At 39.7% G+C, this 60948-nt stretch overlaps 3 protein-coding genes across 3 annotated transcripts in view; 1 reads left to right on the top strand and 2 right to left on the bottom strand.

The window, feature by feature from the left end:
* Positions 1-1123: 1123 nt before the first annotated feature.
* dlx1a (distal-less homeobox 1a) lies at positions 1124-3977 on the bottom strand. The gene is made up of 3 exons (XM_039818550.1): positions 3444-3977; positions 2954-3153; positions 1124-2554 (listed from the first exon to the last, which is right to left on the bottom strand). Exons 1-3 carry the CDS (start codon positions 3751-3753, stop codon positions 2303-2305), a joined length of 762 nt encoding a protein of 253 aa, XP_039674484.1. The 5' UTR covers positions 3754-3977; the 3' UTR covers positions 1124-2302.
* Positions 3978-30418: 26441 nt separating this feature from the next.
* Positions 30419-49966, bottom strand: hat1 (histone acetyltransferase 1). The gene is made up of 11 exons (XM_039818548.1): positions 49876-49966; positions 48761-48832; positions 48557-48632; positions 46514-46634; positions 36432-36608; positions 36160-36281; positions 35473-35577; positions 35002-35108; positions 34306-34457; positions 33139-33255; positions 30419-31075 (listed from the first exon to the last, which is right to left on the bottom strand). The coding sequence occupies exons 1-11, from the start codon at positions 49880-49882 to the stop codon at positions 30905-30907; spliced, it is 1227 nt and encodes a 408-aa protein (XP_039674482.1). The 5' UTR covers positions 49883-49966; the 3' UTR covers positions 30419-30904.
* Positions 49967-56586: 6620 nt separating this feature from the next.
* The window catches only part of slc25a12 (solute carrier family 25 member 12), a 19818-nt gene continuing 15456 nt past the window's right edge, over positions 56587-60948 (top strand). The window contains exons 1-4 of the mRNA XM_039817855.1: positions 56587-56819; positions 57258-57311; positions 59437-59579; positions 60841-60948. The exon at positions 60841-60948 is cut by the window's right edge and continues 8 nt beyond it. Of these exons, the coding sequence (XP_039673789.1) occupies positions 56808-56819; positions 57258-57311; positions 59437-59579; positions 60841-60948 (317 nt within the window). The 5' untranslated portion in view covers positions 56587-56807. The remainder of the gene's footprint in view (positions 56820-57257; positions 57312-59436; positions 59580-60840) is intronic.

Raw genomic sequence — 60948 nt, 5'->3', positions numbered from 1 at the left:
AGAATTAAGTGCTCGGTTATGATGTGCTATAGTCTATAGCCTACCTCTCTGGACTCTGTTGGCCTCTTAAAGGGATGCTGTGCAGACCGCACAATGTCACCAAATGTGTCATTACAATTGCAAAACTAGTGCATATATCCATAATGCAGCTGGAGGTGAGCGACTATGGCTACAAGTCATTTACAATTAATTTCTTTCTTTCACTGTTTGTTTCTTCTGAGGCATAAACATAACCTTTCAGATTCAGACACATTGTATTGTTTTCTCGAATATTTTCCTTATTATTTTCTGTTTTGCTTTTTCACTGGATATGATATCATACAGGCTACTTTTTTTATTTAATTCTTTATTTTTTTATTTATGCCAATTCAGTATGGTGTTTAAATGGACAGGTAATTCCACCTGGTCAGGGCATTTTCTAAGAAATCATAATGAATAAAATTTAAAAAACTAGCCTGTAGGATACCTATCATATCCAGTGGCATTTAAAAAAAATTGATTAAAAATCCCTAAAAGGCTTAGGCCTACTGCAAGACTGCGCAACTAGAGTAAAAGAATAAAGTGTGAAGCCCAAACAAGAAGGCCTTTGAACTTTTCACTTTCACTGATCTCCATCTGATCCGCCCTGTGTCCCGCGTGCTCATCCAGGATTTTTGCAGCACCTGCCTCTTGTGCGATTATTCACTTAACACACCCAGTTGATCTCTCCCATTCATGACAGAAAATGGGGATTGTCGGAAGACAAATAGAAAGATTATCTTTAAGAAAAGCTGAAAAGAAATAAGCGATGTTGTTGAATGAATTCAGGTCTCCCGCACCGCGATTAAATTACGATAATAGAAATGATGCAGTTTATAGCCTATAGGCAGGATAACCAGTGGTTTCTGTCTTATTTTTCTTCTTCTTTTTTTTCGTATTTTCCATTTACTATGCTATGTAAAATAAAGCCGTTAAGATATATTCGTGTAGCTGCAGACAGTCATTTTTCTTAGATGCAACGTCTTCTCATTCTGGTCACTCCAGAGGTTTGACAACATCTGCAACCAGTGAGCAGCAGCAGCAGGAACCCATGTAAGGCTAAACGCTAAACACGACCATACATCTGAACGACGAGCCTTTTGCTCACACAAACGCACTCACACGGTGTCTGCTACAATAACCAACATGATACTGCTTTGTGTCAGCTCACATTAAACCTGCACCATGCTGAAGCCTTTCTTTTCACATGAGAGGAGAGTGGAGGGGGGGGGGGATGAATCAGACACCTTTCTTGACATAATTTAAATCATTATTTTACTGCTTTTGAAACTTTGCACATTATGCACATAAACTTCAGAAACAGATAAATAAATTAAAGTAATCAATACAAAACTAAATATTTTTCTATGTTGACTAAACACATCTCGACGAATACAGAAAGCCTAAAACCCTGTTTCACAGCGTATCCAGTACAGCACAAAAACAAATCTGAAAATTATGTACAAAATACAGGGACAAATAAGCTGCTCACCCTCAAGATATTTTGTTTTTTTCCTTAAGCAGCAAATTGTCAGACCTTTTACATTTTTCACATAACATCGGGGCACGGCATAGAAAAGCTTTGCTTGCGTTAGTGCAGCATTAACAACACATTGTTGTTATTTCAAAACACACTTACAAAATGAACACAGACTGACCTAAACAGAAAAACTAGTTTGAATAATTTAACTTAAATAACAAACACATATAAACAACATAGTAGCGATTTGAGGCTTTGCACAATATGCCCTGTGGTAGACTGTGCTGTAAGCATGATGGTGATGGTGGGATTAATTAAGTAGCCTATCATTATTTGGTTAAAGAAACACTTCTATGGCCTAATAGACCTTTAACTGTTAATGAATGCAGATTGGTTTTAGGTCATCATTACTTTGGGCCCAACATCTGGTGTAAACAAACACGTGTTTTCTTATAAACAGAATAACTCACACAAATGTGATTTAAAAAATGAAATAAAAACTGACACGAAAGTGATAAACAGCAGCCAAAAAAGGAACAATTTGTCTACGGTTTCCGCTGACTGTCAAACTCGTTGCCCTTGGGCCCATTGTGTGCCGTTTCAGTCTCTTAGCTCCTTCTTCTTCTTCTTCTTCTACGCTGCTTGCAGTCATCCGGTATGAGGAGGCCACTGTGTCAGCAGCTGGCGGCATGCGGCAGCAAACTCCGGGGTTGTTGTTGAGTATTATCAGTGCTGGGCCGCGCTGAGGCCCCTTCACCATCCTGATACACGAGCCATGGCGGAGTCGAGGGCTGAGCTCCCTGTTCACATGAGCTGTGACTGTTGCATAGACTCTTGGTGTGTGGTTGGATACCATGAGGTGTAGCTGGGAATGTAAGATCCGGTTGTCCCCACCGAAGTCTTCGTGGCGGTCGGCGAGCTCCAGACAGGTGTCACCGAGGGAGAGCCGCTAGACAGTCCGCGGCCGGTGGCTAGAGCGTTGGTGTCAATTGTGCCACCGCCTTGCTTCATTAATTTCTTGAATTTAGAGCGTTTATTTTGAAACCAAATCTTCACCTGGAGAGACAAAGGAAATGATTAGAAAATTGACTAAACGACAGATTGACTAACGACAGTTTAGTCAATTTTAGGCACGTTTTACGCACGCAGCCGCTGATTTCATCAAGAGCAAAACATTTGTATTATTAATATTTTGCCCTTGATTATTACTGTATTAAGATGTCATTGATTTTAACAACACATCAGTGGTAATACTCAGAGAAAAAAAATCCTTAATTTGCTATTTGCTATTATGTTACTTTTGATGAATGGTGTTCCATTAATAATAATAATAATAATAATAATAATAATAATAATAATAATAATAATGCATGTTGTGAAAAAAGAAAATACATTTAAAAGGTGTAACGGTGCTGCAGCAGAGTGGAGCTATTTGAGCGAGTTTCATGGACTTGCCTGTGTCTGAGTGAGACCCAGCGACGCTGCGAGCTCAGCTCTCTCCGGTAACGCCAAATATTGAGTTTGTTGAAACCTCCTGTTCAGGGCTTGAAGTTGTAAACTGGAATAGATAGTCCTTGGTTTTCTAATCTTTTTGCCTTTCCCGTTGAATCGAACCTCTCCGCCTTCCACCACTGTGTTTTTCTCTGCTTCTGGCGCTGAGAGACAGAAAAGAGCAAAGAGAAGAAAACAAATGAGGAGGCAGTTGTAGCCAACAGTGCTGCGCAGCTATGAATACTCCAGCGCAAGTTTTACAGGCTGTACTTTAGGTATAATTACCTTTAATTGGATACATTGTTTATAGCGTTACGCAATAAATAATTACCAAGCCTAATTCCAACATCTGGGTCGTCTTTTCGCTGCAGCGAGGACTGTATAGCTACAGATGAAAGACGTGCCATCACAGAAAGTTCATATTTAAGATCCAAAGATGCTGTTGCACACTTACCTGTCTCCTCTAACCGTGTCTGTGGGAGTGCCGAGCTGTTTTGGTAGGTCTGTACTGTGCTGAGATATGGACTGGTGGAATGGCTGCCGACGGAGTTTACGTATGGATAACCCAAAGATCTGGGGAACGACGAGGCTGGACTGTAGCTATCGTGCTGGGTATGACCTGCAGAATGTAAACAGTGCATTGGATAGTGTCCGTGAGACATGGAGGAAGGCGACATTTGTTGACTCGGGGGTCCAAACTCCATGAAAACGGTTTTTCCTGAGGCAGGGCTATTAAGACTTTCTGGAATTGTAGTCATTGTCATCTCTTCTGGCGGTTCCCCTTGTCTTGCTTTTGTTGTTTTCCTTCTATGATCTCAGTGAAGGATGGGTCCCAATTTAAGCCGAACTGATTTTTTCTCTTTCCATTCATAAGAAAATGTAGTTGTAGCCTGTGAAAAGTCCTAGGTATGATGCTGTGGACCAAGACAAACTCGCTCAAAGGTTTGAATCTCGGACTCATGAATATTCATCAAAGACTGTCGCTGATTGGTCCACTCTTTCCAAGAGGGAAGCCGATTGGCGACGCTGGGGCTGGGTCCGAAGAACCTGATAAAGTCAAGAAAAAACACATAAACCTTAGATTTCTTCTAGACATGTCAACATTTATTATTATTATTAGGCTATTATGATGACATTATTTAGGCCTACAATTCGTCCAGTAAGCTAACATATATTTTAGGCATCACATTTTGATAATACTGCATAGCCTACTATACGGCGATAACACTCACTTTTGTCTCAGCACTATCCAAACATTTTGAAATGTAAGAAAATATTGTCATAGCCCATATCGGTGGAGCGTTCGACACAATCAGGTTTGTCACGTTGTATTAAAAGTGGCGGTTGTCATATAGTAAGCGTAATTTATTAGCCTAATGTTGCATAATATTCCCAGCCCTATTAAAGCTGCTCTTTCTGCCGGCCAGTTTGATTAAAGCTCTTTTGATTAAAGCTCTATCTGGAGTAAGGTGTATTAGCATAACACTAGTGTTCAATTTTCATAAGTAGGTCTGTAATTAGTCATGAGTTTAACACTTACATTGGCTGGAGGTCTCAGTTACACCTGCAGCACGTTCTGCTCTGATGTCAAATGAGGTTTGTTGGTTCAGGGCTTTATGCCTAATGATGTTTTATAACACCTGAAAACATGTAACGACATCACATTCAAAATAGCAAATATAGTTAAACAACAATTTCTGATTAACAGGCCGATGTGTAACTAGGCCTATATTTTAAACAATGTTTAAAAGGGCAACTGTTTTAATTATGCATTTTTTTATAACAATATGCTATAGCCTATTAGTCGTGGGAAATTGTTGGTTATATTCTCACCGAACTATTCCCTGTTTTATAACGCAGCCGTGAATGCACGCAGGCCTATTTTCTAATCACACTGAAATGCTTTCCAAACCACTTTATTTGATTCTATCGCAATCAATTAATGGTCACAGTTTTGTTAAACACTGGCACCTTTGATTAGCATGTATCTAAGTGAGGATGGGGGTGCGGCCAGCCTCCCACAGCCTTACAAGAATAATTATCCATGGACATTTGATTTAATTGAACTGACGACTGACTTAACAGGAGATATTTCTTCTTGAGCTGCAGGTTTAGACCTCCACAACTCAAAAGCTCAAACGGGATCGCTGCTGCAGCTGTAAGTAGTGTTTGACCAGGCTATATTGAAAATAAGATCTTAGTTTCAATCAGCAACTTACTTTAAAAATTCATGTGATGGAAAAGAAGCAGATAAATCCGCGACATCCGGGGTCAGAGAGCCTCCGCAGGACGCATTTGGTGAAAGAAGAAGAAGAAGAAAGTATCCAGCAGCTCTTCATTTTATTAGGATTCATTTGTAGGCTGCAGCTCTTGTTCTGGTGTCTGCAGAGCAGAAACACAGCCTGGCTGCTCCATCCGCAGTCCCTCCATCTCCACCTGAATAACAAATTAAAGGCAGTTAAATTCCGTCACTGTGATTATCAGTGTAGCCTAATTGCATAATTGAACTCAAAACCGAACTAGCAAGTTCCAAAATGTGTTATCAAAATGCAGGCGCTGACATCACGGCACGTGTGCCACAGTGTGCCAGGCGGCTTTGGATGCCTGAATTTAAAGATTTCTGTGCAATATTAGGCTATAACGAAAGCTGGTCCCTTGTCCCCTAAAATAGGCCAATTTGAAGTGATTTCTCTGGAATTACTTTCGAAAAATGCTTCAAGATTTCCGCTATCAACAACGACAATGATAATGGTAGTACAACCAATAATTATCATCTTCCAGAACAGAGGACAGATTTTTATGGGTACTTGGTGGGTGCGACTGATAACTGTCATTATTTTCCCACGATTATAGTATCTGCAAATTGACACGCGGCTGTGAGCAAATCCATTAACAGAATAGAGGCAGAGTTTGCAAAAAAAAATAAAAAATAACACAACGAGTACTACTAATAATAGCAATAATAATTACAGGCTTTTGTTGAAATGTAGAGTTGAGCAGACTCACGAAATAAATGCTGCATAAATCATATTCATTTTATTGATATATGCAAAATCAATCATTTACAAAGTGTGTATTTGCTTGGAACCTAAATGATTAACTATTTATTTGAAGGATTTTTATCAAGCCATCCTCAGTGTCATTAGGATGAGCAGGCGTGTGATAAAATTACCACTTTAATTTATAATTTGACTCTCGCTGGCAGGAGGGCAGCGCAGGCCACAGCGCTCCGTCCTGCAGCATGGCAGCATGGCAGCAGGGCTCTAACTAGCCACACTAAAAATAAAGTCCTCCATGCATGGATGGGCCGCAGAGGCAGGACTCATTAGGAGTGAGTAGCTCTGTGGCTGAGGGTGTTTTAACACCTGCTGCTCTTCACCTGAGGGTTAGTGCAGAGGTGGAGAGACAGAAAGAGGAGGGGGAGGTGGAGGGCTAAACGGGCCAAGATGTCACAGACTTCATTTCAGTCCGGTGATCGAAAGCCCTCCTCAACTGCCATGCCAACCCACATTTTCACAGCCACCAAATATTATCCCGACCGCGGTGCATTGGTAAACTGTGTATCCATGCTGTGTGAAGGCACAGCTCCACGTGCACCCTGCAGACTCTGCATGCGAACAGGGATTCATTATTGTCATTGGAGATGCAGGGAGCTTTTTTTCTCTCCCCCCTTCCTTATAGAGGAGACAGAATGCATGTGTAACCTATATGTTTTTATTTGATGGATTTAAATATGTTTTTTCCAGCTTTAGGTTTCTGATGACATTTGATTACTTCTGATGATTTTCTGTCTGCAAATGAAACCTGTTTTATTTCAATTTCAATAATTTCCCACAACTTTTACATGCTATCTCTTAGATGCATGAACTCAACATCATGATTCATATATGTCTAATTCATAACAAAACTTCCATGCTTTATTTTTTTTACATATAGTAATATGTCTGAAAATGCCCATCATGGACAGTATTACCACATGATCTCAGCTGCAAATGTAATTCAGTGAGTGACTGACTTCCAGCAGAATTGTCTCACTGCATATGAAGGTTTATTTCACGTTTGAAAGGCAGAGGATCAAACAAGTGAAATTGCCTTTTGTTCTGCTTCCTCTCTGGCTTTGCTGCTGGCTGCCATCCTGTAATTTGCAGCAGCGTCAATGAACGCAAACTAGATGCACTTCAATTAACTCGATTCAGTGTCTATTTTCATGTTCAATGTGGCATAAAAAATGTGAATTGATTTTGTTTACAGAGTTATACATAAACAAAAAAGGAATCACATAAATTTAATTTACTGTCTCTATATAATAATTTAATTTAATGGGCTTAAGAAACATTATTGAATACTTTTGTGTGATAATCAGATTTTAATACTTTATTATATAACCTGCAAGTAATAAGGTCACACTCTGGTTCTGAAATGAAATGACACTAAGAATGATAAAGGGCATGTTTTATTTAATTCTCCATATCAAATTATTTATTCAGATATTTTGAGTTCTAAATTAATTTTTCTCATTTGATTATAATTGAGTATTTATAAACACCAGGAAATATTAATAACTTTTTAGTCATTTAATTAAAAACATCTGTTAGTCAGTTTGAGTCATGGCAGTTTCAATTCCTGCTTCAAATGTTGCTGTTGGTGGCTACTATTTTATATTTGGATCACATATTATGCCTTTAATAAACACTAACAAGTAGAATAATGTCTTTTATTGACAGTAATTCAATAATTAAACTATGAGAATGTGTTGATTTAAAAAAAAATGGTGTGAAGGATAGTAATAATTGTTTTGTTTGTTTTAGGCATTGCTGCATCACATCAGGTCGGGACATACTGACCAAACTGGACCCATTGCTCTAGTAAGGCCTTACACCATTGTTGATTATTGAAGCCTGGTGATAATAGAAATAAGGAGCCAGTGAATGTGGCATTAAATTAAATACTAATATGTATTTGGTTTTTTTTCTCCACATTTTGTTCCTCCTACATAGATTTAGTTCCTTATCAAAAGCAGATCATAAATAGCTAATTTTGAACATAAGTAACTCTTTTATTCGCAGACAGTGAATGAAATGAAAACAGCAAAACCTTTATCTGCAGACAAAAATAATGACTCTATAATCAACACATGTGTAATTGGACTTAAAGCTGGTCATTGCCCCCCACACACACACACCACCATTCAGTGTCCAGAGCAGCTCTCTCCTCCGAAAGCTGGGGGTCACAGTGTGGAAAAGGCCCCAGCGAACTGGTAGAAATGCTGTCCCCATTACAGCAGCAGCAGGGGTCAGACCATGGCAGCAAGCATCCAACCTGCCTGAAATTGGCTGCAAAATGACCAATTACCTGAGTGAAGGCTGGGGAGAAAGGACTTGGAAAAATATGGCTTTTACTTAATTCAGCTAAACTGTAAAAGAAACTAGTGTCACTTTGATGCTTTGCTACATGTTACACTATCCCCACCTGTTAAGTGACGATCTGGGCATCAAATCATCAACCAATCGGAAAATCAATTTTAAGGATAATCGAAATTTAACCAACTTAATCATGTAGTGATGTAAAAGAGATGGATTGCAGGAATATAATCCATATAACATAACTATAAACTGGGGAATTATTTCACCAACACTAAAACAATGATTGATTAAACATCTTTACATGTAGGTCTTATTGAATTAATTTCCCTGCAAATGGAAAACATGCAAATTCGCCAATTAAGTCATTTGCCCATGGAGAGCTGGGCTGCTTGACGTTCAGCTGCCACTGCGCCTTTAGTCTGAAACCCCTTTTTAGTTTTTGTTAAGAGTTAAGTCTCCAACAAAGACAGGAAGGAGGTCAGCACTCAGCCAACACCTGAATGCGCCTCTCTTTTTTGTGCTCCCCTTGATCCCCACAGTCTGTGCCTGTCATTAGTCTTAATGATGGAAAATTGTCATGTTGATACAAGTCTTGCTCTCCCCCTCTCTTCTTTGTATGAGTAGAAGCTCCATTCGTAACAAAACCGTGGACACTGCATTTGTGCCGGGGGAGAAAAAAGGCTGTAGATGCTCTTTCCATAGCTGGGATAATTATTCCTACTGTGACCTTAATGATTCGCTCTGTTCATCCTGCATCTCATCCACGCGCCAGGCCCTCAGCAGAGCCCTGTGTCAGGGAATATGAAAAACCCATATAATGAAACCATTTTGGCTGATGGAAAAAAGGGCTTCTGAAGCTGCACTTGCTACAAAGACGGCTCAATTATATGAGTAATTGTGATAATTTTCCCTCCATTCACTGCTTTCTCTGAAAGGTAAAAAACACAGATGCTGAAAGGGAAATTACTTGGACAATATATAATCTGTGAAATGGTCACAACAGAAAAAAAAGATGACTGTAAGAAAGTGTAGGACTATAAATAGGTATGTTAATGCAGGGCATATAAACACACCCTTAGAAGCTCACAGCACTACCCTGTGCAGCCTCATGTGAATAGAAAAGAAACATGCAACAAATGACCATTGAAAAAACCATTATAAAAGTAGATATGCAGCTGCCAGAAAATTAAACCTCCTTCTCCTTCCAATTGACAAATTTCAGCTCCTGAAAATGCACCCCCATAGTTGGCTATCATTTGTTGTTCTCTGACAGGAAAAGGATAATTACCTCTCTCAGAGGCAGGAGGACTGACATGCCCTTTAGACTTTGCCATGAATGCAGAAGCTTGATAGAAAGCTTGAGGAATAATTTTCTTCTGTGCCTTTCCTTTATGTTCAAGAGCATGTTTTGTTCAGGAGAACTTGGAGATGGCAGTATTGTAGAGTGCATTAAACCACAGGTGTTCATACTGTAAATATGACATCCCTGTGTCTATCAGCTTCTCCATTCGGGGGAAAAACTCTGAAATGCATTAAAATTTCAATTTCATCTCGCCGGGAGACAGGCAAGATAGTGAGATATGCATTACTTTTTCACAGTGGGTATTGGATTAAACATTTCCCCTTTATGCTGGAAAAAAAGATAAAAGCTTCTTTCTATCAAACAGGAGTGAGGCCATAAATTCAACTTTTGTGCACGAAGAAATTCATTGTATTTAATGCCACATATGTGCATCTGCATGAAAGCAAATACTAAACTAACTCTCCACCATGTTTTGTAAGAGAGCGCTATACTTTGTCTCTGTGTTCTGGGAAACCTATTATTAAAATGTTCAGCACTGGTCTATAGATATGATAGTTAGATACATACATATATAATCGTTTTTTCTCCTGCATGTTGTTTCATTATGTCCACAACTTCTTCCCCCAAAAGTGCAATTTTTCCTAGAGAAACCTCCCACATGTACGGTCACTCACTGACCCCTCAGGCCCTGCAATCTGGAATAAATCTTTCCAGACAAGCCGAGCAACATTACAGCCTTGCAGCTCAAATACTTGTATCACACTCAAATGATGAGTCTCTGTCACACACCAAGTCATCTGTTTCACCCCAACCCTCCAATAACTTCCATCCCATTGAGCAGCCTCGTGTGTTACGGGGCCAAGACAGCCAGAGACCCCCTGCTCCTACCTGATTGTGCCTCCTGCAACACGGACAAGCAGCTTGGTCCCAACACCAGCCTTTACTAAGCATCACTTTTACACACGCACGCACGTACACACACACACACACACACACACACACACACACACACACACACACACACACAAACCACCAATCTCAATTCAGTGCATCCCACTGTGCACTTCCTGACAGCCTCCAGAAATGTTTTCAAGTTGTCAAGTCTCTACAGTAATAGTTTGGGTAGCTGAGAATACAACAAAACAATAATAATATGATCAGAAATTTAGGTTATGTAAAGACTGCCAGAATAAAACAGTTTGGGTTGTTTCTTACAGGCTATTTTCATTTGGTGTTTTGATTTTGTTTCACATTGGAATCTGGCATGATGTTTTTACTATTTAGTCACTTTGACACTGAAAAAAATTGGCTCCTTAAATGTAATTTTTTGAGTTGCAGCAGCAGATATTTGAGCACAGATTAATTTTTCCAAAATGTTTATTTAGCTCGACAGCGGTGAGGGACTGTATGAAAATTATTAGGGAGAGAGGAGGTTTATGTGTTTTGTAGGCAGGGAAATCTGATGTTTTTAAATGATTAACTATTTATTTGAAGGATTTGTATCAAGCCAGAGTAGGGGAGAGTCTTCCAGTGTTTTTTCATCTCAGATTAATATTTTAAAATGTTTATTTTCACACACATCAGGCTACAACATCATCTGATGAACCTTTCAACAACTGTGATAATAACGGTTCATTGAAAAGCTTTGGGTTTAAGAAAAATGCTTGCCATAATGTATGCCAATAGCTAATTCTACTTGGTAGTGAAAGTTATTGCTCTGTTAACATATTTAGGTTTAAATAGCAGCAGCATCCTAAATTATCTATGCATGTTTAGTTACTAATGTTAAATAGTAAAACAAATATTTCCAACTCAATAACGTTCTGTTATTTTAAGATAGTGGAGGGAGGATTTTTAGAATATTTTTTTTCAAGGCAAGAAGGTGGTCCAAAGAAAATATGAAAAACGCCAGTAAGGGTTTAACTCCTTTACTAAATCTGACATGCAATCTTCAGCTGCCCTCACCACACCAATATTTTTTGTATAGTCTCTGATCACCGAAGCATGTGTTGCTGTGCATAATGCAAACAATATAATAACAAATAACTTTATAAAATAATTTAACAAATAAAATATGTTGCTGTGGTCCTGTGAGACCCTTAAAAGTCTAACTATAGTAATTTCCCAAAACTGTATTATTTCATCTGTATATGCTTCTCAGTTGAGGGTATAAAGATAGAGTGTGTCATATGTTGTACAAACTTTAAAGGCCTTTGAGGAAAATATGCAATTTTATATAAATAAAATTGACATGACGGATAAGCGGACAAAGATGGATGGATGGAAAATTGACTTGAAACTATGGGTTTGGAAAATTCTGTGAGTTCTGGCCTGATGAAACCTTTTTAAAAACTTTCAGTTAAACCCAAAATGTTGGTCAAGTCAAAAGTAAAAGGGGGCTGCTTTCCTTAGAAACTCTACAAAAATGATTAGGGTGGGGAGAGTGAACTGAACCATGTAGCTCACTTCACCATCATTGTTAACATTTTCTTTTGACCCTGCCCCTTGACCTTATATTTCAGCCATTCCTTATTTTTTACCCAAGAGTTGTCACTCTCACCACATGACACTTTTAACATGTTTTTTGACACCTTTACTGTAGGTCTGCTTTCTGTTAAGATGCAGAATAAAGTGAAGGTTTATAAGGTATTATAAGCCCCGAAGTCTCCTTCCAGGCAACGCACTAGGATTAGGTATTGTTTAGGGTTAGGTATTGTTTAGGGTTAGGTATTGTTTAGGGTTAGGTATTGTTTAGGGTTAGGTATTGTTTAGGGTTAGGTATTGTTTAGGGTTAGGTGCCTTGAAGTCAATGGTCGCAGCGCTGCCTTGAAGGAGACGTTGGTGGCTTAAAACAGTGGTTACCAACCTGGGGTCGGGGCACCCCTTAGGGGGGCAGCAAAGATCACAGCAAGTCTTTATCTGGTTTAAGGTTGAGGTAAAAAAAAAATATTTGCACATGTTAAACAAATTATGATAATACACTAGAATATATAATGTGTACAAAAGTCTGTATAAAAACTATATATTTTTCTTAAACTTAAGTAGGGGGGGCGCCAAGGTAAAAAGGTTGGGAACCACTGGCTTAAAACACCATTGAGCCCAATCACTAATAACCTATCACACCTATTCTGTTTCTGACATATTCATCCTGTTAGCTTTTAGTTGATTTTGATGAGGAGAATAAAAAACTCTGGGATGAGGAAAAAAACAAAGGGTCCTCCCATTCTCCCCAAATCTGAGAGTACCCTCCATTCAGCAAAAATTGCCCCATCATTTTTATACTTTCCTTTACAGTTTGGAAATATTATTTTTTTCTCCAACAGTGGCAGCATGAAAACTCACACACACGTGATTTACAGATATAGGCCTAAATGTAGGGTCTATACTGTTGCACAGACACTGACCCTCAGACAAAGGGGGTCTGATTTTGTTCATCGCCAGCAGTCTGATATAAACCAGTCTGACCTACAGCTGTACCTCACTGATATTACTAGCCAGGAACAGAGAGCCTTGTCTTCCAATTACACCGCTGCACCGCTGCCTGAAGCTCAGCCATCTATGGAGAAAGCTAAGACAAGGCTGTCAGAGATTTTAATAAATGTAGGGAACACTGCATGGGAAAAGTGTTGCTGTCTCAATAGAGTGACACAGACAGGCCAAGGCTGTCAATGGAGCCCCTAATGACAGAGTAAGATAATGACAGACCCCAGTTAGAATCAGCAGGAAGAGGAAGATCAATCTGCAGCCAGAGAGGGAGGGATGTGAGGAGGGGGACAAAACTGTGGGCTCTTTCTTTTCTATTTTCTCAGTTTTAGCTCATCTCATACATATATCTTTCTGCTGCAGCTGGCTCGCGTCGTGGCGGGGCAGCTCTGCATTAAGCGCACAGTGGATCAATAGCCATTACAACTCCCTCACAGCCTGACACATCGCAGAGCCACAGTTGACATTTCACTCAGGGCCGCATTGATCCCCAGTGCACAATATTCCAGCCCCCAGTTAGTGGCCGAGCCTGGGGTCTGGCTGGAATTGAAAAGCGAGGGAGGGGGGTGTAAACGACAGAGGGGTGGCTAACCAGCTGCCCGCGCTACAAGTAAACAGCACACCCCTTGATGCATTCCTCGTTTTCAATCTACTGGTTTTCCTGCCACTACTGGCAATCCAAGAGGCTGTATCAGAGGATCAAAGCTTGACCTTATGTGAATTATTTATACACCAGATCTGTGTGTGTGTGTGTGTGTGTGTGTGTGTGTGTGTGTGTGTGTGTGTGTGTGTGTGTGTGTGTGTGTGCGTGCGTGCGTGCGTGCGCGTGCGTGCGTGCGTGTGTGTGTGTCAGAAATAACCATACTGACATCATTGTTGATAGCATCTACAGCATGTTGCAGACCAGTGGAAACTGGTGAAAAAACAACTAAAATGAGAATTTGGTGTAATTAAAAGGCGGGAGTTTCCAAGAAACCTCAAAATAAACACAGAAAAATCACAGACAACACCAAATTAGAGTTAATTTCTTTTTAATTGCCTTCTGAGACCTAAGATGCTATCTCTGTGGTCAGTTTTACTTTGCAAAATAACCGCCAAAGCTGGTAAACAGTGTTGAATTCATTCATTCATATAGTAGCTGCAAAATGTGTAAACCATTTTCCAAAATATAAATAAAAGTTTAACAATATCTATTTCTACTTCTAAAGTCACATTAAAGATGCCAAGACTACCTTTTAACAATAGATAGTGACAAAATCATATACTATCATATACTATATACTATCAATACTATTTCTGTAATACAAACCCATGTATAACCTGCCGCTCTGTCATTTGTATTGTTTTTCATCATGACACAATCACCTTTTTGAAAAGAAAATATCATCTATATCGTCATGGAAATGTTTCAGGACTTATCTTGTGCACAAAAGATTGTGTGTTCGCTGTGTGACTTCTCAAAGCGGTATGGGGGAACACTGCTCCTGGGTTTGATTTCTAAATTGCACTTCATAACTGTGAGAGAGGGGAATTCCCAGATAAAAAGAGATTAAATACCTGTCAGGTGTAGTGTGACTGCATTGTTCACTGTAAAGTCTGATGGAGGGACATTTCTGTTGAGAGGAAACATAAAAATGTGTGATTTTCTTTTTTCTGAACATTATCTGAATGATTTCAATCTTAATAAAATATGTAGGTTCTTTTCTACTTGTCTACATTGTATGTGTGTGTGTGTGTGATGTGTGTGATCACCTGTTCAGAAAATATACATTTATATTCAAACCATGCACCTTGAACACATCTGATGTTGACAATCTCTCACATGTAAAACCTGTGCATCTCCCCCTAACGGGTCTAAAATGACATAAACAAGTTAAATTACAGGGATTCATACAATAAATACATCATAACGACAATTTACACAGTCTACATGTGAAAGCACAAATGCATCAGATTACAGGTCTAATGCCATAATTGAATTCTTGCTCTGGGCAGAAATTTGATTTAATCAATTGTTACCACCTGCCTCAATGTTTGCAACATCAGGGAGACCACCCACAGCATCAGAATGTAAAAAGTGATTTAATAAACAGACGCACACACATATACCCACACACCTTAAATATCGTTGGACCCATTGACATCATACAGCAGAAAAAGACCTGCAGCTGCCTCTGAATCAGATCCTCATCTTTAATTTCTATGTGGTCGGCCCAGTCAGATACAATGCCTGTCGTCACATAGTCTGGGGTCATTATGTACTGGGAGAAGTAGAGAAAAAGAAAGTGTACATGAAGATGAGAGCAGGTCTGCAGTCACAATGCTTCCATTTAACATGGCAGGGCTGATGGGTGTGGGGGGGGGACTGGGATTGGGGAGCAGCGTCTTGCCCTCTGAGCCCAATTGTGCGACCCAGGACGGCCCGGCAGAAGACACCGGAGCCCCGCAGGCTGACAGAGGTCTTTTCCCATCAACACTCACATAATGCTGCTTTGGCACACACTCACAAGTAAGGCTCTGCTTGAAAGCTGCTGGCACAAGTCCAAGTGGCTTATGGATATTTTATATTTATATAATATTTATAGTGTGCATATTGTTTGAATTGTTAACTGCCACACAGAATTAAATACTGTATTTTTGGGGTGAAAATCTGTAATTAATATATTGATTGTGGATTTGACAAGCCAGTTTCGATATGAGTGAACATTCTTTGCAAGCTACATTTCAAATCAAATTTTTTGTCTGAAATCTTAAGGCGACACTTGATTATGATTCTGTCTTCTTTGAGATCCACCTCTTTTGTCCTGCTCCAAAGTTACTAGTTCAACTGGTCAATTACTATGTTTTTCTTCCTCACAGCCCCACAAGTCAAATAGATGTTTTCGCAGCTCTGTCTTATTGTGTGAATTATTCACCCTTTTCTTTAAACAAATAACTTGAAATACCCTGATGCAAAAATAGCAATTCAGGGACACAACTCAAACTCACTTTCCAGCCTTAATCATCTTTCTTGGAAAAAGAAGGCATCAATCTTCCCAACTCAAACATCATTCACCAGTGTTATTCACAGTTGTATTGTGATGGAAGCACACAATGCTTTGATATACAGTAGTTAGTAAGATATTATATGTATGTTTCATATCAAGAGCTCAAGGGTTGAGTTTCACATTGAAGATGACTGTTGAGTCACCTTTAGGACAGTGAAGGCAGCACTCTGCCCTGACTTTGCTCAGAGGAAACACCTGCAGAGAGCAACACATGTTGGTCTGCAGTGAAACCTCCCCTGTCTATTTTGCACTGATGAAATATTCCTATGAGGACTGAGACCTTGTTCTGATTATTTGTAGCTCTGGATATTGTTGAAAAGCACCACCAAGGAAAGCCTGGCGGAGAGGCATGTAGTATTAGCAGAGCGGCTCTTTTTGTAGTGAGCACCAGCAGCTTGATGAAGGGCAACAAGCTAAAGCCTGGGAGGAGCTTTACTGTGCAGCAGCTCTGCTTTTTCGGGCTGTGTGAGAAAGTTTTCTCCCTCCATGCAGCCTGGTTAAATTAGCCCCAGAGCCAGAGTGTGGACAGCAGCTGGAGTGCAAGAGTCAGCTCTGGCAGTGGTGATAATCAGCAGGGAGGATGTGGAGAGAGAAACCCTCAGGGAGGAGGGGGTTGAGGAGTTGGGGGTGGGGGTGGGGGGGGCTGTGATCTTACAGGCCCAATCAGAACCCAAGTGGAGTTGAGGCCTCATGCAGTGTAACAGCACACCATCGCGCTGCAGCACTCAACATCCTGGACACAGAGCAGGTCTCCTCCCTAACCGGCTGCTTAACCCTTTCAGAGTGTGTGTGCGCGGCTCCCCTGGCCCTCATTCGCTCATCACCGCACTAATCAGCCTCAGAGACAGCAGCTGCAGGGAGCCCCCTTCCTAACCTGGGCTGGAGAGGCTGTTATCCTCAGCAAGAGGAGTGCAAATACAAAGCTTAGTGTTCTCCACAGGGACCACAGAGCATCCACATGTCTGACACTGGCTGCTTCCTCTATTGTGTCACATTCAACTTCAACAATGTCAGCAGATAATGTGGTTCTTTATCAGACAGCAGTGGAAGACATACTCACTAAGTGAAAGTTGCTATATTACAATGTAAAAATACAAGTGTAAGTCTTAATTTTACTAAAGTCATATCAAGTTAGTTTCCGTGTAATACCATACAGCAATAAAAACATGATACGGAAATAAAAAGTAACTACCTAACTAACAGTTGGCCCATCCTGCATGCGATTACAAGACGCCGCTGTAAATCAAACATCAAAAATACACCTTTAGGTAACACATACTGTATATAAAAACAAAAACAAAACCCCTCAATTATAACATGAATTCTTTATCAGCAGACCCAAACGGAATCTGCAGATTTCTTTGACTCTTTTCAGGGGGGATGCAGAATGAAAAACTGCAGAATTTAGCTGCTTGTGGTGGAGATGTGTTAACATTCTGAGTTTTATTATATCATTTAAGGTAACATATGTTTATGTGTACATTTTCAAATAAAAATACAGATGTTGTGCACCAAAAAGCAGAAGAAATAAATCCCACAAGCCCAAGGTTATCCTGATTAATGGCTTTTATTCCATATCTTCCAGGCTTTATTCGAGTATCTTTAATATTTACTTCTGGTGCACCTGCTCGGACCACACCCATCTTCAAACTCTGCCTTCATTTTGATCTCAACTACTCACCACATCTATGCTACACACGTTGTGATGCTATCACAGTGACACAATCTGTCTGTAGACAGAAATATGAACACCTGGCAAAGTACTCTAATCCTCTTCTGTGGTAGTTCCCGCTACAGTAGGTGTCTCAAGGACACACACACACACACACACACACACACACACAGGCTGAATCTCACTTCTCTTATTTGATATCTACTCGATCCTCGGTTGAACCGGAAGTTGTTCTGGCCCTCCTTTGTGAAGGCCATCTCAAAGCTGTTATTCCTGCCCAGAGAAGCAAGGATCGAGGATCGAGGAGGCAACTGAGGAGCTATGAGCGAGGATTCACAAGAGCAGCCTTCCCGGAAGTCACTGCAGCTGAAAGCCGCTGCTAACTCCGCCCATACAGTTGAGGAATTCACGTGACGTTTCAGAGAAAAGGACATCTCATCCCTCTAAAAACACATTCCCTTGTTTCCTCTCTAGCATGATTTCCTCTGTCTCTCCCATGCTTCCGCGCTGGGAAGGACTAAGATGTGAGGAAGGGAAGCAAGTGGAGGAACCGTGGATGCAATTTCAGGGAAGTGAGATTCAGCCACAGACTCACAAGGTGAAATCAATACCAGCGTAGCTGTCGCAACTACAAGTACCTCAAATTTGTTCTGTGTTTTTTCATGATGTTCCTCTTATCTGTCCAATGTGTCCATTTATTTTACAGCTCGGGTGGCCAAAGGTCAACAGTAAATCACTGGGAGTTTAAATAAAGCTCTGATTAATGTTAAGGAATAAGAATAATGTACTGTAGCAGTAGTTCCTACAGTACTGGCAGTTGTGGCATATCTGCACTAAATCAGACTAGAGGTCAAGCCAGCTCAGAGGCTGCACGCGACCAGCAGTTCATCAGTGTGTGTGTGTGTGTGTGTGTGTGTGTGTGTGTGTGTGTGTGGGTGTGACACATGGACATGATGGAGGGTTTGGAGGAACATCCGGACAGGTAAGGTCAGAGCCAGGTCTGATTACACAGCTGCTGGTCCTCCATACAAACCCAGAGACAAACCAGCACCCCAGTCCTGCTCCAGTCCTTGAATCCATCTATCCATCCACTATCCCACTGATGAAACAGACCCGACCTCAGATACTTTACCCTACACTGCCTCGTGGTCTGGGATACAAAGTTTAGTCACAAAACTAACTCAGGTTGACTCTTTTTAGAACGGTTTGTTTTTGGTGTTGCTGTGGAAAAGCAACATGTTCAGAGTTCACACAAATTAATTACTCACAGTCAACGTCTCTCCACAATGTCTCGTCCAAGAAACACTACCAAAAGAATTGAGTGATACTGGCAGAGCAGATGCGATCTCCGAGGCCCAGCTTGACATGACATGAAGCAACGATTTTACGTTGTCTGTCAAATATACGGGAAAAGAAATCAATGCAACTTGTCAGCATTACATAAAGAGCTTTTGTGCCTTGATATTTCTTTTCTGCCTGTGTACTTTTGTCTGGGGTGTACAGAGTCGTTCTCAAGGCCCAGGGGGAGCAGAGCTGGAGAGAACAATGTGGGAACCCAAGGAGGAAACTGCACATGTTGTCTTTTCTCTACAGTTTCTGCTGTGACTCCAAAAGAGGCTGCATCTTTACAGACCATTTCATACGGCAACATCATCCATCACTGCAGACAGATTTGACTGCACCTTCTGCACAAGTCCCCATCTTGACCCCTGAATTCTTCTGAGATGAAGACATTCAAAATCAACAGTGCCATGGAAGTGAAACCCTTCAAAATACAGGATTAATGTGCAGTTTAACATGACATTGTTTTTGGACATGTTACAGTCAACATTTATTTTCCTAAACTGACTCTCTCTTTATTATTTTTGGTGTTGCCAAGTGCATTTTGTGGCTTTGTAATGAGCATTTTTGTAAATGAACAGTGATACATTGTATAAATAGCTGAATTGACATTTAAGTGCACAATTGCATCAAACACTCATTCTATATGACCAGACTAAGTGCATCCATCTCCACATCATTAACTACAGGAACAGTCCACATTTACAGTTTCATGGGAATATGGGAAAAAGGTTTGTGGGTGAAACTGATCAACCACTTACTGCAGCAGCGGCGTCCATATAATGTGATTACAGCTAAAACCCGAGTTTAGTGCTGGTGACAAGGCTACGAGCGCTACTGACTGCCCAGGTGCAACCAGGGGGAGCTGGGTGAGGCACTGTGACACTCCAGGCTTCACCCTGCGGAGCCTCAGCCACGGCTGAATGCAACAGCCTCCCACTCTCCCTCTCATCCAGAAGAGGATCAGCGGCGGCTTAGAGCTGCCTGGGCTGGAAGGTGAACAAGTGGGGCTTTGAGGAGCCCTCTGCCAGTCAGACAGAGAGCTCCAGGCCTCCAGCCCTCAGGGGTTAACCTCTCAGACTGCCAAGCAAAATACTGCAAGAGTCTCGCAATTACAGAGACAGTCAAAGGCCACACGCAATTTCCAGAGCTATTTACACAGTTAGAACCCCCCCCCCCACCCCCCCCCTCAGAACTGCAGAATTAAGATGGCAGAGAGGTAAGGTAGGCTTTTATATACACTTTGTCCTTATATAGCCCTTAGCTGCAATTCATTCACAAAGAATGAAAGAATATGTCTGCGATGTGTGCCATGCAGTATGTAAGGAATACAGGTAGGTAGAGTCAAAAACACATTTATAAATTCCCACACTGACAGGAGCACCTGTTACAATGGAGACATTTTTAATGGATTAAAAGAAGACAGATAGGATGTTAATTTTTAAAATTAAATTAAAGTACTTTATCACACTCATACAAAACAATCCAATGTTTCCATAAAACCATCCTGATGATTTTCAACATTGCTCACAATGGTCCAACAAAGTAGTTCCCAACCTGGGGATCCAATGCCCTAATCAGTCCTAAAATACATCAGAGCATCACAAGATGAAAAAACAATCAGTTACATAATTCTTTTTTTTCATTTACATACAGGATACTTTCAGCTCCTCAGGCATCTAAAAGTCCATCAAATAAAACAATTTGAAAAGCAAATATCACTCTGTGGAATAACTTGAGATCAGTGCACCCAAGTACACGTTGCTTAATTTTACAGGGTCACAGGCAAAGGTTGGGAGCCAATGGTCTAAAACACCCAAAGATAATTAAGGGACTATACCACTGTAAAATATCTTTTTCTCATAGTATATATTGTCTATAGTGACATTTATTGCATGTATTGCGTTATATTATAAGCTTGTTACCATGCACATCCCCTGTAGATCAGATAGTGTATGCAGTAACCTGGCTTGGTCCTGCTGTTCAGCAGTGTATGATGAGGTTGTGCAGTGAGTCTGTATAAAAAACAGTTGTACCTCCTGGCGAGCCGGTGCAGCGGTGCTCTCAGTGGACCGTGGGGGCCCCAGCAGCCTCTAACCTGCACAGCTGTTCTCCAGGTTCAGAGCCTCTCCAGAGCCCGACAGTTCCTCCTGCTTTGGGGACCGCCCGCCCGGGGGGCATGGAGCACTAATAATAACAACATCCAACATGCAGGCTAGGGGTCAGACGCAAAGCGTGACCCTCCCCATCACAGCACCAGAACCTGGACAAGAGCCAGGACACAGAGCCACGCTGCAGCCTGGGAGAGGAGGGTGAGGGGTGGGTCTGTGGGTGGCTGGAGCTTTCAGGTCTCCTTTCACGTCCTGCTTAGAGCCCCACCACCACCATTTTGGGGGTGGAGGAGGGTTTGCAGAGTAGGTCATGATGCAGGAGGGAGGGACGGGTCTTTGGATATGGGTAGATTATATTTGGAAGCTTGTAGGCTCACCCGCAGGCAACACTGTACTGCAATAATGTAAGTATCTTAAATGACAGAGTCGAGAGGCAGAGCAATATCTGTTCATGCATCTAACTGGAGCTTCGGGGAAATCCTGGGCTTTGCTGGATTTAGCACTTTTATAAGCAACATGTATTGTAAATTGTCGATTTGGATTCCAAATTAACATAAATCTTAGTCATAAATTGTACCTTAGATCAAAGAAAACTGGAACCCATGTGCTACTCCTTGTATTAAAACTGAAACAACAAATTCCTGCTCTGAATAACAATCTTGAGTCTGTTATGTTCAAGCAAGTACAAACACAGATCTCCGCCACAGTCAGGTCTTACAGGTCGGCCAGCGGTGCACTTGTGGTTTCTCACACACTCCATACGAGGGGGAATACTTGGCCCTAATTAGCACTGAGCATCTGGCAAATGTCAGTGTGTGTCTGTGTGCAGCATTCCTTTTTACTTAGTAAGCTTGCTGGAAAAAACACTGTGAGAGCGTCACAGCGTTTTAGACCGGGGTCCCGGGAGTGTTTTGTTATCGTATTGTAAGTGGCATATGTGTAATGTAATAGCAGTCTTCTCACTATTCCCTGATTCTAGTGTACGGTTAAGGTTTACAGAGCATTTCTAATTCTATTGGTCACATACACCTACACCAACATATGCACTGCTGTGTTAGCTTAGAAAAAAAAATCCTCTCTTTGTGAAGTTGTTTAATTTTTCTGAATGGCCTTCACTACTTAATTTGATTTTGAACAAAACACTCCTCTTCAGCGGATCTATTACTTCAATCATTCAGTATGTAATAGATAATGTTACCTGTCTGTTTGCCAGGCAGCCACATAATATTTTAATGGGGAAGTTGAAACTGAGCATATCACATATGAAGAGGAAAGTTTAAAACTGCACATAATCTGATGGGACTTTGGTTCCCACAAACTCAGCAGAGAAACAACCTGTCTTCACATGTTTAGCTTCTACTGGTGTTATTCTAGCCCGGGTTTTGACATAAACTAACCACATATCCCTTCAGATTGTACACATTGATCAAAACCATAACGCTTTACTCTCCTTAAATACAAAGTTGAAAATATTCCAAAATGTAAACACCCAGGTGAATTGCAGGATCCTAAGATAAGAGTTCACAGCAGTTCAGTACACTCGCTCTGAAGCTACAGAGCAGCAGCAGACAAGTACAGTTCAGTCCAGTCGGCTTGATCGCAGCCTCGATCTCCAACCTGACAAGATTATACAGAGGCTTCCTGTCTCCTCGGCCCCGATACCATCTCAGTCTGACTGCTCGCTCCCCTCCCATACGGCTCCGTCCCAGCCTCAGATAGCACCAATTACACCCTAATGGGACAGTTTTAATTAGAAAACTACATCTAGGAAAGCACATGTTCATCCAAATCCACAGCATGGCTCATTTAAGACATTAATACGCAGGCAGGTCATGCAGTACAAGAAAAGTCAGTGTTGAGAAAAACAGCTACTCAAGGAGGTCATTCATGTGCAGATCAAAACAAAAAGCCCACTCTTAATATTTTCTTACAGAAATATCTTCACAATTAAATCCTCCATGCTGTGCAGCACACAGACACATGAATGCTTCCCGTTCTTCCAACTAGCCTGATAATAACTGAAAACTCATTTTTCTTTTCAAACACACTATCGTTAAAAATGATTCCTAGGGCGCCTGGGTAGCTCACCTGGTAGAGCAGGCACTCATATATAGAGGTTTACTCCTCGACGCAGCGGCTGTGGGTTCAACTGTGGCCCTTTGTTGCATGTCATTCCCCCACTCTCTCCCCTTTCATGTCTTCAGCTGTCCTATATAAATAAATGCCCAAAAAATAATCTTAAAAAAAAAAGATTCATCTTTTTTTCAACAAACTTCCTGGTAGATGTTATGTTAAATTGAATACTGCACATGGAGTAAATGAAAACCAAATACCACAGCAGGTCCCAGTCATTGATGGTTATATGTAGTATGATGACTCAGAACTTATGAGGCTATTTTCATTTGTTCAAGTCAATTAAAAATGCACAACAGAAAGAAAGAGGAAACGGTAAATAGGCTTCAATTAGCTACATCATCTTTTTTCGGGCTGTAATGACCGACAGGATTGTTTCTACAAACATGCATCAATAGTGATAAAAAAGTCTTGTCACACGGCTGTTCGTTTACTGTCAATCATGATAACACAATCCAGTGCTTTATGTGCACTAACTGATCTATTTTATGCCATCTAAATAGAAATCTGGCTTAGTACACGCTCGATTTGAAGTGCACCATGATCCCAAATCATTTAGATGACAGATGCAATCACAACCACAAGCTCTGGTCGTACACAGATGGAAATCAATTACTGTGAATGTTGCAAAACACATAAACACACACACAAAACACTGGCATGTTCGGGACTTATTCATTTAATGCACATCTGTAATTTTTTATTTTTGTAATCATGATGAATACCTGTGTCTGTTTATTACAGGAGATTAAAAATGTAAAAACATTTTGTTGAAAAATAAACCCCAATTGTTGCTGCTATTTTTAGATCTGCTGACACTAAAATTTGTTGAAACAAATACTGTTTAAAAATGCACTTCCAGAGGAATCATGTCATGTTTATGTAGAGGTGAACAAGCAGACTGGACTCCAGGGACTTCTACTACTAAACTATCAACACCACCACTTTCATCACATCCTTCACTTGAGCAAATTACCATATCAGCAGCATGATCTGAAAGCAGTCCAAGAAACCACAATCTCTGCTTTCTGACGTACAATTAAAAGATGTCAAACTCGGTTTCTTTTACACTGTTTTGGTACTGGCTGTCAGCGCATCAAACATTATCTTAAAGAGGACTCATTTAGCAGAGAAAAGGGACCGGCCAGGTTCACTGACGGTGAAGAGGGGGCTCAGTAGCCTCGGGGTATGTGGGTAACCAAGGAGCACAAAAGAAATGTGAACATGATAAGAAAAGCAGTGATGGTGGAAGGGTAGGGGTGGGGGGAAGGGGGGGGGGGACTCAAACTTTCCTGCCCGGCTCTCTCCTGGGAACCTGGAGGCTAAGACGCTGGAGCTCCTCCACACAGGTATCATATTCAGCAGGTCCCTCAGTACAGCTGGGCTCCGGTCCAAAACTCCCTCACTGTCTGTCTCAGTGGAGAGATGTGGAGGCGCCATGAGGTAACAGTAGCAGAAACGCCAACAGGTGAAACCAAATATTCAAGTCAAGCTTGATACTGTTGCTGTCATTTCACAAAATAATGGAATCAAGCCTTTCTACCTGCTTTAACGTAAGTTACATGGAATTATTTGCATGATTAAACTCTCTTAAACATGATAGGGAAAAGTGAGGAAATGCAAGCATTAATGGATGTTCCTTCCCTTTTTTTCTTGTGAAATAATAAAAGTGAGAGAGGGTAAATGGAAACCCATGACAGTTTCAGACATAAATCAACCTCCCACATCTCCACTCTGACACAACATAATAGACAGACTGTGCCCCCCTTACAAAAGCGCAGCGACTGAGGGCCCACTGCTGGATCCACTGTAATAGCCTCGTCTCCAGAAGAAAGGGGACTGCCTTCTTTAGATTTCAATCCACTGCACCTGAATGTCTGATCGACTGCAGAGGGGGAATAAGCTGAAATAGAAGTGTTGAATATTACGCTTTTCAGCATGGATGTAGCTTTGTTTTTTTTAGAAAACCTCGACATATTCTATGGAATCTTAAACACTAGAAGAGACCAATCTTAACACAGAAATGTACTTCATGATCAAGACAGATGATGCAATAGCTTCAAATTCTGTGCTTTTGTATGATATTCACTTTGGCCGGAAAATAAAGGAAAGACAAAAAAAAGTCTACAGAGTTAACAGAGGGTAAACATTTGTTTACTAAAATAGTCATTTTCAAAAACACAATTAGTGAAGTGCATCATATCAGAAGTAGTGCTGCAAGAAACTGTTAATTGAATTCTCAATTCATCTGCCAATCGACTATTGGTCCAACAGTCCAAAGCCCAACATATTTAATTTACCCTAATGTAATGACAAAGAAAAGCAGCAAAAAAAAGCTGGAACTAGCTTTAGCCTGTTAACCATTTTTGCTTGAAAAATTATCTGAAACGATGAATCATTTAACTAAATAGCTGCAAACTACAAAACATTTTTGGTCAATTGATTAATCGACTAATCGTTTAAGCTCTAATCAGAAGTGCATACACCATACTGAACAAGGGGCTTTGCTTATAAAGTAAGAAATAGCAAGCATAGTAACAGTGTTTCAGGTAAAATCACAATCATGCAATTACTGTTTATTCTGAAGGTCTCCGGGACTTCGCTGGTTGCTGGGCCACTGGTCTAACTCTGTGCAAGAAAGCGAGTGTGTATATTTTCCCATATGTCAAGTGTTTCCTTCAAATAAAACAATCTCCTTTATAACTTTAAATATTGCAATGGGACATGAGGATAGACTTAGTGTGAACTGCAGGGGGAATAATTAAGCTTCTGTAAACTCAACTGTGTGGTCTGAAGGAGCAAAAGGGGTTTCACAACCTTCTGACAACTGCACAGGGGCCTGCAGATCCTCCAAACAGTCCACATCCACACTAGATATGTGAGGACAGGAGTAGGTGCATCAACATCCTGCATAAAAACGTGACGATGGCTCTATTAAATAGTTGTGTCCTGCTGGTGGAATTAATGAGACAGCACATGTGCCTACTAAACAATAATGCCACTTCCCACTAGCAGGTCAGTCGACTGAGCTTGTGCAGTGCAATGTGAAATGTGCACTCACAGCAGAAAAAGCAGAAAAAACTACAGTGAGATGAGGCCCCTTGTGGCCACGAGTGGATTCAATCAATCTGAATTAGAGATGTGAAGGGTTCCAAGGTTTTGTCTTGTTTCATGTGAAGAGGGAGAAAAAATGAAAATTGACCCGGCAGCCTTCATTTAGTGACAATGTGCTAAAGTATCATAAGGTATGATGGGTATTCATCAAAGTGATCTGCACAAGCGAGGGCAATACAGTGGCACAAAGGTTTTCAATTGAAAACCAAAATACTCATTAGTGTAACACTCAACATCAGCGGCAATCAGAAGTTGCATTAGCCGTGAGAGGACAAAATTACATCCCTAAAGCGGTTTAAATACATATCAGACCAGCTGGGATGTAAAGCATTGGATTATGCACTAACAATATTCCAAATCCTATAGGAATATCTATACATTCTCTCCTTGATATACTAGGCCTCATTAAGGGGACATTCAAGTGTTGAACCTTTCAATTTCTACAGCCCTGTCAAGATTGAGCGTTAAAAATCGATGACGTTTTCTTTGCAATTTCACGTTATCAGTTTAAGATCAGGGAGGACATAAGAATACCCACGAATGCTAAAGAAAATATATTTTAAAAAAAGAATACAGCAGTAATATATAGCAGTAATTCAAATATACTGAAGTGCTTGAGAAAGGGAAAGAACAATTTTACTGATTAAGGGGACGTGGAAATATTTCCAGCTAAGGAGCCCAATTTGGTCTGTCGTTGGGCTTAACAGGGAAGAGGAGAACTTAAATGAAACTCTCCTAGTTTATTGCATTCTGCATCTGTATTTTCTGAAAAGAAATATGTAATACTCACACAAGGTTATGCCTGAGATTAATAAGGCAATTAATAAAAAATAAGAAATGGTTGGGGGTACTAGCAGACTGTGGAAAGTACAGTGCCTTGCGAAAGTATTCGGCCCCCTTGAACTTTTCGACCTTTTGCCACATTTCAGGCCTCAAACATAAAGATATAAAACTGTAATTTTTTGTGAAGAATCAACAACAAGTGGGACACAATCATGAAGTGGAACGAAATTTATTGGATATTTCAAACCTTTTAAACAAATAAAAAACTGAAATATTGGGCGTGCAAAATTATTCAGCCCCCTTAAGATAATACTTTGTAGCGCCACCTTTTGCCGCGATTACAGCTGTAAGTCGCTTGGGGTATGGTTCACTATCAGTTTTGCACATCGGAGACTGACATTTTTGCCCATTCCTCCTTGCAAAACAGCTCGAGCTCAGTGAGGTTGGATGGAGAGCGTTTGTGAACAGCAGTTTTCAGTTCTTTCCACAGATTCTCGATTGGATTCAGGTCTGGACTTTGACTTGGCCATTCTAACACCTGGATATGTTTATTTGTGAACCATTCCATTGTAGATTTTGCTTTATGTTTTGGATCATTGTCTTGTTGGAAGACAAATCTCCATCCCAGTCTCAGGTCTTTTGCAGACTCCATCAGGTTTTCTTCCAGAATGGTCCTGTATTTGGCTCCATCCATCTTCCCATCAATTTTAACCATCTTCCCTGTCCCTGCTAAAGAAAAGCAGGCCCAAACTATGATGCTGCCACCACCATGTTTGACAGTGGGGATGGTGTGTTCAGGGAATGAGCGTGTTGCTTTTACTGCCAAACATAACGTTTTTGCATTGTTGCCAAAAAGTTCGATTTTGGTTTCATCTGACCACAGCACCTTCTTCCACATGTTTGGTGTGTCTCCCAGGTGGCTTTTTGGCAAACTTTAAACGACACTTTTTATGGATATCTTTAAGAAATGGCTTTCTTCTTGCCACTCTTCCATAAAGGCCAGATTTGTGCAGTAGTACGACTGATTGTTGTCCTATGGACAGAGTCTCCCACCTCAGCTGTAGATCTCTGCAGTTCATCCAGAGTGATCATGGGCCTCTTGGCTGCATCTCTGATCAGTCTTCTCATTGTATGAGCTGAAAGTTTAGAGGGACGGCCGGGTCTTCGATTTGTAGTGGTCTGATACTCCTTTCATTTCAATATTATCGCTTGCACAGTGCTCCTTGGGATGTTTAAAGCTTGGGAAATCTTTTTGTATCCAAATCCAGCTTTAAACTTCTCCACAACAGTATCTCGGACCTGCCTGGTGTGTTCCTTGTTCTCTTCATGATGCTCTCTGCGCTTTACACGGACCTCTGACACTATCACAGAGCAGGTGCATTTATACGGAGACTTGATTACACACAGCTGGATTCTATTTATCATCATTAGTCATTTAGGTCAACATTGGATCATTCAGAGATCCTCACTGAACTTCTCGAGAGAGTTTGCTGCACTGAAAGCAAAGGGGCTGAATAATTTTGCACGCCCACTTTTTCAGTTTTTTATTTGTTAAAAAAGTTTGAAATAGCCAATGAAATTTCGTTCCACTTCATAATTGGGACCCACTTGTTGTTGATTCTTCACAAAAAATTACAGTTTTATATCTTTATGTTTGAGGCCTGAAATGTGGCAAAAGGTCGAAACGTTCAAGGGGGCCGAATACTTTCGCAAGGCACTGTATGTAAGGGAAGCAAGAGGGAAGTTCACACAATATAAGATCATGCATAGATATTATCATACCCCTGTGAGATTACAAAGAATGAAATTGATGATAATATATGTTGGAAGTGTAAAACAGAGGTAGGAACTTTTCTTCACTGTGTATGGGGATGTGCATTAGTGAGTCAATTTTGGGTCAAAGTTGTGGACTTCCTGAGTAACTGTGATTCCCCTGACTCCTGCCATATGTTTACTAGGGGACAGATCACAAATACCGAAAATATCAAAAAGAACTTTTTCTGTCATTATGGTGGGCTTGGTCACAGCTTCAGTTATTTTAAGACACTGGAAAACTACTGTATCTCCTAATCTGAAAGACTGGACTAATACAATGGTGGAGACAGCATCTTATGAGTCTATGCTTCACAAACTGTCGGCTGAGGAGGATGGGATGACCTCTTGGGATCTTTTTTGGACCTACACAAGGGCTAATGGAAACTCAACTTAAGAAAGCAGAGACTAAATACAGCATAGCGTCCTTCTGTAGACTGGACTTCCCCCTTATATTTCTTACTTTATTTCTCCTCTGTGACATGTCGTATGTTTATGCCAAGATTCCGAAATGTATGACCAGCCCTGTAGGCTACTTACATATTCTGCTGTTAAGAATTAGATAAAAACAATTAAATTAGAAAAATAAGGCAATTAATAAAAGTGAGATTGAGGAAGAGGTTAGCATGATGCGATTTCTACTATGCAAGAAGTTGATTTCATCTATTATTAAATAGTAAATCTATCTAACTATAAAGCAAGGACCCTCTGTCTGTGTGTGTGTTGTCTTTTGAATAGCCTATCTCGAGAACGTTTGGTCCAATCTACCTCATACTTGGCGGGTGTATTGCTTGTTACCCAATGGTCTGGAGCAGTTTGGACAGCGCTGACTATTAGTAAATATGAATGAAACCATAGACAGTATATAAGAAGAATGAAACTAAGCAGCCGCTCAATAAAGGTTGAGAGAAAAAACAGCGGCTTGCATGCCTCTGTGGGGGCGGGGCTTCGGCTCCCAGCGAAGATGCCTATTTGGAAATTAATACATATTTCACCTGTTTGTTTCTGACAGGTGGATATAGCCTACTAACCTTACGACTGCATTCTTCATTTCCCCCTACGAGCATGAGGGCTATCCCACAGGTCAGGAACATCACCACTATGTCTTGCAACTCAAATTGTAACTAGTATTGTTACAGACAGCAAAATACCTCGTTACTTTACAAGATGCTTGTACAGTGTCAAAATGTTGAAATAAAAACAAATGAAAAAAGGCACGATTTGCTAATTTTTATGTTTTTATCTACAATAAGAACCACACAATTTGAGCAATATACAAAACGTTTTTTTATTTTTTATTTTCAGTATGAAGTGCTTCAAAACACACATGGAATTGTTTTGACAAAAGATCTTTAGAAAATGTCTACTATGGAGAAGAAGCAGGGGTTTTCTGCAGGGTAGTGGACCTCCTATCACCTGTGAAATATTACATCAGTTAATCTCACACAATTGTTTAATTGTGATTAAACTTATGGGACAAACAGGAAGTCTCAACCCTCCAGCCGCACCATTCTCCTCTACTGTATCAACATCAGCTGGGAAACAGACAGGTCTTCTCCACTGCAATCTATTCACTGACTCAGCCACAATACATATGTAACACTCTTTAATTAAAACAGTGATTTTGTTACATCAGGAGTGTCTTCTTGGTTGCAGCTAAAGTCTGTGGTGGTGTGGGCTTTGTACAGACAGGGCAGACCACCTGTATTTTTGAGATGGATGGGCTCCAGGCCAGCAGCATCTCAGAGTCTGATCAGGCCTGTGCCGCAATCCTCTCAATAATTCTCCTGTAGTCTTCCACAACAACCTGATAACTCTTCTCCAGCTCCTCGTGCTGCGTCTGAGTGTCCATCTGATCCATGTGGGACACCAGCTCCTCCGGCCGCAGGCACTTCCTCATCTTTGTCAGCTCCCTCTGATTTTTCTGCACAAAATTAATCACACACACACACACACACACACACACTTAAATCAGTTCACTCACTTCCTCTAAAAAGACACATAAACCTGCTTAGCAATTCAGTAAATCATATCATTTAGGTAATATGTCAGAGCTGAGATTGATGTATTTGTACCATGTTCATAGTGCTTGCTCATGGTGGGAATAATCATCATTCCCGATGTATTTTGTATCTGATCTCTAACTTTTGCTTTTGGATCTTACTTGGCTGGATAGATAACAACCAGCATGTGAACACCTTGTTTAGGTGTTTTGATTATCTAACCGGGCAGATCACCAGTTACAAATGGACAATATGAAGTCTCAAATCATTACAGAATGGGTTGTTTTACTTGATTTGTGTTTATCATGGATACGAGTCTGTCATGTTATAATATCTGGTTATGTGGTATTACCATTGTTTACATTGTTATGTGACACTGTTATGTGGTTGGAGAGTATTTTCAGCTGCAGATTGGGTGTATGTGGGATTGACTACAGTTCACACATGTTCACTGTAATGAAGGAATATGTCACCCAGTTTTTTTTTAGCAGTTCAGTAGTTTCAATGTATTGCTGGTTATGGGAAAATTTAAATATCACCAGTGTTATCCTTCTATAAAAAATATTCCATTAAGGGAATTCCTGCATATTAAATTAAAGACCTTATTAAACAAGACAAAGTATGTTATGCAAGATAAGGATATAGACCAGGCAATGTACCAGGCCAACTAAATGTTATTAATGGCTAATTACTGATCTTTAAAGCATTAATAACTTATTTATTAACAATTAACGAATCCATTGGTAACAGTTTATGTACCCAGGGCATTATTAAACAGTGGTGTTACATTTGTATTGAAATCAGAATGCTGAAAGGTGTTCTGGACATGGACAGAAAAATTACACATTCACTTAGTTGAGTGCAATTTGCTGCTTGAAAAATCCTGCACGCACGTGCATGCAGACATGGTCACCGGGGGTAAGAGCAGAAATGTATAATTCCCCCCTCACATTCACAGAGCAGCGGCTTCTGCCATTCAACTAACTACATGCTAAATCTCCTCAGGGAGGAAAAACTCTGTGCATCTGGCCACCAGATCTTTCCTTGCCACTCTCCTAAGGAATTCCTACTTCCCGCTTCATCACATAGGTCATTTCCACGTCAGATTCAGCCCTTTTTTTTTTTTAAACATGTGGTTACCTTGCTGACAGCAAACTCTCTAATGGCTGGTATGCAAAGTCTCAGTGAGCAGCTCAAACATAAAATGTCACAAGAAAACAGGATGTAGGGTGTCATATGTTGGTGCGCACAGATCTACTCAGTATTTCCCACTATCTAGTCTGGTGAAACATAATCAGAGAAGCTTATGATATTCTGTTCACCAGGCTTAAGTGTGTTACACTAAATCTCTGAAACTCAAATAAAACTTGCCCAGAATAACATAAGAAAATAACAAAAGCGATTTTATCAAATTGCTGTTTTCCTGGTGAAGTTCTAAAAGCGCTGCAATAGTAAAGCTACAGAACTCTGAATAGAGCCAGTTTTTGACAAAAGCGCTTCAAACTCACTTTGATAAAAATAATTTATCCCAAAGAAATGTAAATCCTGACTAATGACACGTGCCTGAATAGAATAAAGCTCCAGCAGCAGCAAAACCACAGACACCTGGTGCGCCCTATTGTGGCTGTAACAATACGGCACTAGTAATCTATCACTTACCAGAAAACGGGACTGAAGATCAATTTTTCTGCTGTTTTAAAAGGTGATATAATAAACCGTGACAATACGAAGCTGTAAACTGATCAAGTGTATGCCACACATGGGCCACTTTGCTTCCTACACTTGCCAGCTGTAATGGTATGCTAACAAAGGGTAGAAGACTGCACACTGGATTATTGTTTGAAAGTTACAGAGTAGACATTCAGATTGATTTCTGAGTAAATCAGGAAATCACTTCATCAGAACATCATCTGCATGCACTTTTGTTGACCCTCTCCACACTGGCATGTAAACAACTCTGAAGCTGTGATGATTAAAACCTCACCCTGTATGGTCCAAATAGCCTCTTCTTCACCTCCAAACGGTACTCTCTTGCTTTTTCTTCATCACTCATGTCTGTTGCTCTCAGGCGCAGAATTTCATACACTCGCCTGGCATGTTTCTGTAGAAAAAGTCAATAATTAAAATTATTGAATTATTCTTAAACGTACAAAGCACCAGTGCGCCTCATCAGGAGCCTAACACACTTTGCAGCACAATGGCTACAGGAAGTCATAAGCTATTCAGGGCTTATGATAAATCAGGCCTCTAGTTATCCAAGGAGAGTAAAATGTCTTCTCAAGAAAAGCCACCGGTTAGAGCATTTACGTCACAGATTCCACACTATGATAACCAGTGACATGAACCAATGTAGAATCAATTGCACTGTTTACAGTATTAAAGATCATGTTTAATACTGTGGAAGAGATAATACAAGTCGGAACAAGGAATATGTGTTAAATAACAAAAAATTTGCCGGTGCAACAAGGATGTCTTCTTACTTAATAGTTATATTTGTTAAGGTGCATAACATAACGTTTCGATCTAAGGTTACATCTTCATTAGAGTCCTTGAAATAAAACCATTAAGTAAGAAGACATCTGTGTTGCACCGGCAAATGTTTTTGTTATTTTATACTGTTGTGTCCTGCCTTGGTTGCACCGGATTGTTGTGGTCTGCAGAAGCGCAGAGAACTCTCCTTTTAAAGGAATAGGTGTTCTTTTATAAATTGTGACCTTAAAATGAATCTGACTTTTTGGTAAAACCAAGTTACACAAATATCAGCCAAACTGAAGATTAAAGCTAGGGTCTTAATGCTGCACATACATACACTATAGAGCACAATTTGGATTAATGGTCAATTAATGGATTAGTTGACTGGCAACAATTTTGATAATCCATAATTGTTTGAGTCATTTATCAAACATGCCAAACATAATCTGCTTCCAACATCTTAAATGTGACGATTTTCTGCTTTTCTCTGTTTTATAAATCACTGTACAATGAATATTTCGGGGTTTTGGACTGCTGTCAGGGCAAAACACAAAGTATGAAGGTGTCATCTTGGGGTTTTGATGATGGCGTTTTTCTACTATTTTCTAACATTTTATAGACAAAACTATTTATTGAAAACAGAAAAAAAATAATCATTGGGTGCAGGCTCATACAACACCTTGTTAATTTTCAACTTGTCTTGTGCCTCTTTGGCCATGTCAGCTGAGAAGCCGAGGTGCAGCTTGTCCACAGCGAAGGTCGGCAGGCCTTGACAAAGCTTGACCAGCACATAGTCTCTCAGCTTCACGTAGCTCTCAGAGGGATCTTCAGCTGATGACAAACACCATCACACAATTACAATGAGTTTAAACAGTTTGCAATAAACCTGACAAACATTGAGGTCAGCGTATTAAATTGGAGGAGCAGGTGAAGGATTTTTGGGTCTACACAAAAAAAGGCAAAAACTGAAATATTTCAAAGCTTTTAAAAACATTTTCAAGAAGCTACTTACAAACAATGAATAAATATTACTTGAGGCCAAACGAACTGTTAGCAGGAACGTTCTGCCTATTCAACTGCTAAATGTTAAGTTCTTTCTTGAAAGGGATTCCTCTCTCAAAGGATGCCTCTTTAGTATTCATCCTCTGGGTCCATGCAAAGAAACTATTTCAATCCAACTAGTTTGAATAAAGCCTTAGCACATTCTGGTATACATTCCAGCCCTCTAAATGAATTCAACCCCTGGATCCACCAACTGCAGAGAAAAATCATTTAAACTGTTTGTGGGAGACATTAAGGTTCTCAAATTAAATGTTTACCCACCTTCTCCAAAGCAGTATAATGCCGTTTAAAAAACAAAAAACAAGATGCTCACCTGTGATGTCTTGCACTTTGGGCAGGCTGCAGTAAAATCTGTGCACTGCTTCCAGAAGCTGAGCTCCATGGCCTTCTCCTTGGAACGGAGGCAGGATCAACATTTGGCTGTTTAGTTAAAAGGGCAGACATACATGCAAGCATAGAGTCAGTGAGGAAACAGGCTTGTTCAAAATTAGTCACAAAACAACTTTATGTGGCATCTGAGTGGTAATTCTGATTCAAAACAAGAAATAATAGATTGTTATCCTGATCCATCAATGCAACAAATCAAATCACATCAAAAGCTTATCTATAAAGTTGTTTTCAGATACAAATCACCCTGGTTTGGTAATGAAACAAAATCTGGTTGAATGGTTGGCTATATAAGCCAGTAATTTGGGTTCTTTGGGAAGAGGATAAAGAAATGTATAATTTTCCACTCCTTTTTCATACAAAAGAATGGGAAGGCACGTGCTGCCCCAGCAATTACCTTACACGTGGTCGGGTTTTGTCTGGGTACACGTAGTAATTATAAACTGTCATGTAGCCAACAGTTGCGTAGAGAGTCTCCCCATCTTTATTGTACTTTTCAAATCTGCAGATGAAACACAAAGGCAAACAGGTCAATTACAGGCACACTCCCATGCAGTGTCCATTTTAGCCTCTCTGTTCTCGTGCCCACCCTTCACCCCGCAGACGTCAGCATGTTAAAGCAGCCAGGCCCCGATTGGTACACCTGCTACAACCTGAATACATTATGCACTTAATTGGAGTACTGCAACTTAGAGGAAGAGAAGGGGTTGGAGGAGGGACTGAGCTCCTCAAAATCACTTCAGTCCATTTTCCCCATTGTCGGTATTAATAGTTGCCAGGGTAAAGAAAACACTGGCAGAGGCTCTTTTTACTGTTAAGACATTGTTCAGTGTTTCAAAAGACAACAGTATTCAATTCAGCTCTTGCCCCTGAAAAATTTGAAAAGGGCTTTTGGCACAAAGGAAGCTCTTGCCTGATCAACAATTCTCCTATGGAGGAAATATAATCAAACTGGCCTGGTAATTGGTCACAAGCGCCACAAAGGGGGGCTTTGTTTTTCAATGACACAATAAAGGCTTTAGGCTAGGGGTGGGCGTAGAGGAGGGTGTAGGGGGGTATGATGTCAATTAAGGAGGGCACTCACACAAGAAAGAAGTCCCAACGATCGTCATCTGCATCGATGAAACTGGCAGTCTCTATGAACCACATGAGGAAGGTCTGCAGGCGCTCGTGGTACTCATGGAATCCTGGGCAGGTAATATCAGCCTGGGGCAAATAAGGCAAAAACAAACATTTGATGTGGCTTAAGAGTTAAACCTCGTCCCTGCTAATAAATCATGCAACAGCAACTATAAAAAGTTAGAAACTGATATTAAAATCTTTGGTGAGACCGTAAGTGTGATGTGATGTCTGTACCTTGTGAATCTGGTAGGTGAGTTCCCCTGCCTCCTCGCTGTGGACTGTGTATGTGTGAAGCAGGGTGCCGAAGGGCTTGAAATTGGCCTCCTTCTCCAGCAGTGAGATGAAGTCGTCAGTGTTGCAGGTGAACCCAGCGGGAACGATTTCCCGGATCTTCCCTTCGATATCATCCGGCTGGATGACACAATGTGCATGAATTTAGTTGTGCAACAAACCGATCAGGAAGATAAAAAGGAAAACCTAGCATAGGTTGACTTATTAAGACTTTATTTCCATAAATGTGACCAATGAGGTATTGTCTAATAAATAACAAACATTTTCTTTTTGTTTTGTATACAGATTGTATGTTCATAAAAAGGTTTTTCTTAAATTGGGCAAGAGGTGAAAAAAAGTGCAAAACATCCTATAAAATAAAACTAGAGGCAAACATTTTGTGCCAATGAAAAGAAAACCATTAGGCAATTAAAACTGTCAGCTGAGCAGATACGACAGCAGCACCCTCCCCCCTCCCCGGTGAAAAGACCACTTAAATCAGTACATTTACTACTTATGTTAAACCATGAATATGTGATGAAGTTGCCACAATAAAACGCATTTCTGCTTCTCACTGGGAAATAAAATCTTATGAATTGATCTCAACTTAACAAACCTTTGGGGCATCCATAATAGAGGCCTCTCATCTAATCCTGCCAAATGAACCCAATCAAATGAATTTGCCCCTGCGTTTTTCAAAGAGCCTCAGACACAAAGGGGCCCTACCCTTGGACTTTTTACTCAGTGCAACCTGTGGTTAGTTCAGCTGTAATGTTTGCATTGTATCCATTTCCACAAGGATTGACATGAGAACACTTTGCTAAGCAGCCCTTTCACACCATTTACATGTGTGATGGGCATTATTTCAGCACAGAGACCCTTGCTGCTCAGCATTGAAAACTGGGAAATGAAGAAGGTCTGAGCAAAATGCACTACAAAAGGCTAATACAACATACTGCTAATTCCCCCCACCCCACCCCACCCCCAGACATCAGCTAATATCTAACTGGAAGTAATGCACCTGCAGCTGAATGCCTCTTAACCATTGTAATTGTTCAGCCACATTTCTAAGGAAAAGGACCATACTTAAAAGGCCATGGACAAACAAGTCCCTTTGTCCCGAGCACTCTTCTACATACTAGACACTAAATTGCAGAGCCTTCCAGAATAAATGCCTTAGTTTGGCATGAATATAACTTAACAAAGTACCTTTAGAACATTTTGTTAATGTCTTTGATTTCTAACAATAAGCACAAAGGGAGTACAAACTATCTAATTTGTAGTGTTGGTGTTATTCCATCTCTTTAATCTACTCCAAAGACCATACTACATTCAAAATCTGCAGTCTAGTTTAGAATTATTTGTAAAGTATTTTGTAATTTTTCAAGTTAAAGCATATTTCCACAACCACATTGATTAAGAATGTAATAGAAATAATGGCATAGAACTACTACGAGCATTCAGCAGTTTCCAGCCCATGTGCACAAAAGGTCTGGCACTAAAAATCAGTGTTTTCTGTGAGAGGTCCAGCAGTACAGTGTTTTTGGCTGATTTAAAGGGGACAAGGTGATGTGATGATGAGAGTCTTGTATCAACGTGGCAGCTGCATAAACTCCATCTCTGCCTCCCGCTCTCTTCTCTCACCAGCTGCACCGCACTCGACCGTCCACATGCACTCAGAGACAAACGCTCTTCAGATGCAGCCTGAACTCTGCTGCTCCCCTCACTCTCTACCTCTACACCAGCTGCACTCAAACCCTTAGCAAGGTGAACACTCAGGGGTCAACGCTGAACACTAAAGTAGTGGCACACAGTAAAGCCAGCCATCACATTTTAGTTTGAATATCAGCTTCAAACTATGTTCCCAAAAAGTCTAATGGCTCTCTTTAACGGTTTATAAACAGTCAATTGGTTGCCATGGCATTTTTTTTTGGAGATACCAGAGATGAAAGTTATGTTGAATGCCTATCGGAAGGAATCATTGCTGTTCCATGGGGATATTTATAATTTGAGTGCATCCACAGAAAACAACAAATCCAGGCGAGTTTATAAGTTGCTCCCACTACCACCAGTTAAAGGCCACATTGTCCAGTGGGGGAGCCCCTGCTGTTTCCAGACAGGACAGATGTCTCAAAGTTGAATCATCTGACCTCAATAGGGGCCCTGGCTAATTCTTGTATTCGTTTTGCGTGTTTGCTGCATTGATAGCTTCAGGAAATATTCAAAGCTGGCCGCGGCCTTTTGTGAAGTCTTCTAGAAGGAGTTACCAGGACATTAAAGCATTTCGCTTTACTGTCCGTTTTGTCCAAATACTGGCTGTTGATATGTAAATTATTATGTGTGGCAATTAAAAAAAAGGCAGAATGTTTTACATACTAAGCAGTTTAACTTTCACAAGAACATAAAAACTCATTATCAAGTCATTAGCAGAGTAATAAAGTTAATGCATTCATCATTACATATAAAAAGGACTGTCTCACATAAACCTACTGAAGATCCGTAAACAGATATTCAACCTCAACGATTTCAATTGTTGATGACTTGAGCAACAATTCGCTCCTGGAAATATATGTACAAGATATCCAACCGTGTCACATTACTCCTCCTGCTGATTCAATCACACAAACCTCTAAAAATCAATGCCTCACGTTAGACCCCACGTACAAAATCTTTTTAAAGCCCTTCTCCGACAGGGAGGAGTAGGATAAGTGTAACGGCGCAGGGGGCCATAGTGGGCTGAGATGTAGTCTAACAAAACAGGCGATCTCTTACAGGAACAATGTCACCACCCACAGAGGCTATAAGTTACTTTAGTATGTGAAGAAACAACATCCTGGTACCAAAAACTGCCGATAAAAGACTACCTTAGGTTCATCTACTCCCTGTAAAGAATAATTGATCGCACAATCCTGCTGTCATACATTAGGGTTAGGTTTGTATTTGTCTGTCAAAGTTACAGTTTGATTTACTAAACTTCCGATTATTAAGGACGTCTATTGCTGTACTTTCATGCACTGTTGAGTTTTTTCAAATCATTTTGACAAATAAAAATTAAATCCTGTTCCATTTTCACTGTGGTCGTCACCCGCTGTCAGTTTACCAAAAACACACATTATATGTGACACTGGATATTAAAACTAGCATTTTCACAACTACACTCAAAAGATTGTTTCCCCATTTTTTACTGATTCACAATGCTGAATCATAAGGGTCATCAGAAAAAGAAGTTACTTTTTCAAAGTAAAAACAAATCTTTATATTATATTAATATTCTAATATTTTGTCTATTCTTAGATATAAATGTAAATACATGTATAAATTCAATAAATGTACATATTATAAACATTCATTGCGCGATAGTCACATTGCAGGACGTTGCGATGTTGACGCTACAACTTCTTTGCGGCTTGATAAAAAAGTAAACTTTCACCGTTCTCCTTTTACATGATTGTTATGGGCCGCGATATTTTTCCCCCCACTATGGCCACGCCAAGACCCGGCCTTCAATAACTACTATTGGCCAGGCGTCCATGCTTACGCAAGGCAACGTAACCTGATTTGTACAGGTCCTATCCCTCGACCAATCGGCTATCCTAACCTTAACCACTCGAGGTGAAATGCCTAACCCCAACCAATCAAGTTGCTTCGTAGGGCGGGTCTTGGCGTGGCCATAGTGGGATTCGTAATTTTTCTTACCGGCCAACCTTTCTCCTTTAAGACAGGTGGCCACGTGGGCAACGGGTATATGTGACATAACGTTAGTCTGACGGGATTTGTAATGGAAGTGAGTCTCTCCGTGTGTAGAAAAGTACTGTAAGCGGCAGCTGACAGTGATGCACATGCTTTTCCATGGGTAGTGAAATTACAGTGGTCAGTTTTTTTATGTTTGCTGCAAAGACAAAACTAATTCATCTGATTAATGCAATGTGATCACGACATCTCACGGCCATTTTTCACCACAGAAAGCTGCTACCAGCCAGGCTAAACCAGGGCTCCAGACTAACTTTTTGCCTTGGTTGCAACTTGTTTTATTTAGGTGCACCAGCACAAAATTTAGGTGCACCCAAATTTTTCTAGCGTCGCCATTAGCGCTGAATGGCGACACACACAAAAACACAAACACACACACACACACACACACACACACACACACACACACACACACACACACACACACACACACACACACACACACACACACACACACACACACACACACACACACACACACACACACACACACACACACACACACACACACACACACACACACACACACACACACACCTTCTCATTCAATGCGTTTCCTTTTTATTTTCATGACTATTTACATTGTAGATTCTCACTGAAGGCATCAAAACTATGAATGAACACATATGGAATTATGTACTTAACAAAAAAGTGTGAAATAACTGAAAACATGTTTTATATTTTAGATTCTTCAAAGTAGCCACCCTTTGCTTTTTTATTAATAAGGGAAGGAAATCCACTAATTAACCCTGACAAAGCACACCTGTGAAGTGAAAACCATTTCAGGTGACTACCTCATAAAGCTCATTGAGAGAAAACCAAGGGTTTGCAGCGCTATCAAAAAAAGCAAACAGTGTAAATGTGCAGTCCCCTCAAAATAACTCAACATACAGCCATTAATGTCTAAACTGCTGGCAACAAAAGTGATTACACCCCTATGTTAAATTCCCATAGAGGCAGGCAGATTTGTATTTTTAAAGGCCAGTTATTTCATGGATCCAGATACTATGCATCCTGATAAAGTTCCCTTGGCCTTTGGAATTAAAATAGCCTCACATCATCACACCATACCTAGAGATTGGCATGGGGTACTTTCCATAAAATCATCTCTCAATGCAAATCAAACTAGCTACAGTGCCTTGCGAAAGTATTCGGCCCCCTTGAACTTTTCGACCTTTTGCCACATTTCAGGCCTCAAACATAAAGATATAAAACTGTAATTTTTTGTGAAGAATCAACAACAAGTGGGACACAATCATGAAGTGGAACGAAATTTATTGGATATTTCAAACCTTTTAAACAAATAAAAAACTGAAATATTGGGCGTGCAAAATTATTCAGCCCCCTTAAGTTAATACTTTGTAGCGCCACCTTTTGCGCGATTACAGCTGTAAGTTCGCGGGGTATGTCTCTATCAGTTTTGCACATCGAGAGACTGACATTTTTGCCCATTCCTCCTTGCAAAACAGCTCGAGCTCAGTGAGGTTGGATGGAGAGCGTTTGTGAACAGCAGTTTTCAGTTCTTTCCACAGATTCTCGATTGGATTCAGGTCTGGACTTTGACTTGGCCATTCTAACACCTGGATATGTTTATTTGTGAACCATTCCATTGTAGATTTTGCTTTATGTTTTGGATCATTGTCTTGTTGGAAGACAAATCTCCGTCCCAGTCTCAGGTCTTTTGCAGACTCCATCAGGTTTTCTTCCAGAATGGTCCTGTATTTGGCTCCATCCATCTTCCCATCAATTTTAACCATCTTCCCTGTCCCTGCTGAAGAAAAGCAGGCCCAAACCATGATGCTGCCACCACCATGTTTGACAGTGGGGATGGTGTGTTCAGGGTGATGAGCTGTGTTGCTTTACGCCAAACATAACGTTTTGCATTGTTGCCAAAAAGTTCGATTTTGGTTTCATCCCAGCCACCGCACCTTCTTCCACATGTTTGGTGTGTCTCCCAGGTGGCTTTTGGCAAACTTTAACACGACACTTTTTATGGATATCTTTAAGAAATGGCTTTCTTCTTGCCACTCTTCCATAAAGGCCGAATTTGTGCAGTATAAGACTGATTGTTGTCCTATGGACAGAGTCTCCCACCTCAGCTGTAGATCTCTGCAGTTCATCCAGAGTGATCATGGGCCTCTTGGCTGCATCTCTGATCAGTATTCTCCTTGTATGAGCTGAAAGTTTAGAGGGGACGGGTCTTCGTAGATTTGTAGTGGTCTGATACTCCTTCCATTTCAATACTATCGCTTGCACAGTGCTCCTTGGGATGTTTAAAGCTTGGGAAATCTTTTTGTATCCAAATCCGGCTTTAAACTTCTCCACAACAGTATCTCGGACCTGCCTGGTGTGTTCCTTGTTCTTCATGATGCTCTCTGCGCTTTACACGGACCTCTGAGACTATCACAGAGCAGGTGCATTTATACGGAGACTTGATTACACACAGCTGGATTCTATTTATCATCATTAGTCATTTAGGTCAACATTGGATCATTCAGAGATCCTCACTGAACTTCTGGAGAGAGTTTGCTGCACTGAAAGTAAAGGGGCTGAATAATTTTGCACCCACTTTTTCAGTTTTTTATTTGTTAAAAAAGTTTGAAATAGCCAATGAATTTCGTTCCACTTCATAATTGGGACCCACTTGTTGTTGATTCTTCACAAAAAATTACAGTTTTATATCTTTATGTTTGAGGCCTGAAATGTGGCAAAAGGTCGAAACGTTCAAGGGGGCCGAATACTTTCGCAAGGCACTGTATTAGGCTAACTGACATAAAACCAGGTCAATCTGTAGGTATGGTGAAGGGTATGTGATGATGTGGGGGCTATTTTAATTCCAAAGACCAAGGGAACTTTATCAGGATGCATAGTATCCTGGATACTATGCATCCTGATAGAGATGATAGAGAGATGATTTTATGGAATCTACCCCATGCCAATCTCTAGGTATGGTGAAGGGCATGTGATGATGTGGGGCTATTTTAATTCCAAAGGCCAAGGGAACTTTATCAGGATGCATAGTATCCTGGAGTCATGAAATAACTGGCCTTTAAAAATAAAAATTTGCCTGCCTCTATGGGAATTTAACATAGGGGTGTACTGACTTTTGTTGCCAGCGGTTTAGACATTAATGGCTGTATGTTGAGTTATTTTGAGGGGACTGCACATTTACACTGTTATACAAGCTGTAAACTTAATACTTTACATTGTAGCAAAGTGTCATTTCTTCAGTGTTGTCCCATTAAAAGATATAATGAAATATTTACTAAAACGTGGGGGTGTACTCACTTTTGTGAGATACTATAGGGAGACAGAGGAAGTGAGGGGGAGTGCGATGGACTGAAGCGTAGGCTATAACGTCAGGTTTCATCGATATGGCAATGGTGATTCAACATTTATTGTGCATTGAAATTTCAATATCAACCATTAATGATTTAGATGGAAAATCAATATTTATTCAATGTTAGCTTGCTGTCTGGGTATGCTACTCAGAGAGTGACGGCTGACACATGAATGGAATGGGTCCAGCACGGGTCGAATGCGCTTTGGCAGGTCAGCGGTGTTACACACGTCTTGTGTAGGCTATGAAATGTCTGTATCGTCACTGCGCTGCATTTTTATGAACTATGATACAGCAGGCTCAGTCTTACACGCTATTACTCAACGAACTGAAGTTAGTTGCATTTAATAACTTCTAATGTGTTTTTCGCCATGGCGGCCGCAATAACAGAGAGTCACCAGCGGAAACACTGGTACCAATACAGGTTTTTCCCTCTCATACTTAACAATATACAGCTGTGTTAATAACAATTAAAACTGTAGACAAATGTCAGCAGTTTGGACCGGCGGCGCTGTGTGTCTCCATGTTGCAGGGTGTGAGTGAATGGGGGCGGGGCTGCGTGGAGGAGAGATCCAAACACAGCCACGGCTTTACAGAAGGAATGAGTCATGTAACGCAACATTAAACATATCGATATAATCGATATCACTTCGTTCGTGGAGAGGCAGCGGATGTGAGGACGTTAGGTGCACCGGTGCGACCTAGGAAAAATCGTAGTCGCATTTGCGACCAAATTGGTCGCACTCTAGAGCCCTGCTAAAGCTAATAAAGTTAGCTTAAAGAAACAATGGCTCTGTCCCAACTAACATTACGGTTCGGAGCCGCAACGCTGGAAACGTAACACTAATCTACAACAGCAGTCTGTTTCTGATATAATGTAATTTATACTGATTTAAGTGTTCTTGGATACACCGTTTGTTGCTAGTGCATGACATGCAGGCTCTGCATGCACAGCCAACCACCAATCATAATCAGTGTTGATCAATTCATCAAACAACCAAAGCAGGCCCTGCTAATCGACCACAACCTGAAATTTAGAGGAAGCAACATGCATGCATTATTAATATCATTCACTTTAGCCTGGATTGATAGTATTATATAAATACAATGGTGTCATGTCAGTCAGTGTATTTCTACCTAAATTCCCTCTCCAAAATTTCTTAAGAGTAGTCAATGCACTTACATGTACTTGCGTTGGTGTTTGTAAATCATTAAAAGTTCAACAAAGAATGGTTCACATAAGAAAAGTTCCTTTTTCATTTTTATTTTCTATGCAGATGCACTCCCTTACAAAACCAACCCAGTAATCGAGAATGATTTATTATTTCCAAATAGAGCTATTTATGTCATCTTGTAAAAATTAGGCTTTTTTATATTGCAATATATAACCCAGGAAAAAAATATATCGCAATGTCAGTTTTTTCCAATATTGTGCAGTCCTAAATGCAGTACAATTCAACAGCACTAGTCCAGTTTGGGACATCACACAATCATCACCTGACAAAGACTAAGTTGGTACCAGCTTCATGATTTAACAGCACTTGGCGAACAGATCATATATAATCGATGATTGTTTGTTTTTTCTACGCTGATATTAAGGCATTTTAACAAAGCACTTTAAATCCTAAGTGAGCATTTACTATTTCTTTTCCATTCATTTCTGACCTCCCACATCTCCGTTCTCTATATGCCTGCTTACCAAAACTTTGCTTTGTGCTCCATAAGAGTAGTTAACGTTATGGATATGATTTGGATTATGATATTAAAAGATAAAGAGAGCACTTGTGTGAAAAGAGAAGACATTGCTATTAAATAGATTTTTTTTTTTTTTTTTTTTTTAAATGAGCCACGCCGCCGCTCCCTGGCTGTCAGCGATCTCCAATAACCAAGATTGGACAATATTTATTTAAATAGAAACAATCATCCAACCCTATTGTGCATGTTTAAAGGTCCAATATTTAATATATTTACTGTATTTAATAAAAAAAAATGACTACATTATGTCATCAGATATTAAGGAAACATGCTAAGTTGAAATACTAACTTGTCTGATAAAGCCAGTATTTTCTCCTTTGAAATTTCCATTACAGAACAGAAGTTCTATTTGTTTTGGCCAGTGTTGTTGTTGTCAACTGCCCATATTGACACCCGAGTTGCCAGACATGAAACGCAAACATGCAAAAACTTGGCATCTTTCTAAACAGTTGCGTAACCAGAGAAGTGGTAAAACACCTCCTAAACAGGTAAGCGTTGAACTTAATATAATTTATATCGCAGCCAACGTAGTAGGGATGGGCATTTTTTCAGTAATTTCAACATTAATGTGCACGCATTAAATTATATAGAGTACTCAAGTTAGTTACTCACAACTAACGTTATGTTATGGAATATCCTTGCGGCTAACGTAACCATCGCCAGCCTCAAGGTTATATGTTGGGCAACACTGGCATGCAACCATAATGTTTAATGTACAGTGTACAGACAAGCTGTATAACGGGGTCTGGAAAGTTGTAGTACCGAAAATCTCCCCCCGCCGAAATTCTTCCCCCACTTGTGTTCAGTGGCCGTAATCATAGCAGCATCTAGCAACTCCGCTGTGGAGTAACGTTAAAGTCTGGCAATGCAAGACTAGCATCTAGCTAACGTTGCCATTGTGGGACGTTGGGTTTAGTGTTTGCAACCTGGCAACCCCCCCTGAACTTTAACGCTGGGGAGGAGGGGCCGGGGGAGAAGACACTATCCAGTATTTTGAATTTGGACTGCGGTAAGCATTTTAAACGCTAGCTGTCAGTATTACATATTGGACCTTTAAGGCATGTTTTGTTTATAGTGGCAGAAAATTAGAACCACATGGTTAACCATCATCATTACAATAAGAAAATGGCTGTATAGTAAGCAGTGATCCCGCCACAGCACTAACAGTCACATTTAATGGTGCTAGAAATGCATGTCCTACCTCCACACAATCAAACGCCTCCGTGACTTTTGAGGAATATTTCACTTTGAAAAGGGTGCTCAGGTTTCCAGCAGTGTAGAAAAGCTGTATCTGAAGACCTTTGTATCCAAAAGCGACCTCACTGCAGACAAAGTGAATTGAATCATTAAAAATCAGCAAGGTTATTATTTTTTAAATATGACAGTAACTTGTAAACAGAACACAAAACAGCTGTTTTGTGCAGTCTAGGATATATTCATATTACGGTGACAATAACAAACATCTGAGAATTCCTATTTAATAAAATGTTTTAAATATACACCTGGAGTGAATAATACATGCTTACTGAAGGTCTGGCCACTTATTTCACCGTGTTGCATTGTTTCTTTCACCACTACATCACTGGCAGTTTATGGCAAAATAGATTTCATCATTATGCAACTGTGTGATTGAGCTTTACTTGCAATTACGCTTGCTGAAATAATTAATGCCCCAATTACTGAGTTCCCTTTGAGCTGATTGCAGCAAGTGCAAAAATAACCAATCCTAGTTTTGACTAATTTGGGAATGCAATTTAGAGCATAACGACACGCTACTGTAAGCCTACACACAGACACAGGTGTCACTGCCAATAATGTCCTAAGTACCAAAGCCTCTTTGTGCATCACATTAGGGTTATAAACTCTTTTTTACAGCTTTTGTGGGACATAAATAACATGCAAGACAGACCTTTGTTAATGTTCACACATTTTAACCTTTGCATACCTGACACTAAACTTCCCTGCATCCTCCAAAACTAACTACGAAACAGATATTGGCAGGTGTTTAACTGGGCTGAGAAAATACATCTGAAAAAAATCACAAGTAGGCTGAAGCATGTGAAACATGAGTGAAAATCTGTAGTGTTGGCAGGCTTGCTCTGAGGATTACAAACATGATGGCACATACTCTTTGGGTTCAGCAGGTTACAGAGAAAGAAAGGTACTTAAAAAAGGTCAGAGAAGCTGGTTTCTAGCCTACTGAAAACATTAGATCCCAAGATCTGGTGTTTTTTGCGGAGCTAGACTGAGAATATTCAGTTAAAATAGATGGGCGAGTGACCAGGTTGGCTCAGTTGGTAGAGCAGGCGCACATATACATAGAGTTTTATACCTCAACGCAGAGGTCCAGGGTTCGAGTCCGACCTGTGACGATTTCCTGCATGTCTTCCCCTGTCTCACCTAGCTGTCCTGTCCATTAAAGACGGAAAAGCCCAAAAGAATGATCTAAAAATAAATAGATGCTGTTTTGCCCTTATTGTTCACCATGAAGTTAGCTGGAAGCGAATGTATCCCCGGAGTGTTTGATGTGGACTGACTGTGTCGGACTCTCTCTCTAAGTATTCGGGTCACACTTAAACGGGTTTCATGCTTCTTGCGCGCATGGTCGCAGCGAACCGTCTGGTCGTTCATACTGATTGCAGTCAAAGCGGTCAGAGCCGCTCCAAGAACAGACTTATTCTCTTCTGTAGACAATCATTGCAACATGGTGTCCGCGTTGTTACAAAATCTTAGAGGTGTACAGCTTGGCACTCAGACCCTCAGCGCCCAGGCTGCAGTTGCGTAATATCACTGTTTTAATTGTTTATTAGTTGAAATTAAAACTTTGTTTCCATTTCATATTTTATGCCTGAGGAATGAATTATTACATTCAAACTTCTTTTTTTTTTTTTAAGTATTGTGTGTGAATTGAACTATGAGTCATGTATCACGTATTAAACTGAATTGTAAACTGACATTACACCGCTATCACATTCTTTTCAGCCAAATTTAAACAGTTTCCAAAACTACCATGAAGGTGGCCTTGGGCAAAGCACATTAGCCACTTTGCTTCTACCTGTGTGCTAAAAGTCCAATAATTAAACTGGGTGTACCTAGCAGCTCATATGTGTGAATATAATATTTGGAGGAATGTAAAATGAGGCATTTCCTTCTTTGCACAGGGAAAACTATGTGATCATTTAAAAAAGAAAGAAAAAAAAAGAAGAAGGACAAATCGAAAAAAGTTTTGACAACAAATACTCACTCGTCTCCATAACTTTGGTGGCTGTACTCGGGGTGGAATGTAGTGCCATCATCCTCAACATCCTCTGGAAAGCGAACTGAGGGGAGACAGGGTTCAACCAATTTAAGTGAAAAATTAGAAGCTAATTCCACAAAACATTGTCACTCTACAAATACAAATTAAAATATTAATTTACAAAACATAAAAAAGCAAAAATAAACATACCCAGCTTTAAGCATATAGCTTCATTTGTGTCACACTTGTATTCAGCCAGTTTCTTCTCCATAGTATTTACTCCTGAGGAAACACACAAACCATGTTATAATTATATATATTTTTTGTGTCAGTTTTTAAACATTAGTTGTTTCGAAAGAACCATTCTGTACTTCTCCATTACATCATGAGAGTTTAGTTATTTAATGTGTTTCTTGCTGCACAATAACAGTGGTGCAGGTTTCTTAAAAAGCAAAGCAAATTAAAGAAGCAGCTTAAAACACAAATGTTTAGTTAGCAGATCATTCTGCAACAAATGTTAATATATAAATACAACTGTACTTATATATAAATCATATAAAACACAGTGAGGAAGACACAGTTGACATTTGATGACACATGTGCCATAAATAGGCTTCTCTGGTATAGGAAATTATTATTATGCGATTGTGTAGATTCAACCTGATTTTAACAGTATTAGAAATGTCTTTGCTGGAGAAGATTGAGATACTCATGCCTGATGTTATCAACACATTACTCTGTCATCAAAAATGTGCAGGAGAAAACACAAGCAGCCCATGCTGACCAATCACAGTACTTGTGGACTTTAACCCCCTTAACCCCAAGTTGTTAGGGTTAGCGTGGAGGGAGTAACTTAACATAACGTGTTGCGGTCATAATGGCGTGCAAAAGTATAACGTTAGCTAGATCCTGTGTTCTGCCAATTTTAGCTACTCTACGTTACAAGGATGGACTACCAGTGATCCTTTTAAAATTAACAAGGTAAGAGTAAGTTATGTGAGAAAAGGAATCAAAGCGAACGTAAGTAACGTGATGCCAGCATCCATCCATCCATCCATCCATCCATCCACTGAAGGTACACATTCAACTTTCCATCCAAGCGTTAACGTTCTATAAACACACAAACACTATGCTTTGACAGCCCGATAGCATGCTACTAACGTTAGCAGGCAGGCCCCCACTGCTGCTTTGCAGTGTAACGTTAGCTAAGCTAGCTATGTTATGAACTGATGACAAGCCAGTTTATAACTCCAGCGAGCGTTAAGCGGGGACAACGTTAAAACGAAGACAGCAGTATTAAAGCATGAAAGCGTTTAGCCACTTACCCGCCATTTCTACACACTGTTGTGCGGAGCTGTGTTGTCCCAAAAGACCCGCGGAATCAGGGCGACTTCCGGGTCCTTGTGTTTCCGTGAAAACAGGATGTAGTTCTTTTGTTAATAGAATTGTGACTTTGCCACACAAAATGTGAACAAAAATGGTACTTCTGAACAAAGAAGTATTAAATACGCTATAACTACAATTTTACAAACAGAAATGAGGGTTGCAACCTTTTTTGATTATTTATTAAACATTGTGAACAGACAGACATTCAGCAGGTCATGGACATCTTATCCTAGGTCTAATTATTCCAGTGTGAAAAAAACTACATCAAATGATGTATGAAAAAGTAAATTAAATATAAAACATAAGGTATCTAAATATAATAAATAAACAAAGACATAAATAAGTCAATATAACTTACTTAGGGGCTACAGAAAGTAATTCTTTAAAATATAACATTTTGCGTTGCATTCACTTTTTTTGTCATAAGAGTTAATGTATCGATGTACAAATTTGGGAAGGACCAATGACTGTAGTGAAGAACTTAAATAATCTTGCCTTATGTAGGCTACTGTATGTGCAATTTACCAACTACAAGTATACGATTTGTCATGTAACTCAAAGGTACTTCATTCAAATAAGTAATAATTAGGTATAATTGTTATAGAGTGTCCAGTCTACTTATAAACACATTTCTCTATGTCTCTCCAAAACGCATGAAGCGGGGCAGTGACAGTTTCCGTCTCAGCTCCACAATATTTAACATCTATGTCAACAAATTTAGAAATGTAGGCTAGATTGACGTCAATTTGTAGTGGAAGGAGTGTGCTACGGTGTGGTGCTGTGGACTGGAGGTTTTGATTTGTGACGATGACAGAAGTGAGGAGAAAGAATAAGAATAAAAGCTTTGAAATGTTGACAAATAGAGCAACAAACAAATTGATTTAACATAAGTTAGTTGTTCTTTTTGACTAGCTTAATCAATTAGCTTAGCTAGCTGTTTTGTCTATAATACCAGAAATAGAATTCAGCCCTTAAAGGTGCACTGCCACACGTATTTCATTACTTTGTGGTAATGTCTGAAGTTCTACCATGGACTCTGTAACATTTTTTGTGGAAAAAATGCCTTGGTTACCTTGTTTCAAGCCATTCTAGCGTGGTATAGAAAGCCTGCAGGAAGACTCAGCTCGATTTCTGCCAGTGCTCATTATTATTCAACAAGCTAAGCTGTTAGAATCTGATTGGCTAATAGCTAGCCAATGAGAGCCTGGCTGTCAGAATCCTTTACCCAGCCCAACTGGGCGAGCTCATGAATAGTAATGAGCTAAGGCAATATGATGTCAGACTGACCAGCTTTTGTAATTGGCCTGATTTCTCTGCTTATTTCTTTTCAGTGGCTAGAGCTGACAGAGGAGGTAGCAGTTCATTTTCACATTCACAACATAACACAAACACACATGGACCTAACATATTTCAAAAAATGCAAGTAAAAACGGTTTTGTGTGGCAGGGCACCTTTTAAGTGATATCTTCTAGAGCTAGCCTCAGACTGACAAAGCGTCCAGGCCGATATACAAGCCTAAATTTACTCATTGCAAATATATATTGTCTTGCTACATGTTGGCCGAGAATTTACAATAAACTACATGCCAAAAACTATTACAGCTACATAAAACGGAGAAGTAGCAAACTGAATGTTTTGGTATTTTTGCTTAATATATGACTTAACATTAGTAATCGATTAGGCTATCGCCACTGTTAGCAATTAGTCATCAACCTAGTTTGTTTTCTGAAATACACACTGAAATGGCAACATTTTCAAATAGATTAAACAGGGATATCTTGGGATTCTTAAATTGATTTGCTAACATGATTCAGACAAAGAAAGAATGGTAGGCTAACACCAACCCGTCAAATTATGGCCCCCTTATACACTAATTACCCTCATTCATTAAAACACAATAAAAAATATTGTGTTATTTGCTAAACAGTTGTGTTATACATCCTTACAAATGTAAGCCTAGCTTACATTTAGTGTCATTACTCAGGCAAATGTTTGGTAGTAAGTTAAAGCTAATTACATTACTCTATGTAAGAGACCAAAATACAATTATAAAATAAAAAATAATACAAACATAAAGGATTTTATGGTGATGCTCTAGAACCCAATCAGTTTTACTCTGACCAGACAAAGCCTGATTCAAGTTTTGAGAGCACTGATAAGTTTGATAAGTTTATTTATTTATTACTATAAAATGTCACCCAGTAGCCTAGATATCTTGGTCAAAAATCTTTAATAACCAAATTATAGGGATACTTCAAAGTTCTCAAATATCTGTATCAGACCCAAAAATCATAATTATTTTGGCTATCGTGTTTAGGCAACAAATAAACCTTTAGGGTAGGGACATTGTGGTCATAGAAAGACAAGTCATTTAAAAAAACATGTATAGTTAAGATACAGTTAAGTTTGGTGCTTACAATACAGAATTACACTTTTTTGGTAACAATCAAGATAAATGACAATATAGTTTCTATTGTTATACAAATGTGCAATAAACAACACATTTGGATACAATCGCACCTCATTTGAAAAAGTTAGTGAGACTAAAGAAACTCTTCATTCAGAAACTAGTTTGGTAGACTACAGTGATATTTAATAAAATAAACAGAAATTGACTCTTTGGGAGAAAGTGAAATAGTGAACATCCCTCTGAGCCTGCATGCTTTGCTATCATCAGCTATTCAGTCCTCCAGGTGCACCATTGAATGACCTACCCAGTCATGTCTAAGCCACTGTAATTTCACCTCTACTACACTGACAGCACTAGATTATCCCTTTCCTGAACAATACAATCCTTAGGCAACAAATTGTGTCTGCATGGAGGCAATACATGCTGCTTGATCTCTGAACTTTAAACTACAGCCGTTTGGATTTTTTTCTCTGCAAATGCAGGGAATGAGAAGATTACACAAGAGAGGAAGTAAATAAACAATGTTGTAGTGTAAAACAGTTTTGGTGCAGTCAATCCTCTGGTAGACATTTTCTATAAATTTGAGCTGTTTGTCTGAATTGGCTTGATCAGACGCATGGATACATGCAGGTAGGTAGGGCTGGGTATCGTTTAACAAATCACAATACCAGTACAATATCTGTACCCTTAAAGTGATACCGATACCAATACCAATAGAGTACTTCATTTGATACCCTATTTTTCTACTTCATTCAATACCCATCATGTGAATGTAAGCATTTAGTTGTGTAAAATGCCACCACCACTCCTCCCCAGCTATACTTTCGAATGTTTTGGTGGCATCTTTGCAAGCTGAACTGGCAACTCCATCAAACAGGCTAAACTGTGCTCAACATCACCACACCACAGACTGTATGGGTTGTAGCTGGTGCAGTAGTGGGCCAAACACATGTCGCATTAGATAGAAGAACACATGCTGTGATAGGATGAGGGCGAAACCATACAAATAGTAATTTTTTTCTAGATCTGGGTACAAAAAGGATCACATGCAGGTCGTTTGACTGGAGAAGATTCAATACTATTTGGTACTGGGTTATTAGGTACTTGATACATTAGGTACCTTAAAGGTATTGCCGATACCCAGCCCTACACTGTAAAAAAGTACAGACCCATTTAGTTATGTCCACTTATTTCTTATTTTTAACTGAACACGCTTATACAAGTTTTGGATTTTGAACTCAACTTTATGAGTTTTTGAAAGTTAAACTTGCATTTATTCATTGGGTCCACTATTTAAATTTTTTATCAGATATGTATGTGTTGATTGAACTTGGGTATGTAAGTTATCAGTTGAAAAAAAAAGTGTGTGTGTTGCAACAAAAAATGGTTGCCTTTCGATTTTAAAATAACCTGTCTTCACAGCATAGTTAAAGCATGGACAGAATAAATTGATTATACACCGCAGATAAGTGATGTAGCCTATGCAAATTTCTACTAAAATATAACAAGTGTTGTGGCAAACAACAAAGCACTAGTGGGAGGAGGGAGTACCTGTCAAAGGCTTGTGAATTGTGAATTTGGCATTTCACTCTTCTCATATTGAAATGTACTTGAAAAGTACTTTTCAAAAGTCAAACAGCTCCGCCCACATTTAGCCCAACCCCAATCTACATACTGCAGTCAGGTGCAATTGGTTCATTGGCTGGTCAATTCCCATGATGCAAGGCGGTAAATAGAGTTGTGTTAAAATTTGCTGAAAAGTTTGCAATTTGTTTGCATTTTGTTTGAATTCCGTTTATTAAACGTGTGCTTGAATGTAGTGTTTTGTTGCCTGGTAATTGTCATTGTTGTGCTGGTTTACATTTGTAACCATGAGTTAAGTGACTGTTATGTTTGATAAGAAGAGCTGGAGTATTGCAGCATTAGACTTTGAGCAGTAATAGGCTTCCTTCAGCTGTTAATCTGCGGTGTGACACTTCACTAGCCCAAGTGACGCAAGATCAGAGGCTTTAGAGGGACCCCTATTTTGCATGGGACCCTGGGGCGGCTGTACCCAAGCACCCACACTATCTCCACTATAAATGTGGTTATGTTATTATAACTTTAAACCGTGAGTTGTAATAGAGCAGAAAAGTATGTCTGTTATACTAGGCAAGGAAGGTTTCTTGCATTATTAAAGAAAGTAATTTATTTGTTTTAACTTAAAGTATGAAGTTAAACTAAGTAATTAAAAGTTAAATCAACTAAAATAACAACTTTAACAAAACTAGAACACTGTAGTTACATCACCCTCATTAACTTTAATTTCTAAGTTGAAACAAAAGCAGTCTTCAAGTTGAGTGAACTTCGATTTTCAAGGCTGAAGGTGAACTTTCATTTCCAAGTTAAACTACCATGGAATTTATTACAGTGTGTGATCTTTTAGTAAAAACATTAGTCTGCTTAAGTTGAAAGTATAAGTTCAATTGCTGCCTTAAAAACATGAGTACACCTAACTTGAAAAGACAATTGGTATGAATACAGTTAGTTGAAATTAAATGTAAAATTGTATGTTTGTTTAACAAAAAGAAGCAAGTTTCCTTGAATATACAATGTAAGATAGATGGTTGTTTTAACTCACAGTATCAAGTTCTAACAATAAATTATTATTAATTAAACATCTTCTCTAACTTACCTTCGTGAGTTGAAATAGCATACAATTGTATTTTTGCTTGACAAGAGGAAAGAAGTTTCCTTGAGTGGACAATGTAGTATTGATAATTGTTTTAAATCACAGTATCAAGTTCAAACAATAAATGATCATTAGTTAAACATATTCTATAATCTAACTTTGTGGGTTGAAACAACACTATTCTTAATGTTGGCTTTACTCACATTTTTAAGGCAGCAGTTGAACTTAAATTTTTAAGTAGAACCACCCTGATAATTTTTACAGTGTACATGCAGGTCAGCTGCAGTAGCTTAGGTGGTTTGGCCATTTATCATATGGTTGGTGGTTATGAATGTAGTGAGAGAAAAAAAGACACACTGTCACTTCCACATTTCACAAGTGAGCATATGATGTGGTGAGATGGCATAAGTGCAGAATTCAAAATTAGCACCATCTACTAGCCAAATGCTGGTAAAATATGAAACTGGCTGGTAGATTTGCTTCACTCACTAGCCTAAAAAACAATGGTAATGTATTGAGTGGCTTGTAAAATTTGAACATTCACTAGCCATTTGGCTGGTAAACAAAAGAGTTAATTTTGAACCCTGCATAAGTGGTTAAATGTAACAGCCAAAATTTGTAAGCAGAGCTGGAAAGTAACAAACTACATTCACTCAACACATGGTGCCCATTTTGTATATCAAACATAAATATGGTGCATTATACTCCATTATATTTATCTGATAGCTGTTATAAACAGATTAGCTATTGTTTTACTTCCAAAAATTTGCTTGTGAATTATGATTCAGTCAGCTGATAGCCTATCAGTTGGATACAATTAAAAACGGTAATGCTGGATTACATGCTGCATAGTCCCCTGAACCCCCTGTACATGTGAAGGCAATGTAAATCCTGCAGGGATGGACCCCGACACCTATTACTGTTTCTTTTGCTGAAAAAATGTCCACTATAAATAGTATAAAAATGTAGTTCAGGAAAATCTAAAAAAAGAAAAGAAACACACACACATTATAACTTTAAGTAGGCCTACAATAAAAAATATTTTGAATTTCAAATAGCCTATTCCTGGCCTGACTTAGCAAAACTGAAACAACATATTTCTGCTCACAACAAATTAATAAGTAACAAATCGATTAAATGAATGTATTAGGATTTTAATTCATGACGTAAATAGATTATAGTGTCGAACTAGCCTGCCTGAATTTATTAATCACACAATAAGGCTAGTTCATTTTCTCTCTTTTTATCGTAAACCGAATATCTACTGTTGGTTAAACAATAGGCTACAAGTGAAAATGTCACTTTGGACTATGGCAAATTATTTTTTGACATTTTATGGACGAAACAACGATCGCCTAAACATTAAAAAAAAATCAGATAAGAATAGCCTAATGGAAATATAAGTAGCAGTCCTATTACACAATGCCTAATACACAAATTGAAGCTAAATATTCGTAGTTAAAAAAAAAAAAAAGTTAAACCCTTTTTCTTTTCTTTTTTTACCATTAAGGTTACATCACTCGGAACACATTTAGTGAACGCATCATTGAACCGTGTCCTCGTGTGACCCGAGCAGACAGGAAACGCTATAACACACATCTGATGACCAAGTCTCTGTCCGGAGCCTGTGTCTCGGCAGCTCCTCGTTCGAAACACCGCCCTGACAGAAAAGGACAATACTTGGCTAAATATATATTTGGTGTCTCAGACCTCGGCAGTCCTGTCATGCTCGCTGTCATCCTCCTGCCCAGCGCCTGCGCTAGTCCGCGGCAGCTGACGTCACACCCAGCATGGCGGTCAAGGTGACTCCGTCAATATTTCTTAACCGATATTAATTTTAAAGGCAGTAATGTGGCCGTCGGCTGTGGAGGACAGCATGTATGTGCGGACGCGTGGGTGTAAAGCTCTTGGCTTATATGCCGCGGAGTCCCCCATTCTTGTATTTCTGCATGTTTACATAGGCGCATCACTGCCGGCCTCGCAGAGACAGTAATTTATTTCCCCTGTTGCATTTGTAAATGAGAGAGACTTGACTTGAAGCGGTTTTATTTACGGTTATTTTCACATGCATGGTGTTGTTGTTGTTGTTACAGTCGTCTGTGATCGTTTGCTTAAAACTAAACAGTGACAGTCTGAACTTCAGTTTATTGATTAACAGATTGAACATATGGTAGGCTATAGAAGCTAGGCATCATCTGACTGAATTTTCTTTACAGCAAATTCCAACTTGTGTGTTATAGGTGCAAGCAACAAAAAGAGCCGACCCCCATGACTTGAAGACTATTTTTCTGAAGGTAATACTGTTATTCACAAAAACCGAAACATTTGGAGTGTTAACCGACAACACAGAACACAGAAACTCTGTGTTACATGTCATGTTGCAGTCAGTGAGTAGTTTCTGTTTGGTGTCCATTGAGATACAGTTCAGTAAAGGTCACACATATGCTTTTACTAATTTTGGATTTGCTTCAACAGAGAATCTCGCCCTCGCTTTGACTTAATGTGTGTTTTGATCTTCAGCATGTCATTGGATTTCTCATCACGTTCTGTCCGCTACCCTTCAAAATCCCTGCCATTGTAGGCTTCTTTACCCCCACATGTCTTGTTTGGAGTATAACTTGTTCCTGAAAGTAGGGACTTTGTTTTAGGTATAAGGCGGCTTATGGTCCCTCCACATCTCTTGACTCCACTATAAGAGGGCTGCTTAATTTGTAATGCATATTCAGGTGGAAGAGTTAATTGCTGGAAGCTCATTCTGACTGCCTGTATAATCTGATTAAGAACTACTTGAGGCCTACTGTGAGGGTAAATTGATACACAAAATCATGTGATGGAGTAATGTGGCAATAAATTGCTTGGAATTAATATTTTCACTTAAAACATTAATTCAGCAGAGTGCATTGAATTGTAGCCCTGAAAACACTTGGCAGAAAGGTCTCTTCCCACACCCTTTCTCTGTATCTAAGATCATACACCCATGAGCGTGGCCTTTCTGTTGCCAGTTCATGTGGCCCATGTGTTTCCAGAGCTATCTCTGTTCCCAACTTGACACCCAACCCAGGCTCTATAAATGACCTTATGTCTTAAAGCCTGACTGAGATCTCAGGTTTAGCACAGCGCTGTCTTGGCTGTGCATGTTTTTGCTTCAGTCAAGTGAAACAGAGTCGCAACACAAAGCTTGCGAGTTGATGGTTATTGATTAAGTTATTGTTACTGTGTGTTATGCATTTTATCATTTAAAATTTGGTTCAGGTGTTAGGACGATATCATATACCGTGAGACAACTGAAATTTGTTAACTGTCAGAAATGTTTCTGTACCGTTTATACCTAAGTATGCTTTCACGACAGGAGCTACTGTCTCTGGTTGCTTTAGGTCATTGCAAATCAATGAGCATAACTGATTTACGTTAATATTAGACTCACAGGATTTTTACATTAATGCGATGAAGCACCTTGATTTTTCAGACATTTAAATCATTACACTAGCCAAATAAAATCATTCTCATCAGCTGACTGCATCCATAAATGGGTAATGGTAATAGCTAATTTTCAGAAAATGTAGTATATGAAAATATATAATATATGGCATTATGATATATATTGATTTTAAATAGTTTGGTAGTGGGGGCCTAAAGGTTAGAAGAAGAAACTGAAAGAGCAACACTTGCTCATCCCAGAGGTGCCCTCCAGCAAGACCCTGAACCCCCAAATGCTCCAGTGGAGCCATTAGATTGTACTGGACAGCTTCCAGGTGTAAATGTATGTAACTGTGTGAGTGTGAACAGGTTGTTCCTGAGAAGGAATCCTGGCACTGAGTAGTACTTCCATGAATAAATACATGTTAAAACACAGTTATACACTGTTCCCCTATCATCAAAACACTAATCATGTTATATATTGCAGGACATATTTATAAAGGTGCAGGGCACAGCATGCACTATCTGTATTGTATATATATAAGTTGTGTATCTGATATTTGTCTTTTTAAGTGTAATAGTGAATCTCCTTCATCTGTTAATGACATGGATATGGTCGTATTTAGTGCAAGGAGACATGTATCTCTGTCCCTATATGAAATGATTTGAAAGAGACTGATACTTTTTAATACATTCTATCATGATTGGATACAGGAAAGCATTGTATACATTTAAAATACTGTGTAGCGCCAGTAAACTGAGACCTATATGCAATGGCATAGAAAACTATACAAATACTTTATTTGCCACAAAGAAAAGAGATACCAATCAAGAGACCTGCCATAAAAACAGACTTGTTGATTCATCTCTCTTTGCATTCAGCATTCCACATCATTCTCTATGCACACAATGAATGTTCTATCCTACAGATTGCTAATCCAAACTCACATATGTTACGAGACATCCACATTGGTTATTGCTCTGTCTGTGTCTCCTCTGCAGTATGCCAGAGTGGTGGAGGATGGAGAGCATTACATGACCCCTAGCGACTTTGTACAGAGTTACCTGGGTCTGCATGCACAGCCTCAGCATAATCCCAAAACTGTGGAGCTGATAGCTGGAGTGGCTGACACGACTAAAGATGGGTGAGTGCCTACAGTGATGTAAGGGAAGTTGCTGTGGAATTCTTCTGTTGATGCAGAGGTATGTTAATACTGTATTTCCTCAAAGAATGTTTTGTAGTCCTTGTTTTGAATTTTCGGGGTGTAGGTTTCCTCACACTTAAATTCCCAGTGTCAGCTGTAATAAATTGTTTTGGTCAAAAACAGCCTCTTAGTATTTCTTTGTACTTTGACCGTCATATTTTTTCATCTCCTTTGGTAAACAACATGATCTTGGCATTTCTCCAGCAGTGGTGACAGTTTCGTAGCAGCTGCTATTTAAATGTATATAAAAGTAAATATTACACATCATAGTTTGTTGTCTTGAGAGCAATGTAAGAACCAAGTGAAACTGGAATTTGCAGATTACATGCTGTCAGCACAATACTACAGTACATGAATGGGCATTATTACACAAGACGACAAGCTTGTCAATCTTTACTAACGGAAGTGCACAGGAGTGTTATTTTGCTGTTATGTGAGGATTATGTTGTGTTTTACTGTATGTACATTATGTCGTTATAGGTTATGTTGTTTCCTGAACTTGTGTCATAAATTCCTGTACATTTATTGCACCAATAAACTTGCAACTAATTTGCGCCCTTTGGCTTCCATCCATTTAGAACCAGGTGAATTTAGCTTTTATGGGTATTTACCACAAAGCAAACCATGTATTCCTGTTTCACCAGGTTCTTAAGGTGCTTTCAAGTGAACAAGCCATCTGGATATCACATGATCAAGCAGCAATTAAGTTTTAAGGCCACTTTGACACCCACTTATACTTATAATCTGTATATAATCAGTTTTCTTCCCAGTGCCCACCTGTTGTGCTCTATTGATTAAATGTTCTTCAGATTCACAGAAGCAGTGTGCCACCAACATGTGTAGTAGGTGCCAAATAGATTAATGATTTATTTAAATGTTTAGAGTAAATAGGTATCTTTATCAGTTTTACACCTACAGCTGATCAATTTAAAATCCAGTGATGCAGATGAAGATCATATGATCGAAAGCTCCAGAAGAGCTGCTAAATGGACCTTGTTGGTGTTGGTGAAATGAATGTGTCCAATGCTGTTTCCAAGATCAAGAATGAATTTTGAAGCTTAGCTGAAAAAAAGGTTTATGGTCACATTACTGCATTTGCTTGCTGTCCATTTGTCAGTCAGTATTTATTCAGAATTTGTTTTTGGTAATTGTGTCAAAGATACTTTGTTCTGATAGCACTTTTTTTTTCTTGTCCAAACAGACTGATCTCTTTCCAGGAGTTTCAGGCCTTTGAGTCAGTCCTATGTGCCCCGGACGCCCTGTTCATAGTAGCCTTTCAGTTGTTTGACAAGACTGGCACAGGGAACAT

This window comes from Perca fluviatilis, chromosome 12 (assembly GCF_010015445.1).
Source record: "Perca fluviatilis chromosome 12, GENO_Pfluv_1.0, whole genome shotgun sequence".
NCBI classification, from domain to species: domain Eukaryota; kingdom Metazoa; phylum Chordata; class Actinopteri; order Perciformes; family Percidae; genus Perca; species Perca fluviatilis.
This window is presented reverse-complemented; position numbering and strand designations above follow the sequence as displayed.

What these genes read in the sequence shown, in the direction of transcription:
- dlx1a (XM_039818550.1), bottom strand. Translation starts at nt 3,753, where the DNA reads ATGACAATGACTACAATTCCAGAAAGTCTTAATAGCCCTGCCTCAGGA. An exon ending in GACACGGTTAGAGGAGACAG is followed by an intron (nt 3,154 to 3,443) that starts GTAAGTGTGCAA and finishes TCTGTCTCTCAG; the next exon opens with CGCCAGAAGCAGAGAAAAAC. An exon ending in TGGGTCTCACTCAGACACAG is followed by an intron (nt 2,555 to 2,953) that starts GCAAGTCCATGA and finishes TTGTCTCTCCAG; the next exon opens with GTGAAGATTTGGTTTCAAAA.
- hat1 (XM_039818548.1), bottom strand. An exon ending in CACCAAAGTTATGGAGACGA is followed by an intron (nt 46,635 to 48,556) that starts GTGAGTATTTGT and finishes CTTTGTCTGCAG; the next exon opens with TGAGGTCGCTTTTGGATACA. An exon ending in GGCTATTTGGACCATACAGG is followed by an intron (nt 31,076 to 33,138) that starts GTGAGGTTTTAA and finishes AATTTTGTGCAG; the next exon opens with AAAAATCAGAGGGAGCTGAC.